The sequence below is a fragment of the Myxine glutinosa genome, chromosome 1 (assembly GCF_964187855.1).
Source record: "Myxine glutinosa chromosome 1, kmMyxGlut1.1, whole genome shotgun sequence".
NCBI lineage: Eukaryota > Metazoa > Chordata > Myxini > Myxiniformes > Myxinidae > Myxine > Myxine glutinosa.
Genome location: NC_136261.1, coordinates 181,907,153 through 181,979,241, shown reverse-complemented (window position 1 = coordinate 181,979,241; position 72,089 = coordinate 181,907,153). Strand labels below are relative to the sequence as shown.

Below are 72,089 nucleotides of genomic sequence, written 5' to 3'. Positions count from 1 at the left end.
AGAATTCCCGAGCACCCGGATGACCCGGCCGAAACGCCCCCTGGCGATGGGTGCAGGGCTGAGGGGTGCCGGGGGTCCGACTGCCGGGGGGCGGCCTCGACGCGGAGGCAGAGCTGCTGGCGGGGGGTGCCGGGGGCCGGCCTCGACGCGGAGGCAGCGCTGCCGGCGGGGGGTGGTCCGGATCGAGGTGGGCCGGCTTGAGGCGGTCCATGGAAATGCGATCCGGGGCACCGCCGATGTCGACCGTGAAAAACTTGTCACCGGTCTACAGCACGCGGAAGGGCCCGTCGTATGGGGGCCGTAGCGGTGCCCGGTGGGCGTCGTGCCGGATGAACACGTACTTTGCCGTGCGAAGCTCCGGGGCGACGTGGGAAGGCGGGCAACCGTGGTGTGCCGTTGGCACCGGGGCGAACCTCTGGGCGGTCTCCTGAAGGGCGGAGCGCTGTTGCGCCGTGGACCAAGGAGCCGTGGAGTCGGGGATGAATTCACCCGGTACCCGCAGTGGTTGCCCGAAGACCAACTCCGCCGAGGACGCGCGCAGGTCGTCCTGAGGCCCAGCAGGACCGAGGGGAGCCTGTCGACCCAGCGGCATCGCGGAGGCTGGCCCGGAGCGCGGCCTTCATGGAGCGATGAAAGCGCTCGCACAGGCCATTGGCCTGGGGGTGGTAGGCCGTGGTGTGGTGTAGCTTCACCCCGAGCCCTTGCGCCACCGCGGCCCAGAGCTCCGAGGTGAACTGGGGGCCGCGGTCGGATGAGATGTCCGAGGGGGCACCGAACCGGGCCACCCAAGTGGCAATAAAGGCTTGCGCCACCTCAGCCGCAGACGTCGCCGCCAATGGGACGGCCTCCGGCCACCGTGTGGTGCGGTCGACCATGGTGAGGAGGTGGGTGAAACCTCGCGAGGGGGGCAGAGGTCCCACCAAGTCGACGTGCACGTGGTCGAACCGCCGCTCGGGCACCGTAAACGGGGCCAATGGTGCCTGGGTGTGTCGGTGGACCTTTGCGCGCTGGCACGCGAGGCACATCCTGGCCCAGTCGCGGACGTCCTTCCTGAGGCCATGCCAGACGAACTTTGCCCCAACGAGTTTCTGGGATGCCCTCGCGCCAGGGTGGGACAGGCCGTGGATGGCGTCGAACACCGGGCGCTGCCAGCCAGCGGGCACGATGGGGTGAGGCCGGCCGAGGAGACGTCGCATAGGAGGGCCGTGCCCACGGCGTCAAACGGCACCTCGGTGACGCGGAGGCCCGTGATGGCAGTCCGCAAGGCCTGGACGCCGGGGTCGGCGGTCTGGGCCTCCACCATTCGGGCATAGTCGACCCCGAGGTGGACCGCGTGCACGACGGACCGGGAAAGGCAATCCGCCACCGGGTTGTCCTTACCCGCCACGTGACGGATGTCCGTCGTGTACTCGGACATGGCAGAGAGGTGGCGCTGCTGCCGTGCCGACCATGGCTCGGCGACGTTGGCCATCGCGAACACAAGGGGCTTGTGGTCAACGAAGGCCGTGAACGGGTGGCCCTCCAGCAGATGGCGGAAGTGTCGGACCGCCAGGTGGAGCCCGAGCAACTCGCGGTCGAAGGTGCTGTACCCCCGTTCGTGCGGGCGAAGCTGCCGGCTGAAAAACGCCAGCGGTTGCCAAGCACCACGCACCCATTGCTCGTGCACCGCGCCCACCACGTAGTCCGACGCGTCGGTGGTGAGGGCGATCGGTGCATCGGGCGCCGGGGGCGCCAGCATGGTGGCGTCGGCCAGAGCCAGCTTTGCGCCCGAGAACGCTGCGGCCATCGGCTCCGACCATGCGATGTCACCTTTGCCCGGCTTGCCCGGAAGGGCCTCGTGCAAGGGGCGGAGGAGCTGGGCGACGTGGGGCACGAAGCGGTGGTAAAAGTTTACCATGCCCAGGAACTCCTGGAGCCCCTTGATCGTGCGGGGCCGCGGGAAATCCCTGACCGCCTCCACCTTGGCCGGTAAAGGGACGGCCCCGTGCTCGGTGATGCGGTGCCCCAAGAAGTCGATGGTGGCGACACCGAAACGGCACTTGGTGGGGTTGATGATTAGGCCATGCTGGCCCAGCCGTTCGAAAAGCGTGCGGAGGTGGAGCAGGTGGTCCTCCCGGGACGCGCTCGCGATTAGGATGTCGTCCAGGTAGACGAACAGGAAAGGTCTTGTAGACGAACAAGACGCTATCCATAAGCCGCTGGAACGCCTGAGCCGCATTCTTCAACCCGAAGGGCATCCTGAGGAATTCGAAGAGGCCGAAAGGGGTGATGACGGCCGTCTTCGGGACGTCGTCCAGTTGGACGGGGATGTGATGGTAGCCCCGGATGAGGTCCACCTTTGAAAACACGGTCGTGTTGGCCAACCTGGCGGAAATGTCCTGAATGTGTGGGACCGGGTAGCGGTCGGGGGTGGTGGCGGCATCGTTGAGCCGGCGGTAGTCCCCGCACGGCCGCCATCTCCTGCCGCGCTTCGGCACGATGTGCAGTGGGGAAGCCCACGCGCTGTTGGAGCGCCGTACGATCCCCAGCCGCTCCAGCGTGGCGAACTCCGCTTTCGCCACGGCGTGCTTCGTATGCTCGAGTCGGCGTGCCCGGGCATAGACCGGGGGCCCGACCGTGGGGATGTGATGCTCCACCCCATGCTTAACGGCCACCGCTGAGAAGGTGGGCCGTGTGAGGACCGGGAAACTGGCGAGGAGGCGGGTAAAGTCGTCCGCTGCCGGAAGCGTGCAAACTAAACTCGCCGGGACGGAACCGTCCAGCAAGCCGCATGGCAAGCCGCTCGGTGAGCCGCTCAACGAGCTGCTCAGCGAACAAGCGAGCGAGCTAAAGGTCTCGGCCTGGACGAGCCGTCTGCGCTTCACGTCGACCAGCAACCGATTCGCACATAGGAAGTCCGCACCGAGAAATGCCATTGGCACACTATCGGTCATGAACGACCATTGAAAGCGCTGCCCTCCGAACCGCAGGGAGAGGCAGCGCTTCCCGAACGTGCGGATGGGTGTACCGTTGGCGGCAAGCAAAGCGGGGCCGCGGCCCGCGGTTCGCTTGTCGGACGTGTAGGCTGGGATGACGCTTACCTGCTCTCCTGTATCGCAGAGGAAACGGTGCCCGGACAAGGTGTCCGTGATGAATAGGAGGCTGCCGGAATGGCCGACGCTCAGGGCCGCTAATGAGCGCCGGCCCGGTAGTTTCCCGACTTGTCAAACGAGCACGGCGGGCAACACTTCTTAGCCTTATGGCCGAACCTGGCGTGGAAATAGCACCAAGCTTGCAGCGGCGGTTTTCTCGGTGATGGTGATGGTGGTGGTGGTCGGGGCGCGGCAGCGGCCATGAGGGACGCTGTAGCATCTGCCTCAGGAACCACGACGGCGGCACCGTAATGACCGCGTGTCGCAAGCCGCGAAGAACTTGTCGGCCTCTACGGCCAGGGCGCGGGGTTCCCTTATGTTGGAACCGGCCAGCGCGAGGCGTACCTGTAGAGGTAGCTGGCGTAGGAAAAGCGCCCGGAATAAGAAATCCGGGGCTTGGTCACCCAGCAGCGACAGCATATAATCCATCCGCACGGATGGTCGTGTTTCGCTGAGTTCGGGAAGGTCCAGGAGGTGGTCGGCCCGTTCGATCTCCGTGAGGCCGAACGTGGCGATGAGACGTTTGAGCTCCCTGTACTTGTGGTCGGCCGGTGGGTGCCGCAGGATGGACACGACTCGGGCGGCAGTGCCGGGCCCGAGGGCGGCGACCACGTGGTAGTAACGGGTCTCGTCCGCCGTTATGCCTCGAAGTTGAAATTGTGCTTCGGCCTGCACGAACCACACGTCGGCCTGTGCTTCCCAAAACTCTGGGAGTTTTACCGTGACGGCGTTGTTGGCCATGGCGCGTTCGGTGGTCAGCAATGGCTGAACCAATCGGGGTCACCAGTGAAGTGTGGTGCTGCGCACACAACTTGCTTGCCAAAGAGGTAGGCCACAACGCGTTTGTTAAAACCAAAAGAGTCTTTATTGTCAAAGCTCGAACTGCAGCACTGGGCAGGCTCGAGCTTAGAGCCCGCATATATGTGCCGAGGCCACGCCTAGTCCTCGGGCGTGGCCGCTCGGTTGAAGGGCGGGGCATGTGCCATCGGTCCCCGCCTGGGCGCTCGCGCCACCTTCTGGTGCGTGGAATTATTGCCCCATGTGTCCGCCACAGTAGAGAATATAAATTTATGATGTCATTCACGTGGTCATATTGGATCAAAGGAAAAAAAAATGTTCAAAAACAGAAGAGTTGGCTTGCAACAAGTTGACTGCGCAGGGTAAGTATTCTATGACTACAATCTAGTTTTTTGATGTGGTTGAAAAGACAGAGCAGACGTTCGGATTCCGAGTCTTGATTACTCCACAACGGTTGTTTTATTTTGTACTAGCAGAAGTACCCGGCGGGGAGGAGGGGAGAGGGGGGGGGAAGGGTGTGGAGGGGCTGGGGGGGGGGGGGAGAGGGTGAGGCAGGAGAGATGGGGGAGGCAGGAGAGGAAGGGGGTTCATATATATGCTGGTGGGTGAATGTGGCGTTCATCACGTTTCCACGTTAAGTGTGATGCCGATCAGGAAGAAGAAGAAGAAGCCGTACTACCAACTTCGTACACTTCTGGAATTGTTTAATTTATTTGTATTCAAATGTCTGGTGATTGTTTTGTATTTATTTATGCGAATGTGTACTTGTATATAACTGTCATTCATTTTAAAAGGCTTCGGCACTATCGAGCGTTTTTTTTGTTGTTGTTGTTGTTTTTAATTGGACTCTAGTACGGGGGGGGAGGGGAGGGGGAAAGGGGAGGGGGGGAGGGGTGGGGGAGCGGAGGGGGAAAAGGGAGGGGGAGGGGAGAAGGGGTAGGGTGGAGGGAGGGGGAAGGGGGAGGGCCAGTCAACAATGACGTTGCAGTTCTCATGGTCGGAGAGCAGCACAACAATCGCGACATCGTCCTGCATCTTCGAAAGAGCACGAAGCGGATTTTGGAGACAACGATCCTGTGACCCACGCCCTCCAGTACCGGCGTTGCCGGGCGGGGGAAGGGAGACCCGCACATTCCCAACCCGTCCATTCGCCCTCTCGACTCAAGCTCGTATTCGAAATCGAAAGGGGAAATCCTTCGTATTCGAATTCGTAAACACGAAATATGAATTTAAATTTAATTCATATCGCGCAAAATCGACACAAAACACGGTCGCATAAAGGTGAAAAAACGCAATGGCTTTTCGCCCTGAATTACGTGCAAGCGTGTGACGTGTGTCGGGATGGAACATCACGTGATCGCTCTGAGCGAATCAGCGAGCTGCTCGCACTGGCTGAGATTAGCGGGTACTAGAGTCCAAGGGACTCTAGCGGGTACTTCGCTGAAATGCGCTGAGGTAAATATGAATAAAAAATATGGATCTCGTCAAATATTGTCTCGGCCATGTTCGTCCCAGACTCAATGGCCATGTCTATGCCAAATATCAAGCACGTGAGCCTCTCCGTTTCGGAGTCTATCGGTAATATTACACACACACACACAGACACACACAAACTGTGTTTTATATATACTAGGGCATGCCCGTACTATATCTATATCTAAAATTATATCCCCCCCCCTCTATTTACATGAAATGGTTTGGTCCAAAGCGAACGGCTTGCGAGTGGTGACAATCCCCCCCCTCTATTTACATGCAATGGTTTGGTCCAAAGCGAACGGCTTCCGGAGTTTGGTAAAGAAATCGCCATCGCGTGCACAAACGCGCAGGAAAGCGAATGAAACGCAAATTCGTTTTTATTAGTTGTAAAACATAGTTTAACGCCAACATAGTTTGCAAACGTGAAATAAATGAATACGCTCTCAAATGTGCCATCCGAGGCAGAGTGTGCCCGCCACGTTCGGCACACGCGATCGTTCGCTGCTCTCTGATTGGTTGAATCGTTTTTTGGACATAGCTCGGTAAGTAATTGTCCGATTAATATGAAACCTTGAAAAGGCACATCCTCGGGTCCCCAGCAATATACCTGGCAAGTTAAAAGTATATCGGACCCGTGGTTGTCGAGAAACAGCGGTCACAGACACACAGACAGACACACAGAGATTGCTGGAATTATAGATAGATATATAGATATATTTTAACCTCTAACTTTTCAGTCACTATGATGGGATTAGAGTTGATTACATTTATTATTTTATTAACGTTACGTTATCATTATTTCGAAAATGATATTACTATATAAAAAAAAACCGAGGCTAATTCCTTACTTCCGTGGTTACACCACTTATCATTGATTCATGAACCACACACCGCTTCAATCCATTAACTTTCCATTCACGACATTGGGATTAAAGTGTTGTGGTTATATTTACTTTATTATTATTACGAAAACGATACTACTGAAACGATATACTGTACTACTGTATTAAGAAACCTGAGCTTGATTTGTCTGAAGCGGTCCGAAGGTGAGGCCTATGGCCTATAAGCACTGATCTCTACAACCACTGGATAGCGCATCGCCCACTGAACGTAACACACACAACTGACGCTGCCGCACACACAGGTCGGCCATCTTAACCACTCGCATCGTATGCGGACGCGTCAGGAGTCAGGGAGTGAACAACACGTAATTTGTATGCAATTCCCAACTAAGCTCGCTGCTTTCCTTCAGATCTGGACTTTATATCAAATCCCTTATACTCTAGTTTCAAATTGTATTCTCGTAATAGAGGCCGACATCAACATCAACTTGTTTAATCATCAAAAAGATGTCCCCCACTACACCAAGTCCCAATCATTTGCTTCCTTCTTCAAAACAAAGCAATGCTATTAATGTTGCAGCATTTTGCAGACGAGATCACTAATGGCATCCACTAACAGTTCTTATTGAATGGTAATTTGTTTTATTTGCTGAATAAAAGTAATTTTAAAAAGGTAATTACTTTCTAGTGATTTATTTCCATTCTTATTTCTTGTCAGAAGTCAACTCTTTTCAGTAGTAAATGGGGGGGAGGGGGGGGCATGAAGGAATCTTAAAAATCATTTAAGGAATACATGTCCTGTTATGGCAATAAAAGGCAATATGTAAGGCAAAAAGTACAGTTGTGGCAATGAAAGGCAATTTGTAATTGATTGTCCTTAGGCAATGTTTGTATGTAAAGGAGTACAATTGTACTGGTACAATGAGCTATCAACTGAGGCTATTGACGTGCCGTGGTGAGGGGTAGCGAGCACGTGCCGTGGTGAGGGGTAGCGAGCACGTGCCGTGGTGAGGGGTAGCGAGCACGTGCCGTGGTGAGGGGTAGCGAGCGCGTGCCGTGGTGAGGGGTAGCGAGCGCGTGCCGTGGTGAGGGGTAGCGAGCGCGTGCCGTGGTGAGGGGTAGCGAGCGCGTGCCGTGGTGAGGGGTAGCGAGCGCGTGCCGTGGTGAGGGGTAGCGAGCGTGTGCCGTGGTGAGGGGTAGCGAGCACATGCCGTGGTGAGGGGTAGCGAGCACATGCCGTGGTGAGGGGTAGTGTTACAGATCCTGGATTTAGAGGAGTTACTATTCATGTCATTGCTTATTAATGTTTATTCTATTGAAGGTTGTTGTGGTTAAAGGGTTAGAGAGGCTCCGGATAACAGGAGACCGGAAACGGGATAGTGAACCGGAAGAAGAAAAAGACACGAGGTCCGGGAGAAGCGGCGATCTTCCTCTTCCTCGCCCAGCTCCGACGCGAGCGGTGTCGATATTGAGCAGCGTGGGGGACGCTGCGTTTGAAAGCCCGTCTGGCGAAAGGAGTTACCTGCGCGGGGTAATTACCGATTACACGTCAAGTTGCCGTGGGTTCGTGCACAGAACCAAGCGTCCGGCACAGTTCGCCTCAACGTCTACAAGGACGCGTACGGGTCGCACCTTGGGCCTCGCGCGCTTTGCAAGCCGCGCTTTGCTTTGCCCGCTTTGCTTTGCAAGGAGGTGTGCGCTGCAGCAGCTGTTCCCGGTACGCGACGTGCACGTTTGGAACACGTCAGCCAGGGGTTCGTTCAACCGCCCGTGTGCGGAGAAGTCGACCTTCCCCTTGGTCTGGAGGGGCCCAGAGACATTGTGAGGGACAGTGACCATTGAGGGGTCGTGAGTGGGGAAAGGGGGGGAAATTTATGAGATGGCCATCTTAGTAAGATTGTTGATGGATTGTTGATTGCTGATGATGGATGGAGAATATATTATTAAGTAATCCGGATCCTTGGTGTGGGGTTTCTTATTGACTTGAATTATTGTGTCTTTCATATTGATTGCGCTACGAAAGCGTATAAATCAGATATCTTTCTGGCGGGGTCCTCCCACGGTCCGGGGGTCACCAAGACCAGGTAGTTACCGGAAGGACCACGAAAAAGTAGTGAGCACGTGCCGTGGTGAGGGGTAGCAAGCACATGCCGTGGTGAGGGGTAGTGAGCACGTGCCGTGGTGAGGGGTGGCGAGCACATGCCGTGGTGAGGGGTAGCGAGCACATGCCGGGCTGAGGCGTAGCGAGCACGTGCCGTGGTGAGGGGTAGTGAGCACGTGCCGTGGTGAGGGGTAGCGAGCACGTGCCGTGGTGAGGGGTAGTGAGCACTGCCGTGGTGAGGGGTGGCGAGCACATGCCGTGGTGAGGGGTAGTGAGCACGTGCCGTGGTGAGGGGTGGCGAGCACGTGCCGTGGTGAGGGGTAGCGAGCACGTGCCGTGGTGAGGGGTGGCGAGCACGTGCCGTGGTGAGGGGTTAGAGAGTGCCAGCAGTGGTGAGGAGTAGCGCGTGCCAGCCGTGGTGATGGTTAGCGAATGCATGCAGTGGTGAGGGGTAACGAGTCCATGCAGTGGTGAGGGGTAGCGAGCACGTGCCGTGGTGAGGGGTGGTGAGCACGTGCCGTGGTGAGGGGTGGCGAGCACGTGCCGTGGTGAGGGGTGGCGAGCACGTGCCGTGGTGAGGGGTGGCGAGCACGTGCCGTGGTGAGGGGTGGCGAGCACATGACGTGGTGAGGGGTGGCGAGCACGTGCCGTGGTGAGGGGTGGCGAGCACGTGCCGTGGTGAGGGGGTAGAGAGTGCCAGCAGTGGTGAGTAGCGTGTGCCAGCCGTGGTGAGGATTAGCGAATGCATGCAGTGGTGAGGGGTAGCGAGTCCATGCAGTGGTGAGGGGTAGCGAGTCCATGCAGTGGTGAGGGGTAGCGAGCACGTGCCGTGGTGAGGAGTGGCGAGCACGTGCCGTGGTGAGGGGTGGCGAGCACATGTCGTGGTGAGGGGGTAGAGAGTGCCAGCCGTGGTGAGGGGTAGCGAGTGCATGCAGTGGTGAGGGGTAGCGAGTGCATGCAGTGGTGAGGGGTGGCGAGCATGTGCCGTGGTGAGGGGTAGAGAGTGCCAGCCGTGGTGAGGGGTAGCGAGTGCATGCAGTGGTGAGGGGTAGCGAGTGCATGCAGTGGTGAGGGGTAGCGAGTGCATGCAGTGGTGAGGGGTAGCGAGTGCATGCAGTGGTGAGGGGTAGCGAGTGCATGCAGTGGTGAAGGGTAGCGAGTGCCATTAGTGGTGAGCACATGCATGTTTACCATCCATATCTGCAGAACAGATCGACGACTCCAACGGAATCTATATGACAAAACAAAGGGTAACATGAAAATAATTTCTATGTATTATACCGACTTATTCCAGCAAATATGGCCACAAATGATCAGGCTTCTTTACCACATCCATATGCATATGAATGTTACTGGTTCTACAATGTATGTACATATCTGTTATACAGCTGTCAACATACAATTGATATGCAATTTTATTTAGTAAATTTATTTATTCTCTATCTAAGTATTCCTTTCAGAAATTATAAATCATAACAAGGGGAACTGCCTTAGCCCTTTAGCCTTTAAGGAATAAACTACATGCATGTACATACAAGATACTTTACAGTCATGTATGTGGCAGTATTGCTTGAGCTCCGAGTCTAGACTCTTCAATGACAATGTGACTAGATATAGAGGCTAGACTCTTCAATGACAATGTGACTAGATCTAGAGTCTAGACTCTTCAATGACAATGTGACTAGATCTAGAGTCCAGACTCTTCAATAACAATGTGACTAGATCTAGAGGCTAGACTCTTCAATGACAATGTGACTAGATCTAGAGTCTAGACTCTTCAATGACAATGTGACTAGATCTAGAGTCCAGACTCTTCAATAACAATGTGACTAGATCTAGAGGCTAGACTCTTCAATGACAATGTGACTAGATCTAGAGGCTAGACTCTTCAATGACAATGTGACTACATCTAGAGGCTAGACTCTTCAATGACAATGTGACTAGATCTAGAGGCTAGACTCTTCAATGACAATGTGACTAGATCTAGAGGCTAGACTCTTCAATGACAATGACTAGATCTAGAGTCTAGACTCTTCAATGACAATGTGACTAGATCTAGAGTCCAGACTCTTCAATGACAATGTGACTAGATCTAGAGTCTAGACTCTTCAATGACAATGTGACTAGATCTAGAGTCCAGACTCTTCAATGACAATGTGACTAGATCTGGAGTCCAGACTCTTCAATGACAATGTGACTAAATCTAGAGTCTAGACTCTTCAATGACAATGTGACTGGATCTAGAGTCCAGACTCTTCAATGACAATGTGACTAGATCTAGAGTCTAGACTCTTCAATGACAATGTGACTAGATCTAGAGTCTAGACTCTTCAATGACAATGTGACTAGATCTAGAGTCCAGACTCTTCAATGCCAATGTGACTAGATCTAGAGTCCAGACTCTTCAATGACAATGTGACTAGATCTAGAGTCCAGACTCTTCAATGCCAATGTGACTAGATCTAGAGTCCAGACTCTTCAATGAGAATGTGACTAGATCTGGAGTCCAGACTCTTCAATGACAATGTGACTAGATCTAGAGTCCAGACTCTTCAATGAGAATGTGACTAGATGTAGAGGCTAGACTCTTCAATGACAATGTGACTAGATCTAGATCTAGAGTCTAGACTCTTCAATGACAATGTGACTAGATCTAGAGTCCAGACTCTTCAATGCCAATGTGTCTAGATCTAGAGTCCAGACTCTTCAATGCCAATGTGACTAGATCTAGAGTCCAGACTCTTCAATGACAATGTGACTAGATCTAGAGTCCAGACTCTTCAATGACAATGTGACTAGATCTAGAGGCTAGACTCTTCAATGACAATGTGACTTGATCTAGAGTCTAGACTCTTCAATGACAATGTGACTAGATCTAGAGGCTAGACTAGATCTAGTCACATTGTCATTTGTGTAAAACTGTAATCAGATCTAGATCTGATTACAGTTTTACACCGTAATTTTGTGCATTTGTTTTACAGATTTTTATTCTTCACTTACAATTAAGTAATAATTCATACTTAGCTCCACACAAATCTGTGGTTTTGCAAGCTATTTGTTTTAAAGTAGCCTCACTAAAAGTTAGATTGTAATGTAAATCTAAAATATAGAACTTTTTTACACAGCAACTAACAAGGGAATCTACACATGGGTCTGTACAAACATCTAACTCGTTCATGTGTTGCACGCTATTAACTCTAAAAAGTCTCATTTACAGTAACTTTATTATACTTACAGATGAAATGTTGGATTGCAACCCTTGAACTGCCTATTTGGACAGTTGACCGCAGCACATGAAGGCATCTTGAGCCCATTTATAGTAACTAGGGCATGCCCGTACTATATCTATATCTAAAATTATATCCCCCCCCGCCCCCTCTATTTACATGAAATGGTTTGGTCCAAAGCGAACGGCTTGCGAGTGGTGACAATCCCCCCCCTCTATTTACATGCAATGGTTTGGTCCAAAGCGAACGGCTTCCGGAGTTTGGTAAAGAAATCGCCATCGCGTGCACAAACGCGCAGGAAAGCGAATGAAACGCAAATTCGTTTTCATTAGTTGTAAAACATAGTTTAACGCCAACATAGTTTGCAAACGTGAAATAAATGAATACGCTCTCAAATGTGCCATCCGAGGCAGAGTGTGCCCGCCACGTTCGGCACACGCGATCGTTCGCTGCTCTCTGATTGGTTGAATCGTTTTTTGGACATAGCTCGGTAAGTAATTGTCCGATTAATATGAAACCTTGAAAAGGCACATCCTCGGGTCCCCAGCAATATACCTGGCAAGTTAAAAGTATATCGGACGCGTGGTTGTCGAGAAACAGCGGTCACAGACAAACAAACGTACAGACAGAGATTACTGGAATTATAGATAGACTAGGGCATGCCCGTACTATATATATGCCCGTACTATATATCTATCTAAAATTATATCCCCCCCCTCTATTTACATGAAATGGTTTGGTCCATTCGCAACGCCAAAGCGAACGGCGAACGGCTTGCGAGTACAGTGACAATCCCCCCCCTCTATTTACATGAATGGTTTGGTCCATTCGCAACGACCACAGAACCCCCCCCTCTATTTACATGAAATGGTTCGGTCCAAAGCGAACGGCTTCCGGAGTTTGGTAAAGAAATCGCCATCGCGTACACAAACGCGCAGGAAAGCGAATGAATCGCAAATTCGTTTTTATTAGTTTTAAAACATCGTTTAACGCCAACATAGCGCCAACATAGTTTGCAAACGTGAAATAAATGAATACGCTCTCAAATGTGCCATCCGAGGCAGAGTGTGTCCGCCACGTTCGGCACACGCGCTAGTTCGCTGCTCTCTGATTGGTTGAATCGTTTTTTGGACATCGCTCGGTAAGTAATTGTCCGATTAATATGAAACCTTGAAAAGGCACATCCTCGGGTCCCCAGCAATATACCTGGCAAGTTTCAAGTATATCGGACCCGTGGTTGTCGAGAAACAGCGGTCACAGACAAACAAACACACAGACAGACACACACACACACACACAGAGATTGCTGGAATTATAGATAGATAACGAATCAAAATTATATATGTATTGGCAGGAGTGTTAACGCGAGCTTTCTTGGAGAATCAATGCGAGTGGTTAAGATGGCGGCCGGTACGTACGTTTGGCGTCAGATCGATCAGCCAATGCGCTATCCAGTGGTTGTAGAGATCAGTGCCTATAAGCCTAAGACCGAGATGTACCGTACTATTGGAAGACCCGTAACGCCGATTCTTTCGATATTTGATGCTCATTTTAACAATCGGTTTGTTTGTGTTTCACACTGAATGAAAAACATAAAGGTAGAGCATGGCGATTGTGATATATGACAGGTTCGACGATATGTTCGGCCTGAACGAAATTGGAATCAAAATGGCGGTGTGCGGAGTCAACCGTCATAATAACATCAGACGTAATCACATCACCCTGTCATGTTACCAGATCCTCAGCTCTGATTGGTATATGTTTGAGGGGACATACATGCGGACGGACAAACACTTCTAGATGGCTTTGCCCTATTAGTGAGGTACCTTATTAACAAAAATGCCAAGGATCGTTACACTGTGGACAAAAGCACAATTTTTTCACCAAAGCTTTGCCCATGTATAAGGATCAAAAAGAGGGTAAGCTCCAAAAAATCTGATGACAGGAAGTGTTTTTAATGACGTCACAATAGACTAACAAGATATTAGCGCAAATTAATGTATAACATAAGGTTGTGAAGTACTGTGCCGAGATTTTGTCATTAATTTAATATTTCAAGAAACAGGTAATTTATATATAAGCCTTTTTAAGCTCACTATGTTGCAGTGATGTCATTACTCAAATGTGTAAAAAAAAACAAAAAAAAGAAAGAAAAAAAAAAGAAAATAAAACATAAGAATTAGGGGATAAATGCAAGGGTGCCCGGTCTCAAATGTGCTTTAAGACCATGTTCAAACAATACATTCCCTGGAATATACGCGATCTTAGTCTAGCTATTCAAATTTAGAAATGCAAGAAACCAATAAAAGTATTTATGAATTTTCTATCAAATTACAGCATTGGAACGTATAATATTGGTTTGGATATTGTACTTTTTATGCTTATGTGGACTATTTCCTTTCAATTTCAGGTCATCATGGATTGGAGTGCTTGCATAATCCGCAAGAAAACTACACCGGAAAAACTATCTTGTCCACAGGAAGGATTTAAACGTAATGCCAGAGAAGTATACGCTGCATTCCTGGGAAATGTTGAGTTCAGAAAAATAAATGCACTGCCAGTTGATGTAGAATATGTAACAGAAAGAACAGTAGAAACTTTTGTGAAAAATAATGCCTCATGGCATCGTTCTTGCCATCAGAAATTCAACAATTCCAAACTCAACAGACAAGTAATGAGGAAAAGAAAACATGAAGCCGAAGCTCTTGAGATGCGACGGTCAAAGCGGCAGTCGGTATTTGATGCCAAGTGTGTGTGCATCTTCTGTGAAAAAACAGGTGACCAAAAATTACACAACTTCCAAACATTTGGCACTGATCAGTCCCTCAGAAAGATGGCAACTGATATGCAGGATGACCAACTCTTGTACAAAATAACAGGGGGTGATTTAATCGCCCTAGAACCCGAGTATCACCTGAACTGTTTAACACGATACAGAAACAGACATCGGGCACATCGCCGTGAAGGTGTTTCTTCCAACACGGAAAGAGAACGAGCAGATGCCAGAGCGTTTGTGGAGTTGGTGTCTTATGTTGTGTTTGCCGTTGAGGATGGGACATACCTATTCAAGTTTTCAGATCTTCATGAGATGTATGAACGCCGTCTTCAAAATCTTGGGCATGATGTGTCAATTAACAAGAGCCGGTTGAAAAGCAGGCTTCTTGAGTACTTTGCCGACACCGGTGTGCAAGAACAGACAGATGGCAAGAACATTGTTCTTGTATTTCCAGAAGGCATGCAACAAATGCTGAAAGATGCTCTGCATTAACATGACTATCAATCAGAAGCGCTACTTTTTGCAAAAGTAGCAAAAATATGCAGAGAAGAAATGTTTGGAGAAACACATTTCAAGTTTTCTGGCAGTTTCCCCCCTAAGTGCCAGACAATGCTTCCCAGTCTTACACTCCTGTCATCAATGATCCTTATGGACCAAACTTGAAGAGCGATGTTAATGACACGCAGGCTTCTCAAACAATCGCCCAGTTGTTCCTCCACAATTCAAAGAAAAGGTGCACGAAACTGGCTACTCCCAAACGACAGTCTCCTGAGAGAGAACCTCCACTTCCAGTATACATTGGCTTGAATATCCACACATTGACAAGGAACAAAACACTCGGTGATCAACTGGCTAAACTAGGGTTGAGCATCTCATACAGCCTTGTTCTGCAACTGGAGAATAAATTGTCATCTGCAATGTGTGACCAATTCACTGCTGACCAAATTGTGTGCCCATCTATTCTCAGGAAAGGTCTCTTCACTGTTGGTGCACTGGATAACATCGACCATAATCCCTCTTCCACTACAGCCAAACGATCGTTCCATGTAAGTGGTATAAGTGTCATCCAATTTCCTACACAAGATAATCTCGGACGGGTTCGGGTGGCAACTTGCTTTCTTCCTGCAAATCCAAATGAGAAACCTCACCTAGATTCGTTTAGCATAATTCAATCAGTACATCTGAAAGCATCAAATACCAGTGTACCACTGGTCATCATGACACCTGTAAATGGGAGGCTTGAAGAAGCAAAAGAAAAGGAGGAGAAATGGATTCAGCATACTTCCAAGCTTCTCGACGGAAATGCAAGTGAGGAGGCAGACACTATCTCATGGGCTGCCTATCATGCATCTCAGCAATCACCTCCGCTCGATCCCCCTGCCTTTATTGCTCTTCTACCACTATTTCAAGAGAAGGCAGACTCATCAGCCATGATCAAGCACGCCATGAACATATTGAAGTCCATCACAGAGTTCCTCAACCCTGGCCAGATTCCAGTACTCGCTTGTGACTGTCCAATTTTTGCGAACTGCAAGTATATTCAATGGACCTGGCCTGCAACTCACGGTGAAAATGAATTCCTGATCATGTTTGGCGGGTTCCATTTGGAGAAGGCCTTGTGGAATGCACTGGGAGATTTCCTAGATCAGAGTGGCTGGACTGTAGCTCTAACTGATTCAGGTGTAGCAACATCTGGTACAGCTAACTCTTTCATCAATGCCGCTCATGTGACACGGACACGACATGCCCACCAAGTGACTGCCTTAGCTCTATCACGGTTACAACAAGAAGCATATGAGCAAGCTGCTGTGTCCAGTGACAGTGAGACATTTGAGGCCTGGAGACTGGCTATGGCAAAGAAGAGTCCGACTTTCCAATACTGGGACATAGTGCTGCGAACAGAGATCTTGATCATGATATTCATTCGTGCGCACAGAGAGAAAGACTTTCTTCTCTATGTTGAGTCTCTTCAAAGTCTCATGTTTCTATTTTTTTCACTGGACCACTACAACTACTGCCGTTGGGTTTCCGTCCACCTCCGAGACATGCAATCCTTGCCAGCCGCTCTAACAAAGGACTTCCAGAAGCACTGGGTTGTGAACAAAACACAAAAGAGGTTTTCTGCGCTTCCCATCGATCAAGTCCACGAACAAGAGAATGCCAAAGTAAAAGGCAGGGGTGGAGCTGTGGGCCTAACCGAAAATCCAGATGCCTTCCGACGCTGGATGATAGCCCGATATGCTAATATTATTTCGCATCTCAAGGAATCACTGCTACAAAATGGGACAGAATCACGAGTATTTGTATAATGTATATGCATATACATTTGATGCAACATATATAATTTTGTGTCATTTACCCCTTTATTAAACCAGCTAACGACATAATGATGAAGTGTAACTAATTAATAGCTCAGTCTAAATTACTGAAAAAAAATGCTCTTGTGGTGTTTTAAATTCTGTAACTCAACGGGAAGATTATTATGAACTCTTGATATGTGGATGTTAACTAATCAAACGAATTTGTGTGCAGACGAATCTAATAGTTTGTTTTTTTTGCTGGATGACGTCAGAATGATGTCATAAATCTTTTAAACATTGTCTAAGAAGAAAAATGACAATTGCAGTGAATTCCTTGACCTCGGAAACATATATTTCGATGTCAAAATACACTTAATAGCCTAGTTCTAACTAATTCATTTTTAAATTATGATTGCGAAATAATTCGCTTATGACGTCATAATGACATCATAAATCTTTTAAAGATTGTCTAAAATGAAAAGTGCATTGAAATCCTTGACCTCGGAAACATATTGTTACGGATCTCTCCGTCGGCCTTTTTCCCCTTAAGAAGGGGGGATCAATCCCTTTGTTCGCGACTGACCGACGTGAGTCCTGGGGGTCCCAATGCTCCTCCCGGTCGGGAGCAGCCAGGGTATTTGGTCTACAAAAAGTCCCAAGGACCTGAGTGCCACTCCTGACCGCGAGCAGGGGAGGGACTCCCGCTCGAACCCCGGTTTTAGATGTTATAATTGCCGAGCGGTGTTAGCAACACGACGTTCGAGCCATTACCAAAGACTAAACCCGATCCTGAAACGTTGGCCAAAATCGCGCCACAGGTTTCCAATGGGGAAATCACTAAAGCGACCGGACGAGCATGAAGAACGAAGGTAGGAAATACAAATAGAATTTATTACCAACTATTATTTACACCATCAAAAGAACCAAGGAGAAGGAAGGATAAGAAAATAAAGACAGAAAGAAGCCAGGAGACACAGTGCAAATATTAGCTTACCTATTGCAGTCTTACTTAAACCCAGGGACAAGACAAAAGACAGACTACAAGCACATTTACACGGGGGATGATGACAGGAATGGCAGGAGGTGGATGGCTGGAGGGAGAGGAAGGTTCAGCTGGAACCGGAGCACGGTCGGGCCGGGAATGAGCAGCCGCCGCCCTTTCTCGATCAGCGCGTTCAGCAGCCGCCGTTCCTTCGTGGCCACGGTCGAAACTGCCGTCAAAGCCCCGAAGCTGCGGTGGTTCAAGCTGCAATCGTTCAAAGCTGCGATGGTTCCAAAGCTCCTGCGTGCTGGTGCGTCGCGTGCTCTCCAAGGACTCCTCTCAAAATCGTCTCTCGCAGCTCGTCTCGTCTCATCTCATCTCGGGGCGTCCCGCCGCGGGTTTTATGCCACGCCTTACCAAGCCATACCCACCGAGCCTGTGGTTGGTTGTTCGGGGCTCCACCCTTGATGAGGTGGGGGCCACGCCTTTCTTCCCCGAACCGACCGCGTGCGTAATGGAGGACGAATGCAGTTGGCAATCGAGGCTTTGCACTTGACAGGGGATTTGCAAGGGGATCTACCTTATTTGAATTCGGTGCAATGCAGTGTCAATTAATGGAAGACACAGCCTTAAACTAATACACTTAATAAGGAAATAACTACTGAAAAGGGAAAACTATGATTTGCTACGTGATTGTATATGGACTAACTAAAGGACGACCTTTTGACCTTTACACTACGGAGGGTGATATTTACACAAAAAAAACACAATTCTCAAATCCACAACAATATATTTTGATGTTAAAATGCACTTAACACCTTAGTTGTAAGTCATTGATTTTTTTTAATATATGATTACATAATAATTAGCTGATGACGTCATAATGACGTCAGATATTACACTTCCCATCATCATTTTTTTTGGAGCTTACTTTTTTTCTAGAAGGTATACCATGGAGATGCTTTGGTGAAAAAATTGTGCTTTTGTCCACCGTGTAACGACATTTTCACTATGGTACCCCACTATATGGGCTACGCCGTAAAAAGGCAATTTTTTTCTGCCCTGCACATGTAGCGTAAAGTGATTTTGAGCAATTGATTCACTCTATCATTTTATGATCAATTTTATTCAATATTTGAACACCGGAGCAGGAATCAGAACACGAACCTGCAGTTTAGCTGTACTTTGGCTCTGATTTTGGCAAATTGTCCAATGTCTCGTCCCGAGTGCGCGTCCACATTTGCGATAAAGCGATTGCTTCAGTCTGTCTGGCATTCAAACAAAATTGAAAATCGTTCCAAATAGGAATCTTAATTTTTATGGATGTTGTAAAGGACACAAACTACAGGCATGAATAACTCGTGTAAAGTGTTAAATAAGATGGTGTAAAAGATGGTGCATCAATGGCAGTAAACTTCCGATTCAATTGTTTTTGTTTTCTTCTGTCTTTAAAACTTAAATTTTACTTCAATTGAATGATATAGTTGAACATTGTAGAAGACAAAACGACTTGCTTACACTTCCAATAAAAATTTCCTTCCCATATGCCCTGTCAACCAATCAAATTTGCCGTTCAGGGTGGTGGAACTTTGAGATTCTTCTCCTTCATCTAATCAAGTCCTATGTCTTTTTTCTCAAGACTGCATGTAGACCGCAATGCAATGAGCAGAAAGAGCTCTATTTCTTGACTTTTGCAACCACCATCTGGCAACTACTTGAAATTTTGTAGAAAGATGAGGAAAAATACATTGAATAAACACACAAAGTCGTCAAGGATAAAACTTGCACATTATTTAGTAATAGTAATTTAAAATTTCAGAACTTCTGTTTGTCGCCCTCTTGAGTCCTGTTGGGGGATTGTATAATAAGGATTATTACTGACTGACTTCCAACGGAATCCTCTCCGCGAGTACGTGATATACGAATTTGGTATGAAATCTTGAAGACTCAATTTATTTTCTATGATCCAGGAACACATTTGAGTTTACATCCTACCCAAAGGATGCTTGGATAACTATGATTTACTGTATTTTCTTTTCTATAATCACTGGTGGATTCTTTGAATGAATAATGGCAAATAGAGCTCCCATCCATGGCATATGTGTGCTATTACTCGTCAAAGAAATGTTACATGTGGGTGTTTTTTTATGCAAATTAATTTACCATGTTTGGTTTTACATCCTATCTGAAGGATGCATTGACAACTATGATTTAGTGGCTTTTTTTGGTCTAGAACCACCAGCGGATTTAAAAAAAAAGAATAATGGCACTAACAAAATACAACACCAATCCATAGCATATTTTGTATATTACAGCTTTCTAACTATCCAAGAGATGCTCCATGTATTATTTCATTTAATATTCAATTACTTTCTTTATTTTTTGTCAAAACCAGTTTGAATATTCTGTGACATGGTCATTTTTTTCTCCCTCCCCCCCCCCCCCCCCCTCTCTCTTGTCTATTATCTGCTACATTTTATATGTTCTGCTTGAAATGAATTTTCTCTCTTCTCTGACATCGGGTTCATCAACAATTCCATTCATCTATTCCACTTCATCAAATCCACTCTTCACATCTTGTAAAATCACTGAATTTCTAATTTCCTTTCCTCTCGCAACATACTCCATTACAACAATGAACAAACTTTCCATTTCCCTTTGTCTCATTCAATTTGTTGTGAAATAACAGCTAATTAATTTAAATGCACATTCTTTTTCATTAATAAATGTTTTGTTTGTGAACATGACACATGCAAACCAAGCCTCTTCATTTATTTCTGTTGTTGTTTTACTATCTTATTTGAAATTGATGAACTGTCAAAGACGAGACAAAAAGCTTTAAAAGCTTTTTAAGTGCCAATATGTATCAAAACAAAACTGAAACGTTTCGGAGGCAATGTCCATCATACCATAAACCACATCCAATACTAGAATGTATCTCCAGATAAAACAATGTTATTCTTTGTGTCAAAGAAGAATAGAAATTAAGACAACAAAATTTCATAACCAAACACAGTTCAATCATTAAATTACATGTATATGGTAATTGTGCACCATATGACATGTACACATTAATATGTTTAGTTGACAAGATAAACATTGAATATTTCATAATTTCATGGATTATGGATGCTGTTACACATACCTAACCATCTTTGTCCTGTTTCAGAATTACTTATCAATAACAAATATAAATATGCCCTTGGCCAATCACTAGCAAGCATTTTGGTGAGTTGTAACAATTGTCGGAACAAATTAAAACAACTTCTTATGAAATGAGACACTTGATTAAACTTTATGTAGTAGTTGTTGAAAATTAGATTGAGATTTATAGTGAAATCACTACAGGGATGTACATTATATAGTGGAGATATGATACTCATCCCCACATAACATCTTCCACAAATATGACCAAATGAAGATCATATATTCACAAAGTGTTTGTCATTCTACTGTTCATAAATTAATGCTTTCTGATATATCTTGCGCTCTGACAAGTACACTGGCCTTTTCATTATCTAGCAAAATGTACGCATCTAGCAATTGATAAAGAGCATCAAAGGATCACCATGCATGTCTGTAGGCAATCTTTCCTCTTGTAATACCCTGATGTATCACAGGCCAGTAAAATATTCAAGTAATTGCACATTATGTATTGTATTCTTTATGACAGGAACATGTTTTTTTTACCCCTGCATGTCTGACATGACCTTTACAAGCAAAATTACATTTGTGTTCATCTATTCAACTCACATTTCATTTAGTATGTCTACAATAAAACATGATTGTACTACATGCAAAGGATGATGGCAAACTTCTAATCTATACAAAATAAATGAATTATTATTATTATTATTATTATAATCATCCCAATAATAGTAATGATAAAAGGAATACATGCCCCAAATTATGGCAAAATACATGTCACACAATTATGGCAAATTGGTAAAACTATGTATGTACACAGAGGGTATTCTGGTGACATAGCTTCTGGCACTGTACATTCAGTGGTTAAACTGCAGCTTCATACATTTCAACTAAATAATGCTTAGAGCAGTGAGTAATATCTGTACCCTATTAGCAATAGTCTTTCTGTCTAGAGGTACACAACAGTACTACATACAGCATAACTCAAGGAATCTATCTAATACATTATCATTAATTGGCAACCTGTTTGTTTTTTACAGCATACATACATGTACACATCATTGCCAATAAGCAATCGGATAGGAACTTTGAATGTGGTGGTAACTTGTATATTTGGGCATTCTGTAAAGAAAAAAAAAATCATTACTTTGACTGTAAACGGCTTCAAACTATTCCAAGAAACAGAATGAAAGTGCTTCAATAATCTATCTCAACACAGTGGCAAATTCAGAGAACCCACAGTATGGACAGAAAAACTAGACAGTTTCACAATAATGAGATTTAACGCACATACAGTAGGTGTGCATAATTAGATATGTTATCATTTGCATGATAGAGGAAACGGTCAAAATATTTACAATAAACTTCAATGTCATCATCATGGAAAGGATCTGTTCATTATACACATGAATGAACAGTGTACTGTACATGCATGGGTATATATACATGTTGATTCAGGGCAAATGACCAACTGGATATTCTTGTTTTGCAGACTAAATTATGGATTACAAATGTGTGTCCCAGCAAACTAGACTCAGCAGACTGGTTCTAATGATTACTTATAAGTTGTCACATACTATGTTTGACCTTATGGATTGTTTCTCTTTTCTGGCAGATGCAGAAGCTTTGAAGTACTATTTACTGCCCTAAAACAAATGATCAATCTCTATTAACATCGTTACCAGAAAAAGAAATGTGTTCTGTCTCACAAGCATTTCAGTGATTGGTACAGTATGTAAATGCAAGCAGTGTTATTATTAACAATGTTCTTCCAAGGAGCTTAAGAGTGAGCGATGAAATCAATTGCCTATTCATCTTCTGCATTATCAGAGTCTTCTTCAATGTCATCCATGTCATTTTCGGTAGGGACTGAATTCTTGCAGTCCATACACTTGCATAGATCTGTACAAGGTATATTGTGGTGTCTACAAGAGCAGCGGCCCTTTCCTCCTCCTTTGGGGTCCTCACAGTTTGTCTTCTTGCAACTACGGTGTGTGAGCTCCAACAGAGTGCTTGGTGCAGGAGGAAGATCACCCCACACAATCTCCAGTTCGGTGTCGTCGGTCACTTTCCATCCATGATTATGTGGGCTCGGGATGGTGGGAAATTGTTCCAAACATTTAGTGTGCACAGCAGCTTGGTAGTTAGCTCTCAAAATATGTTTTTGCAAGGAGTCCCTGGTAGGGGGCATGTTCATCTCAGCTTTGACACCCATCAAAAAGTTATTGTATCGAGCTGTGTTCACGTCAGTGCAATCTTGATCATACAACTTGCACACAAACCCCTCCATCATGTCACTCAGACTGGCATCTAAGGTAAATGCATTTCCCAGCTTTTTGAAGGCTTCTTGGAAGTCTGTAGATTCACGCAATAGTTTCATTGCCTTCTTCTTTGACCGCCCATAAAAGGAGCTCACAGAGTCACATCCAGTGAAGCAGTGAAGGCCAATGAGAGCATCTGTTATATTTTGCCCAAGATAATCTTGTATGACACTCAGATTCAATGTGCGTTTCCCATTTCCTCTGCCAGTATGAAAGAGAAGCTGTGCACTAATCTTGTGAGCTTTAGCCACACCAATAACAAATACATCAGTATCTGGGCTCTTGATGATGACAGAGGGGCATCTGTTTGAAGAAGATGGGAGAGAAGCAGCAGCATACTGGCAGTGTAGGAAGAGTCTTGTGTCAGCTTCCTCGTGGTTGCATTCAAGTTCTCTCACAGCAGTTACTTCCAATGCACCAGCAACATTACTGACAGAATGACACTCTCCATCATGTGCCATCACAACGGTTACATTTTGAAGGACATGTCCAGAGCTTTCACTCCACAGCTTGAAAAGAAAACGTACCAGGGCTCCCTTATTTTCATTGCATGACAGAAATTTCTTCCATTGCTGTGGGACTTTTTGATCTGCTGCATAGATCTTTGTGATCTGACTTCCAGTAGCTGCACGTCTTCCTCTCTCTGTCCCTTTGATGCTGAGCTGTCGGTAAGTATCCACTACAAAGTGAATAGCATCACTGTGGGCACTCCTTGCCAGGTCAATAAGCTGCTTGAGTATGTGACTGGCAAGTTGGCCAAATGTGGCTGGAAGAGCTCTTTGTGGTAACTCGTGCAGCATTGCCATACCATCTATAATCCACACACTTCCAGTGAAGCACTTCCGCTTCCGGCAGGACATTTCATCCACAATTGCCGCTCATCAGGACGGTGAACAGGCTTTGATGAGTAACAGAATAGAATAGAAAAGAATAGAATAGAATAGACTTGTGGACCGTGGGCGGTGTAATTGTCAACTGAATTTGATTGAATTTTTTACTTTCAATCAGGATTTAGTGTTCACACTGTTCTCGTGTTGATCTGATGATCATCGAACATGAGCAGAGAAGATAACACAGGTTGACAACGCTGATACTGATAGTGATACGTGATAGACCTTGATGAGTGTTACGTTGGTAACAAATCTTGCTGCCTTCTTTCTACTCAGCCACTGCTGGCCACTCTTTGTACTCAAAGCCGAGTCAGATCATACAGAAAGTATCCTGGCCTGACTCGAACCGAAGTTGAGCCTGGCTTGACTTGACAAGAGGAGGGTCGAGACTAGCTCCGACGGTCGGCGACCGACTATAGACCCCTAATTTATTTGTTTTAAAATACAAATTAGACCTAATAAACCATGACATTATACAACGAAATTGACTCTACCAAAATACACAATCTAAAACACTGTTTACGAAGGCCTACCGTGTGGAATGTCCACTTTCAACTTCACTTGATCCTGACCCATGGCGTGATTTAATGCGAGCACCATCCCGGTCGAATTCCAGACTTTCTGCATTCACAGCAATCGCACTTTCCGGGCTCCCATCCAACTCTTTCCACAGCTCGGCACATTCTTTGAATTTTTTAAAACTTTTCTCACTGAAAGAAAGAACCTTGCCATGCGTGTCTACTGTGTGCATGTAGCAAAATGCAGAAGATTTTCCTTTGGAATCTGCCTCAGACGACATGGAAGACACATACGGCATGTAGGTCGCCATGTTGTTTAGTATCGCGCAAATGTAACAAGAGGCATAATTGGTTAAGAGGAGATGGCGATTGCGGTTTTGCGTAAGACACGCGCTGTGATTGGTCAATATTTTGGATAGGAAAAGCTAATTTTTTGTTCGTTTTTTCTCATTTTCTCTCTTTTGTGCAAGTTATATTCTTGACGAGTTTCACAAACTTACTGAAATATATTTATATACATCATGTTAGGATATTATGTAGTTGCAGCACGGTGGTCACAAAAGTGAAAGATTTTCGGGGTCAGCATGCAGTCTAATGGGGGTAACGTGTTCTTTGAACGCTATAATTAAGAAATTAGGTTATGGTGACAATAAAAGTAGGTAAAACGTTGATGCTATAAATGTCAGTGTGACCTTGTTTTCAAAAAGGTACTTTGGACACCAAGGCGCATCAGCCCATTAAATGGGGATGAAAATAGGTAAAATTAAGAAATTGGGTCACAGTCACTTGATTTTCAAGGAAATGACCCAGCTCAAGTTTAAAATTTCATGTCTTTGACATCAAGTATTCCTGGAAACACGTTGACAAGAAAAAGGGTCCATTAAAGATCAGGGTCAAAAATGTGTGCATGTGCAGTTTGATCACAACTTCCGACCTGTATGTGTCTTCATGCATAACTGGTGTTTGGAGCTCAACATGTGTAGTTTAGGTGTTTTTGGACCAAAAATTGGGAGAATAATAATTAACTAGAACTGTCGTTTATAACTGCGTGCAGTTATTTCGGGTACCAATATGACACCCTGTTCCATTGACAATGCCACCCGACGCTGCCCGTTCCAATTACAATGTCATCGTTTGACGATGACATTCTGCACTGCCCGTTCCGATGACGCCATCCAACAACAAAGCCATCCCACGCCGCCAGTTCCAATGACAATGCCATTCCACACCACCCATTCCAATGGGAATGCCATACCATGCCACCCATTCCAATGACTATGCCATCCCAGACCACCTGTTCGAATGGCAATGCCATCCCACGCTGCCCGTTCTAATGACAATGCCATCTGAGAACTGCCACATAACTGCAAGCAGTGATTTTTATGTGGGTGCTTACAAAACTGTGAACGCAATGAATAAAGTTTGATAGTACGATGTCAATAGTTCACACAGTTTGGCAGCCAAAATAAATAAAAGGAAAACATGTAAAAATAATTTTCTCTTTTAACCACTTCACCGATTGATGCAAAATTTCAAATATATCATCCACTACCTTTGTGGGAAAAGGTTTCATAACAATAACCGTGTAGGTCAAATAGTTTAGTCGCCATATTGGATCGAAACAAAACCTAGAAAAAAATATTCTTCTCTGAAACCACTTAACTTGTGACTTAGTTATCAAAGTTTTATCCCCATGGGTACTCGATGATATACTTAGTTTCGTATTGATTGGTTTAGCCGTTTGACAGGTGATTTATAAAGGTTTAGCTTAAATCGAATATGGCTGCCAGACCACGTGACCTATGAAGTTTTAGTTATCAAACTTTATTTAGCATGTATGGTCAATCATTATTATGCATACATACATATATATATATCATATATACACACACTTGTAAAAATGACGGGTTGGAACAGTTTAATCAACGGTGCAGCTCCGTGAGCATGCCAAAGTCTGAAGCCTCGGCCTCGTGTCAGGTCTGTTTGTATCTTCTTTATTTATTAGACATCCTACGGATGTAAATGAACACTCATTTTACTCTATGTGCATTGCACATCACACGCAGCAAATTTCACCTCCCTGCACCTGTTATTTATTGTTATTAAATAAACACCTCTTGGTTTGTAAGCCACGTAGTTTCTTTTATCCTCAAAAATAAAATGTAGTGAACACATATTCATGTTGAAGGATTTGCCTTTAAAACCTACCCTTATGAAGGGGGGACAGACATCTGTACAAAGACATACATATCTACATGGTCAAAAGTTTGTGGACACCCGTCTGTACTTGTCAAACATGTCATTCCAAAATCATGGGCATTAATATGGAGTTGGTCCCCCCCGCCCCCCTCCCTTTGCTGCTATAACAGCCTCCACTTTTCTGGGAAGGCTTTCCACTAGATGTTGGAACATTGCTGCTTGGATTTGTTTCCATTCAGCCACAAGAGCATTAGTGAGGTCAGGTACTGATGTTGGGCGATTGGGCCTGGCTCACAGTCGGCATTCCAATTCATCCTGAAGTTGTTTGATGGGGTTCAGGTCAGGGCTTTGTGCAGGCCAGTCAAGTTCTTCAATACCGATCTCGACAAACCATTTCTGTATGGACTTCACTTTGTGCACGGGGGCATTGTCATGCTGAAACAGTAAAGAGCCTTCCACAAACTGTTGCCACAAATATGGAAGCACACAATCGTCTAGAATGTCATTGTTTGCTGTAGCATTAAGATTTCCCTTCACTGGATCTAAGGGGCCTAGCCCGAACCATGAAAAACATCCCCAGACCATTATTCCTCCTCCACCAAACTTTACAGTTGGCACTATGCATTCAGGCAGGCCGCGTTCTCCTGGCATCCGCCAAACCCAGATTCGTCCGTCGGTCTCTCAGATGGTGAAGCGCGATTCATCACTCCAGAGAATGCGTTTCCATTGCTCCAGAGTCCAAAGGTGGCGAGCTTTGCACCACTCCAGCCGACACCTGGCATTGCGCATGGTGATCTTAGGCTTGTGTGCAGCTGCCCGGCCATGGAAACCCACTTCATGAAGCTCCCGACAAACAGTTGTTGTGCTGACGTTGCTTCCAGAGGCAGTGTGGAACTCCGTAGTGCATGTTGCAACCAAGGACAGACGATTTTTATGCGCTGCGAGCTTCAGCACTTGGCGGTCCCCTTCTGTGAGCTTGTGTGGCCTACCACTTCGCGGCTGAGCTGGTGTTGTTCCTCGACGTTTCCACTTCACAATAACAGCACTTACAATTGACCGGGGCAGCTCTAGCAGGGCAGAAATTTTACGATCTCACTTGTTGGAAAGGTGCCATCCTATGACGGTGCCATGCGGAAAGTCACTGAGCACTTCAGTACGGCCCATTCTACTGCCAATGTTTGTCAATGGAGATTGCATGGCTGTGTGTTTGATTATATACCTGTCAGCATTGGGCGTGGCTGAAACAGCGGAATCCACTAATTAGAAGGGGTGTCCGCATACCTTTGGCCATGTAGTGTTTGTTGAAAGACATATGATGTCATCAGTGACGTGGTCTGGCAGCCATATTGGATCAAAGAAAAAAACAGGAGAGTTGGCTCGGATCAACTTGACTGCACGGGGTATGTGTTCTATGAATACCATGTGGTTCCTTTGGGGAAAGTCAATTCAACTGCTGGGGCTGTCTAGACCCACCCAACAATAATTGTGATATGTAAAAAAAGAAAAAAAAAAAGAATACAAATGAAAAACACGAGCTCCCTTCTAAGAAGCTTCAAGGTCAACACAGGAGTACGCCATTAGGTCCATGGAAACCTGGCTTATTATTGTGAACTTGTGGTTGTTTGTCCGTATTCGATCCTTTTCAATGCTGAATGCCAAACAAGGTAACAGCACATACCATTTTAAAAGTCATTGGTGTGACTCGGTTGGGGTTTGATCCGTTTGATCCACCAACCTCCCAAATGCAAAGCGGACGCTCTGACCATTACACCAAGGGTCTGGTTATAACATGAGTTCACTTGCAAGGAACTTCGATGCAGGAAGACCATTGGTGTTGCAGAAGCAGTTTCTTTGTACCAAGTAGTTTGCCATTGCCTTCCTAGTAGTCAGCCAAGGCAGGAATTTGAAATTTGGCCAGGGTGGTCAGCTATAGCTTACCTACTCTTCATGAAGGACACAACGGGATCTTTAATATCAACAGTTGGGTTGACATTCAAACCCAGGCTTGGCTACACAGCTTCGAGGCTATCCACCCCCAGCTCACAATAGAGGCCCAAAAAGAAGAAACAGAGAATGGAGGTCAAACTGATACGCTGGACACGCTTTAGCACATTTTGATCGATGATCCTCCTCACGCCATGAGGCACATAAGGTTGCCAAGGCGGTTTTACTGGCTCGGGGTACAATCCGAGACAGGTCACCAATCCGCTAACCCGCTTCTCAACAAGCTGGTAATCATTTTGCCGACCTGACAGTCTGAATAAACACACAGTGTTATTTTGTGAGAACTGAGATTTGAACTCAGGCCCTTAGTATCCTCAGCCAACCACCTTAACCGTTAAGTCACCACCATTGTGCACTTTTGAGGAATACCGCAATTAAAATTTCGATTTCAGGTTTAAAGTTAAGATACATGGGTAATCTTACTATAATTCACCAAATGTCTGTCCGTCAGTCTGTCTGTCTGTCTGTCCGTCCGTTCCCAGGTACCGCAAAAACGGCTGAACCGATCGCAACGATATTTTGGGTGGGTAATCCTGGAACCCCCAGGAGTAAAATAGGCTATATTGTTTTTCCAATTTCAGCTTTGGTCTCCAGCATTTTCAGGTTTGGACTCCCGCCTAACGTTATTGTCCCGGGTACCGCACAAACGGCTACACCGATCGCAACGATACACCTCCATGCCTGTGGGATTCTCACGGGTGACTCCACTAGTAACAATAATAAACAAAGTACACTGTGTGTCTTTTTGCGTTTTTCCAATTTGAGACATCAGGGTGAAAAAGTCAACCTTTGTTGGTATCGCCCCTAAAAAAAACCCATGAGTAGGATGGAATTTGCTCTCCGTCTGTGACGTCATCGTAATAATAATTCATTTATTTTCATTCTTTTGTGTTGACCAAGTGAAACATGGAAATTTTTCTTCCACTGGCAACTCAATTTTAAAAAGTGTGCATCACACCCTTTTCACATTAAACATGTGAACTGAATTAGGTAAAAATGACAGTCTAAAACGACAGGACAAGGGAAGTGGTGCACAAATGTGAATGCCTGATTGATTAAAACAACTACAATGACACTCGGTAATCCGGTTGTAATCGATCTGTAAGAAAACCGTGAATTAATCCTGAAAGCCGAAGTGTGACATCTAATTGTGACGTGCAAATTGAGATTGGACAAACAAGACTCTAGGGCCTACACCTGATATCTTCATCCAACTTAGAAAATGAATTTGCCATTGTATTCTCGGACGAAGATTTGTCAAAATATTGTGATGAAATACCAGATTACTGGGACTCCATACAAACCACTTCCTCCGGATTCTACCGGGATCATCATTTTGCATACGTGAGATCGGGATAGTCAGGGTCAGGTCATAGACACAAAATACCACCTCCCACCCTCTACTTCCTTGTGAGGGTGAGGAGACAACTTGCAATTTTCACCTGTACATGTGGAATAGTGCAAGTGGTTTAACAACTCATGATCCCTACCTAAGAGAGGGGGGTATTGAGGGTTGAAACCATATTTCATTCCCAGAGGGAGTAGTTATTACTAATTATACAAACCTAAATATAGAGTGGGGATGTAGTGACGATCATGACATACCTGGCCTGCAAAACAAACAAAAATACAGAAAGAAGACTCGGTAACCCGCTCTTTCAGGGAGTGAATTATGGTGTCAGTGAAATATATTGCAAAACACCATGTACATTGTACACCCATCTCCCCCATATAAAAAATAGTAAAAGATGTCCAGATGATGGTATCTACTATCTAGATATATAGATGTCCATGTCTATCCTTGTGGAATGACGGCGGAGGCTCTCACTTTTTCACCTTTATTCGCTTTTAAAATGTGTTTTCTCCGCAACTGCTGGAGCGATTGAAACAAGACTTTCAACATGGAAGCTCTTAACCATGGATATATTTTTTAAACAGTTTTTTTTTTTTTTTTTGGATACTGAATCGAGGCTCGTGAAAGAGCTAAGAAGAAGGGGAGGGGAGGGGGAAGAGGAGGGGAGGGGAACGGGAGGGGAGGAGAGGAGGGGAGGGGGGGAGGGATGGGAGAGGGGGGGAGGGGAGGGGGGGAGGGATGGGAGAGGGGGGGAGGGGAGGGGGGGAGGGATGGGAGAGGGGGGGAGGGGAGGAGGGAGGGGGAAGGGATGGGAGAGGGGGGAGGGAGGGGAGGAGAGGGGGGAGGGATGGGAGAGGGGGGGGGAGGGATGGGAGAGGAGAGGGGTGGGAGGGGGGAGGGGAGGGGAGTTACATGATTATTGGATGGAAAATTCTGCTGGCATTCCAAAAAGTCTGTTATCTGTAGTAGACTAGATGGATTTATGGAAAAAGGCCATGTGTAAGCTTCTAGGTGCATTTTTGGGTAAAAGTTGGGAACCTCATTTTTAAACATACAGAGGTTCATCAGTGAGCGCCGTGGAGTGTTTTAGGCAAAAAAAAAAGTTTTGAAAACAAAGTTAGATTTTCTTTTTAATTGCTCTGTAGTTCCTAAGCCTTTGCAGGTACATGAAAGGTAATATTAAATGATCCCCCATTCCATTTTTGTGAATCTGATTGGATCCAAGAAGACAATTATGGTTAACCATCCATAAATTGCCACTCTTTCATTTAAATGCTCAAATTATGTTAAAACTCACAAAAAACTTAAAACGAGCTGTTAAAACAAACTGTTAAAGCAAACAAAAAACTGTTAAAACTCTCACACCTAGCTCGTCTTCACGCTGTTGAAACCAAAGCTTTCAGAATTATTGGAATCTCCCGCGATGAAGCTATCTCTGAGGGCCTTTCACTCACTCACCGCAGGCAGGTTGGTGGTCTTTCCGTCTTCTACCGACTCCTCTCTGGCCTAGCTCCCCCAGCTCTCTCTGTGCTCTGTCCCCCAAATATTCCTACAGGTCGCACAACATAGTTAAACTGCCAAAATCAAGACTCTGCTCACCTTCACTCTTTCATTGCTCTTTTCTCCCACCTCTGGAACAAACTCCCCCACTCTCTTCAATCCCACTCCTCCCTCCAGGTCTTTAAAACAGCTGTTCACCACCATCTCTTATCTTCCCCCATCCAAAACCTTGATCTTTTCTACCCCGTTAAAACACCCGAGATCCACTTTTCTGAAATACCGACTTCTTTCCTGGAAGTCCTAGCTGTGTCCATGTGGTTTCTACCTCTCCCACTCCCCACCCCCATTCCCACGCCTTCTCCCCCCAAGCCTTAGCAATTGGTGAACGCTATTCAGGCTGCTTTTGCAAGCCATGACGTTACAGTAGACAGAGCTCCCTTTTTGTTTTTAGTCACAAGGCCGGGGAAGTTTGGGTGTGTTATAACACCCTTTTTTTAAACTTGTCTGCTGTCAGTGGTTTCCACATTATTTGCTGCTTGAAATCGATCTGTTTTTAAAATTCCTCGGCTATTTCAACCAGAAGCAAGCAGCTTGCTATTGCTTGCCAAGCCTGCCGTTCCTTATCACCCATTTCATTGGAGTGCTTAAGCCGTTTCACGAGGGCTCTTAATTAATTGGTCACAAGGCCGGGGAAGTTTGGGTGTGTTATAACACCCTTTTTGAATATGATTAACCAGCACTTGGCCCTCCCACAGATCTCCCGATGTCCCTGCTCTCAAATGTTGTACTTGTGTGCTTCCCCCTATCTCCCCATCTTGTCTCCTGCTCCCTTTATTATGTCTTATGTTGTACGTTTTTTTTTTTGGTCACTAATGTTAGCTCTTACACGAGCCTCGATCTTGTATCCAAAAAAAAAAGAATAGTTCACTTACAGCTTTCGCACGAGCAATGGCAGGTTAAAAGTTTCCATGGAGCAGAAGTGAATCATTGCAAACGCACACACTGCGCATGCGCATAAAGGCCTCGTTGGTATTCTTACGTCATTTCTAAAGTCTATGATTCATGAAATGTTTACAAATGCATCCAATCTTATCATATGATGATGCACATCATGTACTTTACTCTGTTACAGAGCGTCAGTGCTGCCGAAACGATCTCGTATCGAAAGTTATAGTGTTTTGTTCCCATTGCCTACCCAGCAGTAGTTAGGGTGTGTACTTAGTTATACTTATAGTAGGGCAAACAGCTTCGGTCAGGAATTTGTTAATGGTGCCAACGATGAGCGATTGTTCACTTACTGTCTGCACATGCACCAGGTAATGCTGGCTGATGGGAATTAACGTTCAGCACGCAATGATGAATCGTCCTGCTTCTGAAACACAGTTTATAGCTGGGTCGAGATTCGAACCCAGGCTAGACAGCTCTCTCGGGCGCTGGGCCATTCTGCCAGGCCTTACAATGCATACGAGCATCGGTGGTGGTCTGGGGGCCACCTGTGCCCCAGATACATTGCCCCCCACCATAACCAGTAAGCTGGTACTCATTTTGCCGACATCGGGAGGATGACACGCTGAGTCAACCCAGCTGGTGTTAATTCAACGGCTGGCACCGACAGGTAAATGGGACTTCCATATTGGACACCATTGCTTGCTGGTACCTGTTCGGCCATGTGTGTCGACTTCTTCCTCTTAACCAAACAGTTTTAGCTTATCAGTCCCACCCATGCAGTACATAACCCATCGCCCACATCTGAGGTCTGTCAGCGGTGGCTGAGGCTGTCAGGGCAGGGATTTGAGATTTGTTCAGGGAGAAGTCGGTAACTCCATTATTCCTCGTGAAAGGACACCGTGGGATATTTGACGTCCAGCAACGACCATGAGTGCTGGCAGAAGGGTCGCACACTCCCACTCCTCGGTAACAATTTATTGTGGGGGGGCGGGGGGGGGGTCGAGATTCAAACCGAGGCTAGACAATTCCGCAGGAAGCCATGGCTCATAACATAAGTACGTACGTTAATCCCATCACTTGATTAAGCTCCTCCCCTACCCTACGTCATAACGCACGCACGGTACGTGGCCGGCGTAGCTGACTTGCGCGCAAAAGCCCAAAGGGCGTGGAATGCTCATAGTCGCAGGGAGTCGGTGGTTTCGTTAGAAAGCGGAAGAGCAGTGATGGCTGATCACGAATGTCAAACGAAAGTGTTTTCTATTTTTCTCTGAGATTCCTTAACGAGCTATATAAGTGATGGAAGGGACGATGCATGGCACAATTGCTCAAAGGTGGACCCGAAAACTGACCCAGAAAAGACCTACCTGTTCTTCACTCCGGTAAATTCCTCCTCTGTGTCTGATCTGTCCATGACTGCTTGGTCATTGAAGTTTGCTTCACGTCCTGTTAGCCATTTTAATATCATCGTTTTAAAATGGCGGTCTCTCCAGATGTTGGTAGAAGGTGCAAATATAATTAATTGGTTTTTGTTTCAATGTTGAAACTTGCAGCCGCCATCAAAATGAGATGTGTTGAGATAGATCAGATGTGTCGTTTACAGAGAGCCACAGGGTATTACCACGCACCACCACCCAAAAGGGCCAGTGGTGTCAATGGTGATCTTTCTGCCTCAATAACTTCATGAGCTGATCACTAAATTTGTGACTCCCTCCTTCTCCCTCCCCAAGAAACCCCACTTGTGCAGAGGATTTCAAGTTTGTTTTCGGTTGGTGTGGAGCTAATTGCTCACCCTTCTAAAGAGGACTATTCAACGACGACCGTCAGTGAAAAAAACTAAAGACCATGTTTGGAGCTCATTTTCTCAAGACCTGCAGTGGAGCCTTGTTCTCTCAAGCATTGACTCCAAGAATCACTGCAACAGGTATTTGCGATTGTGCCCAAAGATGTTAAGTTGTTGTTGTTGTTATTGTTTCATATACAGCCTGTGGCTGCTGGTTGCATCAATTTTCTGGAAGTGCAGCAGTGCCACTGTTACAGTTCCCCCTGTTACCAGTAATCTGGAAGACCCTAATATCTCGATCTCAATACCTTCCAATCTTGGAAGCTCAATCTCAAGACCCTAATATCTCAATCTCAATACCTTCCAATCTTGGAAGCTCAATCTCAAGACCCTAATATCTCAATCTCAATACCTTCCAATCTTGGAAGCTCAATCTCAAGACCCTAATATCTCAATCTCAATACCTTCCAATCTTGGAAGCTCAACCTCAAGACCCTAATATCTCAATCTCAATACCATCCAATCTTGGAAGCTCAATCTCAAGACCCTAATATCTCAATCTCAATACCTTCCAATCTTGGAAGCTCAACCTCAAGACCCTAATATCTCAATCTCAATACCTTCCAATCTTGGAAGCTCAATCTCAAGACCCTAGTATCTCAATCTCAATACCTTCCAATCTTGGAAGCTCAATCTCAAGACCCTAATATCTCAATCTCAATACCTTCCAATCTTGGAAGCTCAATCTCAAGACCCTAATATCTCAATCTCAATACCTTCCAATCTTGGAAGCTCAATCTCAAGACCCTAATATCTCAATCTCAATACCTTCCAATCTTGGAAGCTCAATCTCAAGACCCTAATATCTCAATCTCAATACCTTCCAATCTTGGAAGCTCAATCTCAAGACCCTAATATCTCAATCTCAATACCTTCCAATCTTGGAAGCTCAATCTCAAGACCCTAATATCTCAATCTCAATACCTTCCAATCTTGGAAGCTCAATCTCAAGACCCTAATATCTCAATCTCAATACCTTCCAATCTTGGAAGCTCAATCTCAAGACCCTAATATCTCAATGTCAATACCTTCCAATCTTGGGAGCTCAATCTCAAGACCCTAATATCTCAATCTCAATACCTTCCAATCTTGGAAGCTCAATCTCAAGACCCTAATATCTCAATCTCAATACCTTCCAATCTTGGAAGCTCAATCTCAAGACCCTAATATCTCAATCTCAATACCTTCCAATCTTGGAAGCTCAATCTCAAGACCCTAATATCTCAATCTCAATACCTTCCAATCTTGGAAGCTCAATCTCAAGACCCTAATATCTCAATCTCAATACCTTCCAATCTTGGAAGCTCAATCTCAAGACCCTAATATCTCAATCTCAATACCTTCCAATCTTGGAAGCTCAATCTCAAGACCCTAATAATCTCAATCTCAATACCTTCCAATCTTGGAAGCTCCATCTCAAGACCCTAATATCTCAATCTCAAAACCTTCCAATCTTGGAAGCTCAATCTCAAGACCCTAATAATCTCAATCTCAAGACCCTAATAATCTCAATCTCAATACCTTCCAATGTTGGAAGCTCAATCTCAAGACCCTAATATCTCGATCTCAATACCTTCCAATGTTGGAAGCTCAATCTCAAGACCCTAATATCTCGATCTCAATACCTTCCAATCTTGGAAGCTCAATCTCAAGACCCTAATATCTCAATCTCAATACCTTCCAATCTTGGAAGCTCAATCTCAAGATCCTAATAATCTCAATCTCAATACCTTCCAATCTTGGAAGCTCAATCTCAAGACCCTAATAATCTCCATCTCAATACCTTCCAATCTTGGAAGCTCAATCTCAAGACCCTAATAATCTCAATCTCAATACCTTCCAATCTTGGAAGCTCAATCTCAAGATCGTAATAATCTCAATCTCAAAACCTTCCAATCTTGGAAGCTCAATCTCAAGACCCTAATATCTCAATCTCAATACCTTCCAATCTTGGAAGCTCAATCTCGAGACCCTAATAATCTCCATCTCAATACCTTCCAATCTTGGAAGCTCCATCTCAAGACCCTAATAATCCCAATCTCAAGACTCTAATAATCTCCATCTCAATACCTTCCAATCTTGGAAGCTCAATCTCGAGACCCTAATAATCTCCATCTCAATACCTTCCAATCTTGGAAGCTCCATCTCAAGACCCTAATATCTTAAGGCAGCCGCGTTAACCGTTAAGCCAACACCAGGCTTCGAACTTCAGTTAAAATTATTAGTGCAGTCCTTCATTATATACAATATACCAATGCTTATATTTATGATGCAGAATGGCCGAGACGTACAGACACTCACCTCTGAGTTGTCTAGCCTGGGTTTGAATCTTGGCCCTGCTATAAGCTGCCATCCTGGTAATTCACAGTCATGAATGATGACTGTCTGTAATTCACAGACAGTCATGATTCATCAATGTGTCCTCATCCCTCGGATGGACGTTAGACTGGGCGTCACATCTGCCAATATTAATTGGTCGACTTCAAAGACCCCGACTTCAGGTCCTTTGCAAAGAGTAGGGGAGTTATCTCCGGCACCCTGATCATACAAATTGCTGCCCCGACTGACTGTTGGGAAGGCAATGGCAAACAACCCAGCATACCCCTTATTAAGAAACTGATTGGGCATCACCAATGCTCTGTAAAGCGTATGGTACATCTCATCTTGTCATCATCGCATGTTATATGCCCACGGAATTCATGGGTGGATGGATGGGGATGTTGGACGGTATAAATTGAAAAAAATGAATTTGAGATAGAGTACAAAAGGGAAGGAAGGTAGGAAGTAAAATGGAGGGTAGGGGAGATGGGGAGAATTAATGGATGTGCTATACAAGGGAAAGAAGAAGTCGAAATTCAAGGTAGTGCATGTATTAATATGTAAATGTCCCTGAACAGATGAATGAAGGCAGTCACTAGTTGAGCAAAAGTAATGAATGAAGGCAGTCACTAGAATGAAGGCAGTCACTAGATGAGCAAAAGTAATGAGTTCAAAGGATCAAAACTACATCACAAAACATTTTCCTTTCCTGTTTGCAGATGACAATGTACGCATGATTGGCCTGGAACTACGTTGTATTGCGGATGACTTCAACAGACAGATGATGAACCAGGTATCCATCTCGATTGACACTAAAGTGATACATATATACATATATATTTATTTATTTATTTATATGTATATTTATATTTATTTATTTATTTATTTATATATATATATTTATTTATATATATTTATTTATATATATATATTTATTTATATATATTTATATATGTATAAATTAGTGGTTTTTTGCCACCAATTTAGTGGTGAGGTGGTTTAGATTGTCAGAAATTCTGTTCTGGAATTGATTAATTGTGCAGGATTACACACACAACAACAACAACATGCATTTTAAAGGCCATTTTCCCTGCTAGAGCGGGGGTTAGCCAGGATTACACACAACTGAATGAAATTCGTTTTCTATTCAAATATTTTGCTGCTTTTTGCTATTTTCATCTGAAAGTGTTATGGACTCGAGTCGACAATGTTTAATGCAGTGGAGATTGAACAACTGCATAGAACAAATAATTATATTTCGAATAAATATATGGTTATATAACACATCATAGCAACATATGAAACAAAGCATGTATGTTCAAATGTGATTGTTCAACCTTCCTCGGCATGTACTTTCTGCAAGCCCGGGGCACATGTTTCATAAGTTCCACATCAGTAAAACCTGTGATTTATTTACCTGTCAGGATAGCCTTGAGATATATACACTCACCTCTGAGATGTCGGCCCAGCTATAAACTGTCATCTCGGTGTTTCCACTGGCAGGGCGATTCATCAATGTGTGTGCGTCCGTCCCTCGGATGGACGTTAAACTGGACTTCCTGTCTACTAGCATTAGTTGGTGAATGAAATGAATGAATGATCGTTTTAAGGCCATTTTCCCCGCTAGAGCGGGGGTTAGCCTTGCGGGCCCCATGACAATCATGGTTCCCTGTTTGAGGCAATGTTTTTATGGCCGGATGCCCTTCCTGACGCCAACCCTTGGTCACGCTCTTACGATGCGCAGGGATACGGTGTACCTATTCTAAACCGGGGTACACACCGGGATCATTCATCCCAGCAAGCTGGTACTCAATTTGCCGACCTCGGAAGGATGACAGGCTGAGTCAACCCCCCTGGCGTTAATTCAGCGATCGACCGGGATTCGAACCCAGGATCCTAGGATCCCAAGCCGGCACCCTAACCGCTAAGCCAACGCTAGGCTAGCATTAGTTGGTGGATGTTAAATAATCCTTGTTGTCCTTCGTGAACGAGAGGCGAGTTATCACTGGCATACTGAACAAAGTACAAATCTGTGCCTGAATATCAATGACCCAGTTGATCCCTGTCCAATGTACAGGGACGATTAAGGGTGCTTTGGACCCCGGGCAGTAACCCAACCATGGGCCTCCTATTTCCCTTCCCATCACATAGTAATAGACATCAGTGAGGTATGTCACAGTGCACTATGATCAGTATGCATAAGGTCAAAGTCAGGTGAATCTTGATCTCAGGATATGTTCTAAATCGACAATGACAACTATTTAAAATAAGAGAATATCATTAGTCATTTACATTCCAAGGTGCAGCTGCACAGAAACGGCTACATGTTATATTGCTCTTTTCCTGAATTTTTTTCGGCTAAACTTAAGAATGATTTTTCGAGAAGTCACGTCCTCTCAGTAGTTCACTCTCGATGCTCATGATTGAAAGACTATCAAGTCGATCACAAGACCCCTTTGGGTTCCTCACCTCATCCTTGATGAGTTTTCGTTTTGAGAAGGACCGCTCACCCTCACCAACGTGATTCGATACAATCATCGACAGATATATCTGAAGAGCTATTTCAATGTGAGGAAATGTTTGATCGAGGGCATGTGTGTGGAGGAGTTGGGACATTTTCAGTTTTGCTGACTTTGTTTGTGTGAGGTTTGTTGACGATGACAGTAAGGTAGAAACCTGGATAAGCTCACTTTCAATCATGGGTTCCAGACCGTTGGGATCGGGGCGTAGGGGCGGTCATCAATTTCTGTGGGTTGCTTGATCTCATGAATAGAGAGAGAGAGAGAGAGAGAGAGAGAGAGAGAGAGAGAGAGAGAGAGAGAGAGAGAGAGAGAGAGAGAGAGAGAGAGAGAGAAAGAGAAAGAGAAAGAGAAAGACAGAGTGACAGAGAGAGACAGAGGTTGGGAACACAAGATTGTGAAACACAGAATTGAGGCATTCATCCTTTCCGCTCATCCCCGACTCCGCTCGTGAGAAGTACTTCTCTTCTCACGAGCGGAGTCGGTTGTGGTGCCATTTGAGGAGAGGGAGGAATGGAAGAGGAACACATGGAAGAGAGAGAGACAGACAGAGACAGACAGACACAGACAGAGACAGACACAGACAGAGAGAGACAGAGACAGAGAGAGACAGAGAGAGACAGAGACGGACAGACAGAGACAGAGACAGACAGGGACAGACAGAGACAGACAGACAGAGCGAGAGACAGACAGACACAGACAGAGAGAGACAGAGACAGACACAGACAAACACTGACAGACACAGAGAGACAGACACAGACAGAGACAGACAGAGAGAGACAGAGACAGTGTGTGAGAGTGTGTGAGGCCCTAGCATGGACAGGAATCCAAACTTATCAATGATGTCGTTGTATGTTGTATGCTTCCAGACGATGTTTCAAGACACTTGTTAGCTGATCAATGATGACAAGGATATTAACGTCTCAGTGTTTAATTTATCTTTGGGTGACAGCACAGTGGCTGATGCAATAACAATCATTCTTAATTACAATCATAATCTGCCCCTGCATCGGCCTCCTCTTCGCTTGGAACCCCGGGCGGCTGCTCCATACACTTCCCACCCCACACCCCCCCCCCCCCACACCCCCTCCTTAATCTGTTATTGCCAATATGCATTCGCCAATAACACCAAAAAACGTTTTTCTAACCTGGGACTCGTTGAGACCGTTATTTTCTTTCAAATCATACTTTGCTTTGGATCAAATTATCAGAAAGTTGATTGAGCTATGCCAACCGCCGTGGGAAGCAGGGAGAATCTGTTTCGGCCATTAACCCTTCGTTGGAGCAAAGCATGGAGACGGGATAGGGGGAAAGATTCATTTTAGGATGGCAGCAAGTCAGAGTTAGTTTGCTCCCACGATGGGTTAACTCACAAAACATCAGTTTTTCCTCACTTCCAACAGCGGTTAGCAGATGCTAAATCAACTTCCTGATGATTCCATCCATTGTTGTAGGCCTACCTATCCGCCGACACGGGTACTAGATTTCACCAGGAAGACGAGGTCCACATTCCACGTATTTTATTTTGTTGATGCTTACCTAAGAAAGAAACGTGTGTAATTGTACGGGTTTTGTTTGTGATGTCATGGTGTGCAATTTCCAGCTTTGTGATTTTGACTCATCCCTACACAGCGTGGCATAAAACGGGAAGATGACAGAGACTCAAGCAAGAAACTTCGGCCAAATGGCAGGAACAGAGACTTGGGATGAACCCGCCAGAGATAAAGCAACATGTTACTATTTCACCTTACGGAGGTCCACACAACCCTGGGAATCAGCTCTCTCGTCGAATGATGCTTTGATCACATTTTATATTTATAATGTACATTTAAAGATTATTTATTGTATACATAATCGAGGCTCGTGAAAGAGCTAACATTTATCACACAAACAAATCAAACAGACAAACAAACAAAGTGTATAAAAAGGGGAGCGGTAGACAAGATGGGGAGAGAAGGGGAAGCACATAAACACAACATTTGTGAGGGACATCGGGAATGTGTGGGAGGGAGAGGGCTTGGGGGGAGGCGGCGTGGGAAGGGGGGGGGGAGGGAGAAGTATAAACACAAGGACACCAAGGACTTCCAGGAAAGAAGTTGGTATTTCAAAAAAGAGGATTTGGGTCCGATTGTGCAATACATTTAACATTTTCATGTTAGTTTGTCAATTGAATTGTTTATGGTTTGGTGTTGGCTTAAACAATTGCACTGTACATAGTTTAGGTACACTGTACATACATATTTTAGGTACACTGAACATAAAACAATTGCACTGCACATACTATTTGACCTTACGGAGGTCCACACAACCCTGGGAATCACCTCTCTGGTCGAGTGATGCTTTGATCTCATTTTGTATTTATAATGTACGTTTAAATATATATTTTTATTGTACAATACCTTTTACATTTTAATGTTAGTTACCTCCGCCACCGAAGGTGGATGGAGGTTATGTTTTCATCCCTGTTTGTTTGTTTGTCTGTCTGTTTGTCTGTCTGTGACCAACGATATCTCAAAGTTGTGAACAGATTCGGACAAAATTTGGCAGAGAGGTAGTGTATGTGACAAGGACGAAACGATTAGATTTTGGTGAAGATCCGGATCCGGCTAGTAGAATTTTTAAAGTGATTCTTCACCAGTGGGAGATGGGGCGAAAAACGATACATAGCAGAATATCTCAAAAAGTTGTGGACGGATTTGTACGAAACTTGGTGTACAGATGGCGTGTCGGACAAGGACGAATCGATTCGATTTTGGTGAAGATCTGAATATGGATTCGAATATGACAATTGTTTAATTTTTAAGTGATTGTTCACCATTGAGAGGTCGGGCAAAAAGCGATAAATAACATGATATCTCAAAAAGTTATGGACGAGTTATGACTAAACTTGTTGGATGAGTTGGTTTGGTGACAAGAACAAGCCGATTCGATTTTGGTTCAAGTCCGAATCCAGATCCGGCCTATCAGTGGGATACAAAACGTAAACTGTTCAGCCTGGCGGAGGTATGCGCTCTACCGAGTGCGGTTCTAGTTTGTAAATTGAAGTGTATATGGTTTTGTGTTCACTTGTATATGGCACTGTACATATTTTAGGATTACTGCTGCATTATACTGTTTCAAGCTTTGCTAAATTTTTTAAAGATATTCCTTTTATGGCATTCAAAAGAATTTCAAAATAAATGATGTCTTGGTTTCATTATATTAGTTGTTGTTTTTGAAATGGTTACAAAATTTCGGTTTCTCTAATATATTCAATTGTTTTCCTTACGGACCTATTTCTTTACAATCATGACATCTTAAAACCATCTACCTAGGGGCTGGCAGGATGGCCTAGCGGTTGAGCCATGACGCTCACCTCGAAGCTGCCAAGCCTGGGTTCAGAATCCCGACACCAACTATAAACTGTCATCCCGGTGATTCATCAATGTGTGTGCCATCCCCCGGATGGACATTAAACTGGGCATCACATCCGTCGGCCTTAGTTGGTGGACATTAAAGGTGTGTCCCTCATGATGTCCTTCACGAAGAGGAGACGAGCTATCACCGGCACCATGGCTAATTCCAAATTCCTGATCCTAACCTACAGAGGGAATTGCATCAGCGGCACACTCGTGCCCTCAGCCAATGATGCTACCCTGTAGCCCTGCACTGCATCATAGACAAGACCACCTACCCAAACCTGCTTGGAACCTCCATGTTACCAAAACCACCATCACTGGCATAAAAAATGAGTGCTTTCTTCAAAAACGACTCGCTTCGCAGCAAGTAGCCTTTAAAAGGAGCAATTTCCCTTTTACGAGTGTCGGTTATAAACGTAGAAGCCATGACCTTCCTTTTCACCATTATTGAGGTAATGGAAATTCCTGCCATTCGCTTCACCCGTCGTTTCTGTGAAGTACTGAAGGAAATGCAAGGAACTTTGACACAGGAGGCTGCTTTGTGCTTCATCAACACCACGTTAATCAATTAAAACTCATCGTTTATGATGTACACCTGATCTGACCACCTTTCCTTGATTACCACAACAATTTCTCGAAACACAGATGTTATATCCAGATTAGGTTCATCTCTTCTCTCAACCACAATTAATTTCTTTTTACAAGACTCGTTTTACCTTAAACAATTTATTGTAATATTGTATGGGCATGTACCAATAGCAATAAGCTTCATTCACTCATTGTTACTAAAGGTTATATCTACCTACTCTCATCCTTGACACCACACCGCACCTCTTTTCACGAGACTTTACACCCTGACTTTTAACAATTTTAACAAATCGCACACACAGGGATATTAATCCTGACAGAGAAATAAGGAAATTGAAGCATTTCAAAATGTTTTTAAAAGCTTTTAAGGAAAAGGAAGAAGCGTTTATATTCAATGAAGATTCAGTTTGGAAATATTGGGAAAAGGTGTAGCATATGGCCAAAAATGGGGAAAAAGTGGACTAAATAAATATGGTACACCACGAGTTACAGGAAGAAGGAAATTCAAGTAGGATGAGAATATTGCGGAGTAAAAAAGAAAGTGTAAAGAAGAATAGTATAAAGAAGAAAGAAGACGAAAAAAAAATTTAAAAAGAAGCAAAAACAAGAATACAGAGACAAAAATGGACACATAATCTTCACAGCGGATATCCGAGGAGCGGCTATGGTAGGCCTTGAAAAACGAATTTGACAAATACAGCACAAGTTACAATTTAACACAGAAAATTGGACAGAAACACAAACAGCATTACAGGGATGCAGATGCAACAGAAAACAACGAATCCGGTTCAGAAAACTTAGCTTTATTGAGGTGGAAGCGGTAGCTGCCGATTCTACCCACACGTGTAAAAAAAACCCGAATCGGAAGTGTTAACACCATTGACGTCATCTCTATAAAATCGAGTCTTCTTCAGACACCTTACCCTGCGCAGTCTTAAGAGAAATTTAAGGGTATTTTCAACTCTTGCTATGCACAAGCCTGGTGTTGGCTTAGCGGTTAGGGTGCCGGCTTGGGATCCTGGTTCGAATCCCGGTCGATCGCTGAATTAACGCTGGGGGATTGACTCAGCCTGTCATATCCTTCCGAGGTCGGCAAATTGAGTACCAGTTCACTGGTAATTCCCTGTGTGTCGCAAAAGGCGACTAACAGGGTTGGTGACAGGAAGGGCATCCGTCCATAAAACATTGCTTCAAAAAGGGGACCATGGTGCTCGAAAAAAGACCAACCCTGCTCTGTGGGGAAAAATGGCCTCTAACGGTGGTCTCACTATGCGTTTCTGATCATGATCTATATTTCCTACAAGCCGTGATTTTGTCTGAATTTCGATATTCTCCAACACTGAGGGCGTGTGCGACAAACTTGCTTCGTCAAGATGGTGTAAAATGGCGTAATATTTTGTCCAAGTACTTTTTTTGAAAGTGCCAACAAGTGTATTTGTATTCTACAGTGTTCATGTACATACGAGTAATTCAATTGAAATAAAATAGAAGTTTTAAAAGCTGTAGAAAATTTTATTTTACCGCCTTTGTTGTGCCATCTTTTACACCACTTTGTTTAACATGTTAAATTCATTCTTCATGCCTATTCTTTGCATCCTTTATGATGTCCCTAAAAACAGTAAGTTTCCTGTTTGGAATGATTATCAATATTTTTTGACAGACAGACTAAAAATTTACCTTACTCTGCGCATGTGTGATCGGGACTAGATTCTGTACAATTTGCCAGATTCAGACCCAAAGTACTGCTAAGCTGCAGGTTTGTGTTCTGATTTGCCTTCTACAGTGTTAAAAATATGTAATTCAATTGGAATTAAGTAGTTCCTCGATCATCGACTGACGTCTGTACTCTGTAGACAACTGCCAGACAACCTATTGCTTAACCCTGCTTTGTGCTTTGCACGTGGAAAAATAGAATTTCAGAAAATACATAGAAATATTATCAACATTTTCATAGCCCTACCAAACTTGTACCCACCAGGATACCAACCCCAACTTGCCAATCTATAAAATATCCCCAACTTAATAAACAAGATTTCAATACAAAAGACCCCTCCTGGTTAGCCAACCAAAACCAGGACACAAGAGGTACACTAATTCCAGAACATTTAGACCTCTTAAACACCCTCAATAATCACAACTCACCTACTAGACTCTCTCTCCACCCCAGGACTCTCCCAAATCCCCTGACCCTCCCACATCCCTGACAATTAATTTCGAAAATAAATACTCTCAAACAAAAGGCAAACCTCAACCTTCAAGACCAACAGCAAATTAGTACCGTAAACAACAAATTTAACATTCTCATCAACAGCCAAAAACAACAAAATTGGGAAAAATTCATTAGCAGCCTTGACCACAAAACAAACAGTTGAAAATTCTGGAGGACTATAATTAAACAACTCCAATAACCTATCCCCATCACTTGAACCAGTAATTGATGAACGCATCACAATCCCAAACGAAAAGCAACAATCAGACAAACTTATCAACTACAACTATCGGGAATGCCGGGGGCAAAATCCAACCCACTCTTCCCTGCTGCACGGATTTGTCAGGGCAGCGTGGTCACGGTCAGACTACTGATCGGTCCCCATGGACCGACCCTTTCCTTCTGGTCTCTCTTTCTTTCTCCCTCCCTCTCTCTAACTCTGTCGTGGCCCTGACTTTGTGAAGGTACACCATCCTAGATTTGGGGGATCTCTGGGTTGCTCTTGGGCGATCGATTGGCTGTCTACGTGCAGTGTGCTTGCTCAAGGGAACTGTCTGGGGCTATACAACAACAACAACAATATCAACTGATATGCTTCAATCAGTCACAGGCCCACCATTCCCCAACGCTGAGAAACGGGTCAATCACCGGAAGGCTAAATATATTGAAACTTCACAATGAAGCCCCACCAGCTTCCACCTTTCAATCAGTTACAGATATGATTTTTGAAAAGAGCTGAAAACTCCAGTTCTACAGGACCAAACAATATCTCAAATATCCACCTGCAGACCTCTCTCACCAGCCATAGTACTTCTGCATAGGGCTTAGGTGACTCCATGAGACTTACTTGATCTATAAACCTTCCCACCTGGATTTCTATCTATAGCAAATCCTCCTTCTGTATTTGGTGATGACCCACTTCCCTGGCAATGTATCGTGCTCTTCCGCTGCCCCAATTAGTTCATATGATCATGTGCTTGTAAATCTCAACATCTCTCTGGCCATTCTCACAGAACAACATCAGCGCCGGTGAGTCTGGAAGTTCACTCAGACAAACTGGCAGGGACTAGAAGCAACCATCACACTTCAGGACCGGTCTCCTATATCTACCGCCCCGATTATTAATTTGTCCTTGGAATTCTTCCACAAAAACCTGCTCTCGCTTATTCACAGATTCATCCCAACTCGTCTTCAGTTATCATACCCAACCTCAGGCCAAATACACCATACACCAAATTCTGTGGTGAGGCAGTTGCCAAGAAACAACTTGCATTCTCCTCCTGCAAGGCAAATACGACCGAAAGCAATCTCAGATCATTCCACAAAGCTTTCAACAACATTGGTCTACCCTCAAGAGAGCCAGAAAAAGACATCTGCCCAGCCTCAAGATTGAACTTTTAAACTTGTCTACTTCCTCTAAAACCTGGTAGCACCTTGTTAAGTCTATCTATGGTGTGTGTTCCTCTTCCATCCCTCCCTCTCCTCAAATGGCACCACAACCGACTCCGCTCGTGAGAAGAGAAGTACTTTTCACGAGCAGAGTCGGGGATGAGCGGAAAGGATGAATGCCTCAATTCTGTGTTTCACAATCTTGTGTCCCCAACCTCTACCTCTGTCTCTGTCTCTGTCTCTCTCTGTCTGTCTCTGTCTCTCTCTCTGTCTGTCTCTGTCTCTCTCTCTCTCTCTCTCTCTCTCTCTCTCACACACACACACGATATATCTCTCTCTCTCTCTCTCTCTCTCTCTCTCTCTCTCTCTCTCTCTCTCTCTCTCACACACACACACACACACACACACACACACACACACACACACACTCTCTCTCTCTCTCCCTCTCTCTCTCTTTCACACACACTCTCCCCCCCACTCTTTATCTGACTCACACTCTCCCCCCCCCCCCCCTTCTCTTTATCTCACTCACACTCTCCCCCTCACCCTCTCTTTATCTCTCTCACTCTTTCCCTCTCTCTCTATCTGTACTCCCCCTTCCCAACTACTCAAGGACTCTTTGTCTTTTGCACCTGAGAAGGATGAGAGGTTTTTAGTAGCCTTTCGACTCTGATTCTGCAACTGGATTATCAGCTCATGAGTCCTAAATACCAACACCTCTGCTCTTGCACATATTCTCTCTGCCCTTTTCACCCTATCATTTGCTATTGGTCATCTCCTATCTGATTGGAAGTCAGCCAACATCACTGTATTACATAACAAGAAAGAGCAATCGGAGATTGCAAACCACCGCCAGGATGTATTTTCAGTGTTTTTTTAAGGCTTTTGTGTTAAAACAAATATGGCGGCCGAACCACGTGACCGATTACGTCATCATTATTTTTTTCTAAACTAATTTATTCCTAGATTATGCTCAATAAATTTCATCTTGATCGGATGAAGTTTTGTACTTGTCGAATTATGACATCATAATAGAGGCACCTATGACATCACCATGAACATATTTTATTCCCCATGGAGAGTTATTTACAATGAGCCATGTCTCAATTTTTTCTATTCAGCGCTTTCGGAGATATAGAGGTGCAAAGTTTTTCGTTTTTTCCAAAATGGCGGTCGAACCACGTGACCTATGACATCATAATTATCATTATAAAATTATACCGGTGGAGTTGCACCTATGGTGAAAATTTCCTGATAATCGGACCAACGGTTGCAGAGAAAATCATATTTATTCGGTGTAGGCAAACAAACAGACAAACAAACAAACAGACAGACAAATGAAAAATCGGTCAGAGACCGAGGACTTGCCAGAATGTACTTTTTTATCGGCCATTTTGGATCAAAATAATAAAACATAAGGACATGGGTAGAATCCCTGCTTGAGAGAATGCCAACCAACTCCCCACCATCACGGTCGTCTCTCCAACTCACAATCTCACGAGATATGCGGAAAGGACGACCCAAAACCAATTATCTTCTTTTTGATTCGTATATAAACATCATTAAAAGTAAATAATGACCTCTGCCAAAGTTCAAACGACGTGGGTTTAATCTCTACATGAGAGAATTCCACATAGCTATTTGGGCGGTGTGTAAGCTAACAGATCGCTATCTCCATCGATATTGCCAAGGCCGTAACACCTATCGGCTCAAAATCCTTTTAACTGTTGACTTGGTAGTTTTTACAATGAAGGAAACACGTATCGGGAGTACATACGACATAGCGATTGTGAATGTGACAGCTCTGAGGCATCTTTCGCTTCGCATCGCAGTGACGGCGAGCACCAACATGGCTGCTTTAAGATTAACATCAGGCTTCAAGCTCCCTCACCACCCAAAGCCTTCAACCAGCCAAATGAACACGCTCCTCCCCCTTCATTCCCGTTCTTCAAAGCAAAGCGGTAAAAATTGTTGCTTCGCCATTTCATATTACTAGCAACTTCGGGGCTTCAATTGGGAGGCGCAAATGATTGGGTGACCATCGTTTTGGATTACCTTGAGCTTGACCTTGGGATATAGAGAAAAGTTCAAAAGAGTTAAAAAAAAATTGGGCACAGTCTATTCCAGGGCAAGGCAAATATGTGTGTAAAGTATGGTGATGCTATGTGCAACGATGTAGACGTAGTACTGCGCACAAACAGACAGACAAACAGACAGACAAACCAACCAACCAACATACTTGCCGGAATCTATTCCAGCAAGTAACAAGCATGAAAAATCACTCATAGAGCGGCACTTGGCAAAAGAGAACAAAGTAGAATGGCACTCAGTACAGCATCCTTTTAACCTCAAAAATAGTTGTTGGTTGAATTCAGTTATCTGATATGTTAATTCTATTCAAATTTCAAGTCAATCAGGTGAAAATTGAGGATTTTAGAAATTCGAAAAGGTTGCTGACCTTTTGGCCTATGTTGACCTTTTGGCCAATGTTGATCTCCAAAATAATTGGCGGTTGAATTCAGTTAGCTGATATGTAAATCCTATTCAAATTTCAAGTCAATCGGATGAAAATTGAGGATTTTAGAGATTTGAAAAAAGTGGTTGAACTTTGGCCTATGTTGACCTTTTGACCTTTTGATCTCAGAAATATATAGGATTTTGTCGGACCACAAACTCTACCATTTGGTGAAGTTTCGTGAAGATCGCCTTAAAATTGTGACCTGTAGGCAAGTATAAGTGCGCAGACAGACAAGTAAACACTCAAACCGGAGTGATCAACATACTTGTCCAAAAAATTTTTTTGCCAAGTCACATACGGACTCAAATGCAATACCCTCTCCTCAGGCGAGGGTAACTAGAACAGCACTTGGTAGAGCACACCCCTTCGCCGGGCTAAACAGTTTACGTTTTGTATAAACAGTTTACATATCCCATTGATAGGCCTGATCTGGATCTGGACCTGAACCAAAACCTAATCGGCTTGTTATTATCACCTACCCAATTCATCCACCACTTGTCATAACTCGTCCACCACTTTTTGAAATATCGTGTTATATATTCTTTTTTATTTTTAGCCCTCTCACTCAATGGTGAAGAATCCGTTCAATGGTGAAAAAATTCTGGGATCTAGATCCGGATTCGGATCTTCACCAAAATCTAATCAATTCGTCCTTGTCACAAATTTAACCTCTCCACCAAGTTTAGTCTGAATATATCCACAACACAGGAGAATATGAGATATCCTGCTCACAGACAAACAAAAAATGAAAAATCACTCATAGAGTGACACTTGGCAAAACAGAACAAAGTAGAATGGCACTCAGTAGAGCATCCTTTTGACCTCAAAAACAATTAGTGGTTGAATTAATTGACCTGACATGCAAATCGTCTTCAAAGTTTAAGTTAATCTGATGAAAATTGACAATTTTAGAAATTTGAGGATTTTAGAAATTTGGAAAAAAGTGGTTGACCTTTGGCCTATATTGACCTTTTGGCCTACGCTGATCTCAAAAATAGTTGGTGGTTGAATTCAGTTGGCCGATATGCAAATGCTATTCAAACTTCAAATCAATTGGATGAAAATTGAGGATTTTAGAAATTCGAAAAAAGTGGTTGACCTTTGGCCGATGATGATCTCAAAAATAGTTGGTGGTTGAAATCAGTTAGCCGATATGTAATTCCTTTTCAAATTTCAAGTGAATCGGATGAAAATTGAGGATTTTAGAATTTTCAAAAAAGCATTTGACCTTTGGCCTATGTTGACGTTATGACCTATATTGATCTCAAAAATAGTTGCTGGTTGAATTCAGTTTGTTGATATGTAAATCCCATTCAAATTTCAAGTGAATCAGATGAAAATTGAGGATTTTAGAAATTTGAAATCGTTTTTGACCTTTGGCCTATGTTGACCTTTTGGCCAATGCTGATCTCAAAAATAGTTGGTGGTTGAATTCAGTTCGCTGAAATGAAAATCCTATTCAAATTTCAAGTCAATCGGATTAAAATTTAGGATTTTAGATATTTGAAATTGTTGTTGACCTTTGGCTTATGTTGGCCTTTTGGCCAATGCTGATCTCAAAAATAGTTGGTGGTTGAATTCAGTTAGCCTATATGTAAATCCTTTTCAAATTTCAAGTCAATCGGATGAAAATTGAGTATTTTAGAGATTTGAAAAAAGTGGTTGACCTTTGGCCTATGTTGACCTTTTGGCCTATGCTGATCTCAAAATCGTTGGTGGTTGAATCCAGTTAGCTGATGTGTAAATCCTCTTCAAATTTCAAGTCAATTGGATGAAAATTGAGGATTTTAGGAATTCAAAAAAAAGTGGTTGACCTTTTGGCCTAAGCTGATCTCAAAATTGTTGGTGGTTGAATTCAGGTAGCCGATATGTTCAAATCCTATTCAAATTTCAAGTCAATCGGATTAAAATTGAGGATTTTAGAAATTTGAAAGTGGTTGACCTTTGGCCTATGTGATCTTTTGAACTTTTGAACTCAAAAATATATAGGATCTTGTGGGACCACGAACTCTACCATTTGGTGAAGTTTCGTGAAGATCGGTTTCAAATTATGACCTGTAGGCAATTATAAGTGAGCGGACAGACGAACACACAAACACACAAGGAGTGATCAACATACTTGCAATTTTTTTTTTTTTTTTGGCCAAGTCACAAACAAGAAACAAACAAACAAGAAACATGTGGCACGATACTTGCGAAATCCAAAATAAACAATAGTTGCCATGGAAACAGCAATTTGGTAATTTGGAAAATTTTACCGATCAAGTGCTTTACATGATGGAATGTTGTGCATAACAAATTTGGTTCATACATTTTCTAATTGCCACGATCTATGTATGCACACAGCACACCACACTCGCCATTGAGCTGTCTGACCTGGGTTTGAATCCAACACAGCTGTAAACTGTAATCATTCTGGTGTTTCGCATGCAGGGCGAGTCATCAATGTGTGCGCAATCTCTCATCAAACGACACGTCAATGGTACCGCCCCCACCGCAAGGAGGGGATGAATGTGAACCACGCCCACTAGGAAGAGGCAACGAAACTGAACCACGCCCACTAGGAAGAGGCGACGAAACTGAACCACGCCCACTAGAGGGAGGAGACAAAAGAGAACCAAAGCACAGTCTTTGGATAATTGGGAGCTGGGACTGCGGGAGTGACCGGAGTGTTACTTGGTTTCGGTGAAATGATTTCTTCGCAATTCGCATTATCTCACAACGTCAGCCACAGGAATGTACAGACGTCCTCCAGCATAAGTCCTCCATCAAGTGTGCAAAGGTCCCAAATAATTCTCAGCCACACGAGTAATGCGACTTAAGTGAGTAAGATAAATTAATTATCTTACACATCTGAACCAGCCGTGTTGGGAAAAGTTCAAATCGCTGTAATTTAAAAGAAAATTCAGTCTGATGATGTCTCTTGAGAGTTAAACAAGCTTGTAAAGGGGGACCAGCGTAGCCGGGCTTGTAAAATATTATAAACCACAAACATACATGATTAGCTTTTTAAACAGTCGCTAATGCTGCTCATAACATTAAACAAAGAAATTTGGAGGAATCCAGACATCCGTGAGGTAAGTTAACTGACAGAACTGAGGGAAGATCTACTGTAATCTACATTATACCCCACAGGGTCTGGGTAATAAGTTTTGTTGGAAGAGACGTAACGCCGATGCTTTCGATATTTGATGGTCTTTTTACTTAGGCAGTTAAGACCGAAAAATAGGGCATATCGTTCATTTTTTCAGGAAAGCACCAAATTTGGCACACATGTAGTATGGACCTATACAATTGTTTTCCTGAGGGGCGCCCAAAAATTCAGAACCCCTGGTGGCCGCCATATTGAATTTCAACATGACTGCCCTCTGTGACCTATTTCCCTCAATAACTTCTATACTATGAGCGATAACACCACAGTTCCAGTGTCTTACCCCATGTTTTCATGGTATCTGAATCCAATGGGATCAATTGCATAAAGATTGGTATCCATCATCTTTAATTTCAAGATGGCCGCCATGGTGTTTCCATTTTCCTTGAATCTCTCATAGTATTTTAGGTAAAATTTCAATTCCAAGTGATACACATTGTTTTATTAGTCTCTGATAACAATGGAATGGTATTAATTAATCAAAGTTACACACAGTTGCAGTTTTAACTTAAAATATTGTGGACACTTGAAAGATGGAGGCTCTCGCACAGACGTGTAGTACTACAAGCACTGTCCATCGCAGTCACACAGTGATGTGCAGGGCATATTTGCCCTGGAGCATATTTACAGTTGCCTTTACAGGCCGACTTACAATGGCAGCTTGTAAGCTCTGAACATGCCTCCTGTATCAGTGGTATTGTGGTCCAAATTGGTGTCCAAGAAGTCCCTGTTTTCATCCAGCCCCAATCAGCTGGTGATGGAAGTTCTGGGTAGGGCACAAGTGCCTGACTCCATACGTGTCCAGCCTGAAAACATGCACGTTTTAGGTGTTGTTCGAAGGCGTCTGCTGTTGGGGGAATGTGATCAATTGTTCTTGCCTTCTTCGTGAACAAGTGTCGGCGCATGTCATTCACTGTCTTTATCTCGGTAGTCCGGTCATAGAGGATGGCAACATATCTTTCTATGCTCTGTAGTTCCATAGTAATAGCGTCCACAGATGGCCTATAAGCGAGAGCATGAAAGGTCTGCGTGATGCTGGGGTATGCCTCCCAAGCCTTCTAGGCTGTCTTTTTCCCAATTTGGGCAAAAAATGACACTGTGTCGCAGCCAGTGAAGGCATGAAATAATGGCAAAGACTCGGACTTCCTGTGGCCAAGGATGGTGGCAATTTTATGGATGGCAAGGTAGCGGTAGCTTTTACCAGTGCCAATGGCAATCCAGAGTTCCTCCACACCGTGTGACTGGTAGGTAAAGTAGTGTGCTATTGCCAAGACCACAATATCAGAATCTACAGTTCGAATCAATACCCGTTTTCGCCCCTTTTTCACGGCATCCAGGACATTTCTTTGGATTTTTTGAATTTTCTGAATTTTTGGGCGCCCCTCAGGAAAACAATTGGATAGGTCCATACTACATCTGTGCCAAATTTGGTGCTTTCCTGAAAAAATGAACGATGCTTCCTCTTAACTGCCCAACTATTTTAACAATCAGTTTGTTTGTGTTTCACACTGAATGAAAAACGTAAAAGTAAAGCAGGGCGATTGTGATAAATGACAGGTTCGACGATATCTTCGGCATAACAGCATAAATAAATCAAAATGACGGTGCCTGGAGAGTCAGCCGCCGTAATGACATCAGACGTAATCACATCACCCTGTCATGTGACCAGATGCTCAGCTATGATTGGTATAGACCGATTCCGATAAGGACGATCGTGCCCCTTCGCCGATAGGCAGTGCTCTTGCGTCCGCCATTACTGGGAGGCGCCCCGATCCAAGTTCGGCGGATAATTCGTTCGGATAATCGTTCTCAAGTGTTTCTCTATACGTGCTTGACGTCTTGACGTCTTGTCGTCATGGGAAAGACTAAAGAAGGATCAGGAAAGCATTGTGCTGTTGTTGGTTCCACAAACAACAGCAAAAAACTCATAAAGTGGAAACTATCATAGTGTGGGAGCTGTGCTCGCACGATAAAACCGGACAAAATGAACGACGCCAGGAATGAAGTTTCACTGAGCTATTTATTTTCAGCTCAACTCGAAAGAACTCAAAAGCACTGAATCTTTATAAGTAAAGCTCAACACACAAAAGCCACGCCTCTCAGGTGGGGCGTGGTATGCAAATAGGTAAGCCAAGTGTTCGCCCGGGAAAGGCAAGTCTGGACACGCCCGGGCGAGTCCGGACAAGTGACCGCTCGCCGGTTGCGTCATCGGCTGGTGCAAGGTAATTGTGTCATGCTTCCGGTAACCGCTACATGCGCCCCCCCCCCCCCCAGAATTAACATGCACCGGGAGAGTCAGTTTGGGGGGGGGGGGGTTGATGACCCGGCCGAAACGACCCCTGGCGATTCGTGTGGGGGTGGTAGGTGGCGTGGCGGTGGATGGTCGGGCGGGGGGCTTGGTTGATGGGGGACGGCCCCGTCGTGGAGGAAGGGCCAACCGTGGAGGTTGGTCGAGGTCCAAATGGGCCGGCTTGAGGCGGTCCATGGAGATGCGGTCCGGCTTGCCGCCGATGTCGATGATGAATGACTTGTCGTCCCTCTTCAGGACTCGGAAAGGTCCATCGTACGGCGGCCGGAGCAATCCCCGGAGTGCGTCGTGCCGGATAAAAACGTACTCCGCAGTGCGAAGTGCTGGGGGGACGTGGGGTTGGGGGCAGCCGTGGTGGGACGTAGGCACGGGGGCAAATCTCCTGGCGGCCTCCTGGAGGACCGTGCGTTGGCGAGCTGCGGACCAGGGGCCCATGGTGTCAGGGATGAACCAGCTCAGCTCGGCCAGCTCGGCGGTGGAAGCCTGGAGGTCCTCGTTAGGGGCCATTTGGAGGCCCAATAGGGCCCACGGGAGCCTGTCGGCCCAACCGTTGTCCTGGAGGCTGGCCCTGAGAGCAGCCTTCATCGAGCAGTGGAACCGCTCGCACAAGCCTTTGGCTTGGGGGTGGTAGGCCGTGGTGTGGTGTAGCTTGACCCCCAAGGCCTGGGCGACAGCGCCCCAAAGCTCGGAGGCGAATTGCAGGCCTCTGTCGGAGGAGATGTCCGAGGGCACGCCGAAACGGGCAATCCAGGTGCCAATGAAGGCCTGTGCCACGTCGGCAGATGTCGTTGATGCCAGCGGGACGGCCTCCGGCCACCTGGTAGTCCTGTCCACCATCGTGAGGAGGGGGGTGAAGACCCGCGAGGAGGGCAGGGGTCCCACCAGGTCCACATTGACATGGTCGAAGCGCCGCGCGGGCACGTCGAATGGTGCCAACGGGGCCTGGGTGTGCCGGTGGACCTTCGTGCGTTGGCAGGCGACACAGGCGTTGGCCCAGTCGTGGACGTCCTTGCGGAGCCCGTTCCAGATGAACTTTGCTGCCACGAGCTTCTGTGATGCTTTCCGGCCCGGGTGGGAAAGGCCGTGGAGGGCGTCAAAAATGTGCCGCTGCCATCCGGTGGGCACGATGGGGCGAGGTTGGCCCAGGGAAACGTCGCACAGGAGAATCGGCCACAGCGTTGTCCTTGCCCGCGACGTGCCGGATGCCCGTCGTAAATTCGGACACGGCGGAGAGGTGGCGCTGCTGGTGGGCCAACCACGGCTCCGTAACCTTGGCCATGGCGAAGACCAGGGGTTTGTGGTCCACAAACGCCGTGAATGGGCGGCCCTCCAAAATATGGCGGAAGTGGCGAACAGCCAGGTAAAGGCCGAGGAGTCCGCGGTCAAAATCGCTATACTTGCGCTCGTTAGGGCGAAGCTGCCGGCTGAAGAAGGCCAGCGTTTGCCAAGCCCGGTTCACCCACTGTTCATGCACGGCGCCCACCGCATAGTCGGAAGCGTCCGTGGTGAGGGCGATCGGCGCGTCGAGCGCCGGGTGCGCCAGTATGGTCGCGTTGGTGAGGGCCAGCTTAGCGCCCGTGAATGCCGCGTCCATCTCTGTGGTCCAGGCGACGTCGTGCTTGGCTGGCTTGCCCTGGAGGGCTTTGTACAGGGGGCGCATGAGTTGGGCGGCGCGAGGCACGAACCGGTGGTAGAAATTTACCATCCCCAAAAATTCCTGTAGGGCCTTGATGGAGTGGGGGCGCGGGAAACTTGTGACTGCCTCCACCTTGGTAGGCAGCGGGACGGCCCCGCGCTTCGTGATGCAGTGCCCCAGGAAGTTGACGGCCGCTACACCAAACTGGCATTTCGCTGGGTTGATGATGAGGCCGTGCTGGCTGAGGCGCTCAAAAAGCGTGCGCAGGTGGATGAGGTGCTCCGCCCGGGAAGTGCTGGCGACGAGAATGTCGTCCAGGTAAACGAAAAGGAAGGTGAGGTCGCACAGCACGCTGTGCATCAGCCGCTGGAAGGCCTGGGCCGCGTTCTTAAGGCCGAACGGCATGCGAAGGAACTTGAAGAGGCCAAAAGGTGTAATTACCGCCGTCTTCGGCACGACGGCCGGCCGGACGGGTACCTGGTGGTAGCCCCGAATGAGGTCGACCTTGGAAAAGATCACCCGCCCCGCCAAACGGGCGGAAAAGTCCTGTATGTGTGGTATCGGGTACCGGTCGGGGGTGGTGGCGTCGTTGAGGCGGCGGTAATCGCCGCATGGTCGACATCCGCCACCCGGTTTGGGCACGATGTGCAGGAGTGAGGCCCACGCGCTATTCGAGCGCCGCACAATGCCCAATCGCTCCAGCGCGTCGAAATCCGCCTTCGCCACGGCGAGTTTGGCCGGGTCGAGGCGGCGAGCCCTGGCGTAGACCGGTGGACCTGTGGTCGGGATGTGGTGTTCGACGCCGTGCTTGACGGCGACGGCCAAAAACGTCAGCTGCGTGAGGGCGGGAAACTCGGCGAGTAGGCGGGTGAAATCGTCCACGGCCGGGAGCGCGCAGGCTCGCTTGGTCGGAGCGGAGCCGCTCAATGAACAAGTGAGCGAGCTGAAGGTCTCCGCGTTGATGAGCCGACGCCGTTTGACGTCGACCAAAAGCCCATGCGCACAAAGAAAATCTGCACCCAGCAAGGCCATGGGCACGTTCGCCATGATGAAGTCCTACCTGAAGCGCTGGCCCCGAAGCAGAATGCGACGCTGCGCGAACCGAAGGTGCGGATGGAGGAGCCGTTTGCGGTGACCAAGGCGGGGCCGCACATCGCGGCCTGTTTGTCCTGCACCGAGGCGGGTATCACGCTCAGCTGAGTGCCCGTGTCACACAAAAAATGCCGCCCGGACGCTGTGTCCGTGATAAACAGAAGGCTGCCTGAATGGCCGACGCTCATGGCAGGCAGTGAGCGCCGGCCTGGTCGTTTGCCGACCTGCCGAAAGTGCACGGTGGGCGGCACGTTCTGGCCTTCTGCCCGAACCTGGCGTGGTAATAGCACATGGTCCGCTCTGGTGGAGGCTCCGGCAGTCGCGTCGGGTTCGGTCGACGGGGCGTCGCGGCGGCCGCTGCCGCCAGTGGCGCTGACTCGGCCGGTGGTGGCGCGGGCATTGCCTCGGTCGGCCCAGGGTTCCAGGCGGCCGCTCCGACATGTCGCCTGGCCGAGAAAAATTTATCGGCCTCCTTGGCCAGGGCGCGAGGGTCCGTGATGGGCGAGTTAGCCAAAACTAACCGTACCTGCCCGGGTAGCTGCCGGGGGAACAGCTTGCGGAAGAGGAAATCCGGGCTGTGGTCACCGAGTAGAGCCAGCATGTGGTCCATGTGCTCGGATGGACGGGCCTCACCCTGCTCCGGGCGGTTGAGTAGTTGTCGCCCGCGTTCGGTCTCCGTGAGTCCAAACGCACCGAGGAGTAGGCCTTTGAGCGCGCCGTATTTGTCGACGTTCGGCGGGTTCTGTAGGAAGCTCAGGACCCGGGCCGTGGTGGAGGCGTTGAGCGCGGAGACCACATGGTGGTAGCACGTCGTGTCCTCCGTGATGTTCCGCAGGGCGAAGAGAGAATCCGCTTGGGCGAACCAGACGGCCGCGTGCGATTCCCAAAAGCCCGGGAGCTTCAAAGCTACAGATGACTCCATCGCCGTGTTCTCAAAAAGGGGTCACCAATTGTGGGAGCTGTGCTCGCATGATAAAACCGGACAAAATGAACGACGCCAGGAATGAAGTTTCACTGAGCTATTTATTTTCAACTCACTCGAAAGAACTCAAAAGCATTGAATCAGCCCATCGAACGGGCGGCAATTTATAAGTAAAGCTCAACACACAAAAGCCACGCCTCTCAGGCGGGGCGTGGTATGCAAATAGGTAAGCCAAGTGTTCGCCCGGGAAAGGCAAGTCTGGACACGCCCGGGCGATTCCGGACAAGTGACCGCTCGCCGGTTGCGTCATCGGCCGGTGCAAGGTAATTGTGTCATGCTTCCGGTAACCGCTACAATAGTGTGGAATTCACATGCCAGCGACTCGCCAAGATTGCCAGTGTCTACAGCCGTACCAAATGCACCGCTTTCCAAACGGATCTTCAAACACATCCGCTGAAAACTTGAAGCAGTGGTTGAAAACATATCAATCGTAAGGACTTCAGCCCGAAAGCAAACAGCCCAGTAAGTTTCGTAAAAATAACTACTTTTTTAATATTCACTATCATGACTAAATCTGTGCAAAAAAAAAGAAAGAATAAATGCCAACCAACGTGGCTAGTAATTTTGTTTTAACTATGAACAAGATAATTTCATTTAGAAAGCCAAGGATTTTTCTTACAAAAAAATATCAGGAGACGCTCGATTAAGAATGAACACAATTTGCCATTAATGATAATGATATGTCCCATGCCCATAGTTTGATACCATCTAAGTGGTAAATTAGGCGCAAGGCAGGGGGTTACATATGTATCAAACTAGCATGCACCCACTCCTCCCACAAAATATAATAAATCAATCAAATAAAGCCTAGCCCCTTGCATCTAAACTATTCTGCTTGTGTCTTTTCTGTTATTACCCAGGTGTGCTCAGTTCACTTCTGTGATGGAAGACCAACTTCAGACCATCCATATCCATCTTTGAACATGGGATACAAAAGACATGTAAGTTTTGAAGAAAAAAAATTGTATGGAAAAAATGTAAATCATAATTGAAGTTCTATTTTGGTTCTTTCTTACCATAATGACTCTAACAATCCTTCCATGACACTTCATTTTATATTCAATTGTATATCCATTTTCACAGAAGCAGATGACACCAGGAAGACCTGCTCCACGGCAGCGTGTCTCCACTCTCACTATGCATGCAGAAATGGATAAAGCTGATATTGAAGAACATGAAGAAATTACAATGGATCACCTTGTTCATACATCGGTCCAGACAAATATTGACCATCCTTGAGACGAACCTCGTATGTTCCACTCTCCACTAGTCCCTTAACGGTACCCCCATGTTTTGCTAGCTTTTGTTCAGTTGGACGTTTAATTTCGAGTATGGTCTCATGGTCGACGATTCCATCAAGACTTGCACCAAGCCAACTCTCTTCCGGAGGAACAACTAGCCCTGTCGTGCTAACTTTTCTTCCTGTAACTTTCTCACACTGATCGCGAGCATGTGGCTCATGTTTCTGTCCATACTTTGTTGCGGCATTGCCTTTGAAGTTTGGATTAATGTGGTTTGTAACCCGTTTCGTGGAGTCTGCTTTGTTCGGTACACTAGCTGCTATGCTACTGGTGATTCTTATTTTTCTTTGTGATGTCCACAAGGCAGAGTTCTGGTTTGTGGTTTGTGAGGCTAGCTCAGTGGCCTCCCGTCCTGTCAGCTTAATATGATCCTTCAACGTGGCCTTGCAGGGTTCACACACAAGTTCACTGCTGTGATCTCCATGTTCAGGCATCCTGGTTGTCTTTCGCTTTTTAGCTGGGGGCTTTGCCGTCAACATGTGGTTAAGCATTGTCCCTGGAATGGCAGAAAGTACTTGCAAATGTGGCTGATCAAGATGTTCCTGTAAACTCTTGCCCGTTTCAAATGCGAGTACATTGTTGGCCGTGGACTTGTTGCTATTACCACAAATGTTCTCAATGCTGTCTGGTAGTACGTTCTCTTGTGTGCTGCGGTTCCAGATACAGGACTGGTCAGTGCATGAAACGCCCACATAACCTTTCTTGTTGGCCTCGTTGATCTTGAAAGCTACCCTTGCGGAATGGCTACAACACCTGCCTTCTGATGCAATGCAGTCACATTTGACACAAATAAATTGACTGCTTGTCCTTGTCCACGGTAAGTTCAACATTGTGGTAACTGTTGATCATCTGAGAATATCGAACTTGAGCTCTCAAAGTGATGATGTTCCTGTCTGTTGAACAAAATCGATGTTGAACAACACCAATCCATCCTGAATGAAGATAATTCATCCCTTCGCCGATGCTGCGAAAGTTCCTGTTTGGCTGGTCATCGCATGCCGGCGCACTGACAAAATACTCGTAAATATCTGAAAATGAGATTAATGAGAAAAAAATTCATTAAGTTTTATCTCAGTAAAACATTACAAATGATTTAAAAATCAAGGTAGTGAAGGAGCCCGTGCTCCAGCATGAGACGGACAAAATGATGGGCAAGGCACAAACTCGTCCGAGAAGATATTTATTGTAAAAACCAACTCGGGAACTCTGAAAAGCCCGTTTATCGGGCTGCATATATATCCAAACCAGAAAGCATAACCGAAACCGAAAGCCACGCCTCTCAGGCGAAGCGTTTTCGGTGGTCACGTGACCGACAGGTGCAGAGGATTATTACCGCACGCGCGGCACGCTTTGGTGGTCACGTGACCAGCCACCCCGGCGCCGAGGTTGTCCGCCGGTGACGTCACCGGCTGGAGCAAGGAGATTCTGCTGCTGGTCTCGCTTGGGGGACCCATGGGTCGTGACACACGCCCCCCCAGAATGGACTTGATCCAGGAAGGTCAACCTGAGGGGGGTCCAGATGACCCGACCGAAACGACCCCTGGCCAGTCGCGGGGGGGGGGGGGGGGGGGGTCCGGTGTGGTGGCGGGTGGTCGGACGGGGGGTGCAGTGGACGGGGGGCGGCCGCGCCGCGGTGGGAGAGCCAGCCGTGGCGGCTGGCCGACGTCCATGTGGGCCGGTTTGAGGCGGTCCAGCGAAATCCGGTCCGCCCGGCCGCCGATGCTGACGATGAAGGACTTGTTGTCCCGTCGTAGGACCCGGAAGGGTCCGTCGTATGGTGGTCGGAGCGGCCCCCGGTGCGCGTCGTGGTGCACGAAGACGTACTCCGCCGAGCGGAGTGCTGGGGGGACGTAGGATTGGGGGTCGCCATGGCGGGACGTGGGCACTGGGGCGAAACGTTGGGCGGCCTCCTGGAAGTCCGTGCGCTGGCGCGCGGCGGACCAGGGGCTGGTGGCGTCGGGAATGAACTCGCCCAGTACGCGGAGGGCCTGGCCGTACACCAGCTCGGCGGTGGACGCCTGGAGGTCCTCTTTGGGGGCCGTGCGTAGGCCCAAAAGGACCCACGGGAGCCGGTCGGCCCAGCCGTCGTCCTGGAGGCCGGCCATGAGTGCGGCCTTCATGGAGCAGTGGAACCGCTCGCACAACCCGTTGGCCTGGGGGTGGTAAGCCGTGGTGCGGTGTAGGGTAATGCCCAACGTGCGGGCGATCGCGCCCCATAGTTCGGACGTGAACTGTGGGCCGCGGTCCGACGAGATGTCCGCCGGTGCGCTGAAACGCGCGACCCAGGTGGCGTTGAACGCCTGGGCCACGTCAGCAGTGGTGGTGGAGGTGAGGGGCACGGCCTCCGGCCACCTGGTGGTCCTGTCCACCATGGTAAGCAGGTGGGTGAACCCCTGCGATGGGGGAAGGGGACCCACCAGGTCCACGTGGACGTGGTTGAACCGTCGCTCGGGCATGGTGAAGGGAGCCAGCGGAGCTTGGGTATGCCGGTGGACCTTGGCCCGCTGGCAGGGTGTGCAGGCGTTGGCCCAGTCGCGGATGTCCCGTCGCAGCCCATGCCAGATGAAACGCGCCACCACCAGCCGCTGGGACGCCTTCCGGCCCGGGTGAGAGAGGCCGTGGAGCGAAGCAAAGATGTGACGCCTCCAGGTGACCGGCACAACGGGGCGAGGTCGGCCTTGGGAGATGTCGCACAGCAGGACCGTGTCCGCGAAGGGGACGTCAGCCAAGCGGAGGCCCGTGTCTGCCACCCGGAGCGCCTGCACCGTGCCATCGGTGGCCTGGTCCGCTGCCATGAGGGTGAAGTCGACGCCGAGGTGGACGGCGTTGGCGCCGGCTCGAGAAAGGCAGTCGGCCACGGCGTTGTCCTTCCCGGCGACGTGCCGGATGTCCGTGGTGTATTCCGACACGGCGGAGAGGTGGCGCTGCTGGCGGGCCGACCATGGCTCCGTGACCTTGGCCATGGCGAAAACCAACGGCTTGTGGTCGACAAAAGCCGTGAATGGGCGGCCCTCCAGGAGGTGGCGAAAATGGCGGACGGCCAGGTACAGCCCGAGGAGCTCACGGTCGAAGGTGCTGTACTTTAACTCGTTGGGCAGGAGTTGCCGGCTGAAGAATGCGAGCGGCTGCCAGGCCCCGTTTACCCATTGTTCATGGACCGCGCCCACGGCGTAGTCGGAGGCGTCCGTGGTGACGGCGATGGGAGCCTGGGGTACCGGGTGGGCCAGCAGCGTGGCGTTGGCGAGGGCCCGTTTCGCGCCGGTGAAAGCAGCGTCCATGTCCGTGGACCAGACGACGTCGCGCTTCGCCGGCTGGCCGCGGAGGGCGGCGTACAAGGGCCGCATGAGTTGCGCAGCTCGGGGCACGAAACGGTGATAAAAGTTCACCATCCGGAGGAACTCCTGCAGCGCCTTGACGGAGCGGGGGCGCGGGAAAGTGGCGATGGCTTCGACTTTGGCCGGTAGCGGCACGGCGCCGGTCCGGGTGATGCGGTGGCCCAAAAAGTAGATCGTCCCCGCACCGAAGTCACATTTGGCCGGGTTGACGATCAAGCCGTGCTCGCTGAGGCGGCCGAACAGCGTCCGGAGGTGGAGGAGGTGCTCGGTTCTGGACGTGCTGGCGATGAGAATGTCGTCCAGGTAGGTATAGAGGAACGGCAAGTCGCGCAGCACGCCGTCCATCAGGCGCTGGAACGCCTGCGCCGCATTTTTGAGGCTGAAGGGCATCCGGAGGAATTCAAAGAGGCTGAAAGGTGTAATCACGGCCGTTTTCAGGATGTCGGCCGGGCGGACGGGCACCTGGTGGTACCCCCGAATCAGGTCCACTTTTGAAAAAATGGTCCGCCCCGCCAACCGGGCGGAAAAATCCTGGATGTGCGGGATGGGGTACCTGTTGGGGGTAGTGGCGTCGTTGAGGCGGTGGTAGTCGCCGCATGGCCGCCATCCGCCCCCCGGCTTCAGGACGATGTGCAGCGGCGAGGCCCAGGCGCTGTCGGAGCGCTGCACGATGCCGAGGCGCTCCAGCGCCGCGAACTCGGCCTTGGCGACGGCGAGTTTGGCGGGGTCGAGACGGCGAGCCCGGGCGTACACCGGCGGGCCTGTAGTGGGGATGTGATGCTCGATGCCGTGGCGCACCGCGATGGCCGAAAACGTCGGTCGTGTGAGGGCCGGGAACTCCACAAGGAGGCGTGCGAAGTCGTCCGCCAATGGGAGGGCACAGGAAAACTCGGTGGGTGCGGCACGGCTCAAGGCGCATGCCAGGGAGCTGAAAGTTTCGGCGTTGACGAGACGCCGGCGTTTCACGTCGACCCGCAGCCCGTGGGCGCACAGGAAATCGGCCCCGAGCAAAGCCATGTGGACATCCGCCGTCACGAACTCCCAGTGACAGAGCTGGCTGCCGAAGCGGAGGGTGACGGTGCGTGGGCCGAAGGTGCGGATGGCGGAGCCGTTGGCCGCGACCAAGGGGGGGCCGCAAACGGCGGCCCGCCTGTCCTCCGCCGAAGCGGGAATGACGCTCAGCTGAGCGCCGGTGTCGCAGAGGAAGCGCCGCCCCGACGCTCGGTCCGCGATGAACAGCAGGTTTCCGGAACGGCCGGCGTTCATTGCTGGTAGGGAACGCCGGCTCGCCCGTTTCCCGACTTGCTGAATGTGCACGGGGGTCGACATGATCGGGCCTGCCGCCCGAACCTGGCGTGGAAATAACACCAGGCCGGGTCCGGCGGGGGCTCCGGTCGACGAGTGGGGCCCGGGCGACGCGGCGTTGCCGCTGCCAGTCACACCGGCCCGGCGGCCTCCGGGAAGGAAACTGCGTCGCGGGCGTCGGGCGGGTGGGCGGGAAGGCTCCCGGCCGCCACCCTGACGAGCTGGCTCGCCGCTCCGGCGAGCTGGCTTGCCGAAGCGATCTTGTCGGCCTCCTTGGCGAGGTCGCAGGGGTTCACGATGGTCGTACCTGCCAGGGCGACCCGTACCTGGGCCGGGAGCTGGCGAAGAAAGAGCTCCTGAAACAGGAAATCCAAGGGGTGCTCGCCGAGCAACGCGAGCATGTAATCCATGTGTTCGGACGGGCGCGTATCGCCGAGCTCAGGCAGGTCGAGCAGGCGTCATGCGCGCTCAGCCGGGGAGAGGGCGAAAGCGCCCAGCAGAAGTGCCTTGATGGCGTCGTACTTGCCGTCAGCGGGCGGGTTCTGGAGGAAGCTCAGGCAGCGGGCGGCGGTCGCGGAGCCAAGCGCGGCGACCAGGTAATGGTATCAAGTGGCGTCCTCCGTTATGCCAGGCAGGGCGAACTGGGAGTCCGCCTGCGCGAACCAGACAGCGGCATGTGCTTCCCAGAAGGTGGGCAGTTTGAGGGACACTGCGGTGTCCATCGCGCGTCGTAAATTCGGGGTCACCAGTGAAGGAGCCCGTGCTCCAGCATGAGACGGACAAAATGATGGGCAAGGCACAAACTCATCCGAGAAGATATTTATTGTAAAAACCAACTTGGGAACTCTGAAAAGCCCGTTTATCGGGCTGCATATATATCCAAACCAGAAAGCATAACCGAAACCGAAAGCCACGCCTCTCAGGCGATGCGTGTTTCGGTGGTCACGTGACCGACAGGTGCAGAGGATTATAACCGCACGTGCGGCACGCTTTGGTGGTCACGTGACCAGCCACCCCAGCACCGAGGTTGTCCGCCGGTGACGTCACCGGCTGGAGCAAGGAGATTCTGCTGCTGGTCTCGCTTGGGGGACCCATGGGTCGCTACAGTAGTATACATCTTATTTTACAAATCAGTTGTATGATTAGACTCAAGTCAGTTGGTTGTCCCCGTCCGCTTCCTCTTTGTGAAGGTCACCTGTTAAGCAGCAAATATTCATTTGTAGCAAGGGAATCAACAAACAGCTTTATGTGTATTTTTCAAAAAGTAAAAAATTGAAATACACTGTGGAGGCTGTTTTTACTCTTTGGCAGGTGGATAGAATATACCAATATATTTGCAAGACAAAAAGTTTTAATTAAAACAAAAGCCGCGTCGATGTTACACAATGCCTAGATGCAGCTGTGCCTATAACGTTGATGTTATAGGCACAGGACATTCCTATTGATTCGATTACTTGATGTTATTTTTGTGCAAAGTGAAAATATATCTCGGCAATTTCCCGTGTGTGGCGACGAATTTTTAATATATCTCGGCATTTTCCCATCTGTTATTTCAGGTGGTGTATGATTGACCATGCCGCGATTAAAAAAATATATATCTCGGCAATTTCCTGTGTGTGGCGACATGTGAACGAAGCTATGCTCCTCTCTCCACATTATTGTGACGACGTATAAATTAAATATTTCATCGTGACGATTGTCATCAAATGGACGAAATTTTAATATATCTCGGCATTTTCCCGTCTGTTATTTCAGGCAGTGTATGACTGACCATGCCGCGATTTAAACAAAATATATATATCTCGGCATTTTCCCGTCTGTTATTTCAGGCGGTGTATGACTGACCATGCCGCGATTAAAAAAAACAAACAATATATCTCGGCATTTTCCCGTCTGTTATTTCGGGCGGTGTATGACTGACCATGCCGCGATTTTAAAAATATATATCTCAATGGACTTGAAGTTACAGGCCTTTGAGAATTCATTTCGTTCTATAAAGGGCAACTTTCATCGGATTTTCTTCACGTTTTTTTTCAACCGAGTCTAAAACTATGTTAGCGACTGTGAAAAATGAAATGATATATCGAATTTGATTTGAAAGAAAACTGTGTGAGAGAGCAAGACACCACGGGCCTACAAAACAGGCCTCAAAGCTATGCGAGTTAATAAAATGGTGGATATTTGTTTATATGAAGCCTCTCCCACAATGGGTGGAGCTATGGTTCCCAGAATGGGTGGAGCTTTGAGGTTTTGTCTTCTCTGCAAGAACAACAAGAACAAGAAGAAGAAGAACAAGAAGAAGAAGAACAAGAACAACAGCAGAGGGCACTCTATGAGCAGCGTCTGCGACGCGGCTAAAAAACATATACATAAAAAAGGAATAAGTGGAGCAAAAATGGAGACAAACTCTCGGCACCCAATACACAATACACGAATACGAGCACATGGGACTGACTACACGACATAAGATGGTTCATGGAACAAACATGACATATAAGTTGCATTTCATCATCAAATAATAAAATACCTACTTTGAAATTGCAGCCTAGGCCACTCACGAACATCATCAGTCCACGATTCCATCTTCTCCAATGAATCTAACAAACAAATATATTTTGTATCGATATTCTTTCGGCAAAGTGAACTGAGACCGGTAACTGCATGTAATCTGAACGCTGGAGAGCAAGCCGAATGAAGCGGCGCCTCCCAACTATGGCAGCGTCTATAGAGGGCGCCCGTCCGTGAACCCTCCGTCGGATCGGTCTATACGTTTGAGGGGACATACATACATACATACATACATACATACGGGCAAATACTGTTCTAGACAGCTTTGCCCTATGGGCTACGCCGTACAAAGGGGTTTTATAGCCGGCGAAGCCGGTGTTGTCAATCAACGAGTACGTATTATGTTGAAAACCTGATTATGCCTTGGCTCGAGAATCCGAAGCGCAGTGGACGCAGCCATCTTGCGGATGCGGAAGTATGCATAACAAATTTAAAACGTTCATTAGGAGTTTCTTTCACCCGTCGTCGTTTGATTCACAATCTTATGCACCTCCGATGTATTAATAAAATAATTTAAGACCAACATCGGCCCGCACGGGCCTGGTTATCTTCAACAAAACGCGTCACCAAACACCGGACCCAATGAGAGTCGAGCATTTGCAAAAATATTTCTAAAATGAAAGCGCTCAATGGTGGGCGCCATCGACCGGATGCGGAAGTTTGCATAAAACAATTGCGAAAAAGTTCAATAGGAGTTTGTTTCATCCGTCGTTCTTTGATTCACAATCTAATGAAACCTCTAATTAGTAATTAAAATACTTTAAGACCAACCTCGTTATCTTCAACGAAAATCGTCATCAAACACCAGAACCAATGAGATTCGAGCATTTGAAAAAATATTATTACGCGTTTCGGAGGGTGAAAACGGCGTCAAATATTCTAACATTGACGAAGAATCATTTTTTAGAAATCTCGCGGCCGTATGGGATAGTTTTTCACGGCCAGAAATATGGTATAAGCGGTTTACATATTTAGTTTAGAAATACGGATAGTTTTTCACGGCCGGAAATATCCGAAGTTGAGACGGAATTCACCGAATTAATCACTGCAAGCTAACGTCTTCTGGTGGAGGAAGCTGCCGTGCCCGGAGGGTCAGAGAACCAGCCCTGGCGCCTGACAGCGACTGAAGTTAGAAGACTACACACTTACTGTGAAAACGTATGTTAAGCCCAGTTAACATTTCTTAAAATAGGCCTTAACCTAGCACATCGTATAGTTACTTCCTTAAGCTTCTTGTGAGATTTATTGTATGCAGGTATTGCCATTGGGGAGGGAGAAGTCTGCTCTTCTCTTTTACCAAGTCTTACCAGGTACGGTACCTACTACACCTACCTACTACCAACTACCTAACCTACTGATGCCATTGTGATGGGTAAAATAGTGGCAAGAGGCTTTGGCTTCGCCGGCTCATTGCGGCTTTGCAGTCGGTACTAGTAGCCGGTGAAGCCGGTGTTGTGAATGAACGCGTACGTATTATGTTCAAAAGCCAGATTTTGCTGGATCCTTTGAGAATTTCGAAGCTTTGACGCACCAAATCGCTCCATGGAGGCCGCCATCTTGCGGATGCGGAAGTATGCATAAAAAATTGCGAAAAAGTTCAATAAGAGTTTGTTTCACCCGTGTTTGTTTGATTCACAATCTCATGCACCTCTAATTTGTAATTAAAATACTTTAAGACCAACCTCGTTCCCCGGGCCCGCGAGGGCCCTGGTTATCTTCAACGAAAATCGTCACCAAACACCGGAACCAATGAGATTGGAGCATTTGAAAAAAGATTTCAAAAAAGCTTATTACGCGTTTCGGAGGCTGAAAACAGCGTCAAATATTCTAAAATTGACGAAGAATTATTTTTTAGAAATCTCGCGGCCGTAGGGGATAGTTTTTCACGGCCGGAAATATCCGAAGTTGAGACGGAATTCACGGAATTAATCAAGAAGGAAATTTTATAAATTTTAATCTCATCCAGAATGCAAATGGTCATTTATGTCTGAATTTGCGAAATTTTGTGAGCTGATCGGCGATCAGCTTAGGTCAGCCAATCAGCGCCATCGACACAGGACATCTTACCAGGGTGTCGCCTGCAACGCCGGGAACGAGGTTGGTGCAAAACAACCGAATCACGTGTAAGCATACGCTGCTCGAAATAGTTCTCATCATATGCTCAAATTTCCTAAGCTAAAGCCATATTTAATCACTCAAATTGCTATCCAGAGGCTAATCAGGTTTTAACAGGGTGACATTATGCAAATATATTCCTTTACTGAGATAAATTTTGAGAAACTAAGTCAACGTATTCTTCTGCTGAATGTTTGTGAACAAACTAATTTACGAATTAGTAATTGTCCCCCGTAGCACTGCGGAGCGAAAGGGGGACTATGTTTTCCCCCTCCGTGCGTGCGTCCGTCCGTACGTGCGGGCGTGCGTACGTGCGTGCGTAAGCGAAGGACCAAATTCTAATTTGGTGTGTGGGTGCAATCCACGACAAAATCCAAGTTGGCCGCCGCCATGTATGTCTGAACCTTGTGAGCGGAATATTTTGAAAAATAAGCGAAGTACCAACTTCTAATCTGGTGTTTGGGTGTATCTCGGCATAAGGAAGAACGCTGTTTAAAATTGGGTCGCCACGTCAAAATCCAAGATGGCCACCGCCATGTATGTCTGAACCTTGTGACTGGAATATCTTGAAAAATAAGCGAAGTACCAACTTCTAATCTGGTGTTTGGGTGTATCTAGGCATAAGGGAGAACGCTATTGGAAATTGGGTCGCCACGTCAAAATCCAAGATGGCCGCCAGCATATATATGTCTGAACCTTGTGAGTGAAATATCTTGAAAAATAAACGAACTACTAACTTCTAATGTGGTGTGTGGGTGTATCTACGCATAAGGGAGAACGCTATTGAAAATTCGGTCGCCACGTCAAAATCCAAGATGGCCGCCTTGCGTCTTCCACTTTGTCAACTCACATCACTTCACCGACGTGGGACCTAGGCGTAACGCTTGTTTATAATAATTTACGATTTACGATCTACGATTTAAGTCTACACTTTAACTGTACACTGCTAAATTTCTTTAAAGTGTATAAAGACGTTTGCGTGCTCGCACCAGCATATATGTGTTGTTGAGGATGTTCAAGAGTACTTACAGGTCACTATCAGCGTCTATCACCTTCTTTTCGCGATAAAAAACAATGTTCTCACGAAACGTAATTGGAAAGTAAACCACTCTGGAGCATTTTCGAAATTTTTCTCTTCTTTAGTGGTAGACCTGAAAAGCCGAATTAGGCTTCAATCCCATGCTCCCATGCTCAGTAGGTTTGTCTGATTTATGATGTTGTCCTGCACCTACCGGTATAAGCGGTTTACATAAAGAAACAAAGCTCGGTTTGATTAACGACAGTCACACATTGCCGTTGAATCGGCGCTATCGTCTGATCTGTCGGCACTGATCTTACTGCAAGCTAACTTCTTCTGGTGGAGGAAGCCGCAGTGCCCGGAGAGAACCAGTCCTGACAGCGACTGAAGTTAGAAGACGACACACATACTGTGAAAACGTATGTTAAGCCCAGTTAAAATTTCTTAAAATAGGCCATAAGCTAGCACATCGTATAGTTACTTCCTTAAGCTTCTTGTGACATTTATTGTATGCAGGTATTGGGGAGGACTGTCTGCTCTTCTCTTTTACCAAGTCTTACCAGGTAGTACAGGTACGGTACCTACTACACCTGGGTGAATATCAAATTGCGGTAGATTTTGGATATTTAAAATCCCCCAAAAAATAATGTTAAATTAAGAAAAAAAAATTCTTATAATGATGCAAAAATGATTAAGAAGAAACACTATACCCATGCGAAAACTGTTTGAAGTAAATTTATTAAATGCCAGAGATAATAAGAAGCAATGCGCAATACATTTTGTCCCCTCTGTTACGGTCAAGGGTGATATTGCAACTTATACTAAAATACTTGCTCATTTCTACAATTGTGCACAAACATGAGGCAATAAGTCCTCTTATCATATGTGGAACTTTTCGTTGTAATAATCATTGATGGTGGTGTATAATATTGCAATTAATATCTAGCGTATCCTGTCTGTACCACACAGTGCTAGCTGTATTCAAAATTTGGTCCTTAAATACAAGAACAGTTTTAATTATGTGAATACATCCAAAACTTGTATAGTTGCAGGAGTGCAATAGAACAGATGCAATGGTAGAAATGAGTGCAGGTTCAGAAATATATCCATTTTTGCATGCAGTAACAGAGGGGACACCAAGTAACAGTGGGGACCAACAGTAACAGAAGGGACATCAAATTGATCCACATGACAATAGAAAGAAATGAAATGCATAATGTGGACAAGAATCATTATTGTAGTTGATGGAACTCTTCATGAGAAGTGGCATTGAATTGCATGCCAAATTGAGGGATTGATTTGGAGATGTCTGAGGGTCACTTTTTCCGGTGGTGGTATTTCACATATGAAGTTATCCTTATTGTACCAACATATATCATCCAACATGGGCCAAAAAAATCTGTTCTTGCCGACTTTATGCATGCATTTCACTTCAAGATCTTCATGGTCTTCATCAATGACAATTCCAGGATATGGTCGACCATCATAGCTCACCACAACATACTTGTTAAGTAGTGAGATATCAGTTGAATCAGTAAGACTCTTCAGCACACCATCTGGCACACTATCTGATTCAGGATCTGGCACACTCTCTGATTCAGGATCTGGCACACTCTCTGATTCAGGATCTGGCATCCGCTCTGGTTCAGGATCTGGTACATCATCTTCCATGGCACATTGCCTTTGCTCTTGGAGACTCAACGGTTATTTTTCGCCTGAGTCGCTCCCATCTTTTTCTGTATTTGTCAGCTTGTCGAGTCTGGTATTCAAGTTTGTCGGCCATTTCATCCATTTCTTTCAGTATCTTTTCTTTATTTCGTCTTCGTCTTCGCTCTCCAGTTGATCGTTGTGAGGAAGTCACACCCTCTATGATTTCTGTAGGTGAACCTGGCGGAGTTACCAGCTTGTCCAAAGTTCGTGCTCGTTCCTTCTCTAATTTTCTGTTCTTTGCTCGCCTCAACTTCCATTCTCTCCTTAACTTCCG

At 46.6% G+C, this 72,089-nt stretch overlaps 2 long non-coding RNA genes across 2 annotated transcripts in view; one reads left to right on the top strand and one right to left on the bottom strand.

Annotated features, from left to right (window-relative positions):
- The first annotated feature begins 33,674 nt into the window (after positions 1-33,674).
- Positions 33,675-42,388, top strand: LOC144892701 (uncharacterized). Its single transcript, XR_013623917.1, has 4 exons — positions 33,675-33,893; positions 34,242-34,435; positions 37,393-37,466; positions 40,825-42,388. It is a non-coding gene; the product is annotated as an uncharacterized LOC144892701 (long non-coding RNA).
- A 28,436-nt stretch (positions 42,389-70,824) lies between these two features.
- LOC137431704 (uncharacterized) overlaps positions 70,825-72,089 on the bottom strand; it is a 3,499-nt gene continuing 2,234 nt past the window's right edge. The window contains exon 2 of the long non-coding RNA XR_013623916.1: positions 70,825-72,089. This exon is cut by the window's right edge and continues 164 nt beyond it. This is a non-coding gene — a long non-coding RNA (uncharacterized LOC137431704).